This window comes from Trachypithecus francoisi, unplaced genomic scaffold (assembly GCF_009764315.1).
Source record: "Trachypithecus francoisi isolate TF-2019V2 unplaced genomic scaffold, Tfra_2.0 Lachesis_group5, whole genome shotgun sequence".
NCBI lineage: Eukaryota > Metazoa > Chordata > Mammalia > Primates > Cercopithecidae > Trachypithecus > Trachypithecus francoisi.
In genome coordinates this window covers 858,954-931,042 of record NW_022681470.1, presented here as the reverse complement: position 1 = coordinate 931,042, position 72,089 = coordinate 858,954, and the positions used below count along the sequence as shown (strand labels likewise).

At 39.8% G+C, this 72,089-nt stretch overlaps 2 protein-coding genes and 1 long non-coding RNA gene across 3 annotated transcripts; 1 reads left to right on the top strand and 2 right to left on the bottom strand.

Annotated features, from left to right (window-relative positions):
* Positions 1 to 4,458: 4,458 nt before the first annotated feature.
* LOC117075098 (olfactory receptor 2C3) lies at positions 4,459 to 6,274 on the bottom strand. Its single transcript, XM_033197159.1, has one exon. The coding sequence runs from the start codon at positions 6,165 to 6,167 to the stop codon at positions 5,154 to 5,156; it is 1,014 nt and encodes a 337-aa protein (XP_033053050.1). The 5' UTR covers positions 6,168 to 6,274; the 3' UTR covers positions 4,459 to 5,153.
* A 10,141-nt stretch (positions 6,275 to 16,415) lies between these two features.
* Positions 16,416 to 45,395, top strand: GCSAML (germinal center associated signaling and motility like). The gene is made up of 5 exons (XM_033197160.1): positions 16,416 to 17,015; positions 24,615 to 24,674; positions 31,831 to 31,877; positions 34,179 to 34,207; positions 44,086 to 45,395. Exons 1-5 carry the CDS (start codon positions 16,987 to 16,989, stop codon positions 44,323 to 44,325), a joined length of 405 nt encoding a protein of 134 aa, XP_033053051.1. The 5' UTR covers positions 16,416 to 16,986; the 3' UTR covers positions 44,326 to 45,395.
* Positions 45,396 to 56,258: 10,863 nt separating this feature from the next.
* On the bottom strand, positions 56,259 to 63,432 carry LOC117075097. Its single transcript, XR_004433843.1, has 3 exons — positions 61,871 to 63,432; positions 56,544 to 56,696; positions 56,259 to 56,349 (listed from the first exon to the last, which is right to left on the bottom strand). It is a non-coding gene; the product is annotated as an uncharacterized LOC117075097 (long non-coding RNA).
* Between the last annotated feature and the right edge of the window lie 8,657 nt (positions 63,433 to 72,089).

Below are 72,089 nucleotides of genomic sequence, written 5' to 3'. Positions count from 1 at the left end.
GTTTCCAAGGCAGAAGCTGTGTCTAGTGCACATGTTCTGTGATCCCAAAGAGCAGGAAAGGGCAAGGACAAAGAGGGTTTGGCCATGACCAAGGGTGACTGGTGCTCCATCCTTCTGGAACCTGGGAGCTTTGTGAAATGCATCTTACTTCAGGAAGTGTGTCTCTACTGGCTTACATCCCCATAGTCAGTGTGGCCTGGGCCCTTCACTCTCCACATTTCTCAGCTGTGCATGCTCTGGTGATGCATGACCCTCACAGTGGGCAGCATGGGAGGAAACCCAAACATGAAGTAGAGGGTTCACAGAGCAGGTTTGGGATGATCCAGGTTTTGTATCCTTCTGTGATATCCTTCTGTGGGAAGCCATCAAAGCCTATGGTTGCTGCAAGAGGAATAAAGGAAAAGATGGAGCCTAGAAAATTCTGACATATTAGGCTGAAAAGGGACCTGGCATCGAAAGACAAGTCTTATCCAATATGGCATGTAAGCATTTTCCTCTTTATTTACTATGATTTAAATCTAAGTAAGATGGGACTTCCCTCTATTTAGAAGGGTCTTTCACTTTCTTTCAGGATTTACTGCCTCAAGATGGCTATGTTGGAAGATTCCAATGGTTCTACTGGATGTGGAGCCAGAAATTGTGTGGGAATGCCTGGTGTTTCTTTCAGTTCTTCTTGGATACCAATCTGAGGCACAAATCACATTTCAAGTGTATTTCCTTGGGTTCTGGAGAGGATGTCTTCATTTTCTGTTAAGCATTTAGGGAGCAGTTGGGTGAGCACATGACCAATCAGCCTGAGCATTTAAGGCAGTTGGAGGAAAGTGTGAGTTATGGTCATTGTTCTCCTCTGTGCCAAACAGGGGCTGATGGATGGTCAGGGCAGAGCCCAGTGCTGTCCTCATGGTTCTGGGAGGGTCTATGTTGTCTGCTATCCTCACATAAACTGATGAGGACCTGCACTCCTGTCCTGAGTTGACACCCAGCCTTGAGGTCAAGAAGATGACAGATATTTGGGGGTAACGCGTCCCAGAGGATCCTTCTGTCACTTCCTTATTGCTTTCTCTGGAGGTTCTAAAAACTTGACTACTGAGCTTAAACAAAGCCATGAACTGGCAGAGGAAAATTACAGTGCATCCAAACTCCAGAGATTTTTAATTAATCTTTTTAAGAGGTTAGGGAAAGTTTTTAGTATTCAGATTGAAGTTTTTCTTCAGATCTTGAATGTTTGAACATTTTTTATTTTAGCTTTTAGTGGACCTATAATAATTGTACCTATTTCTGGAGTAAACAGTGATGTCTGGATATACATAATGTATAGTGATCAGATAAGTGTAATTAGAATATCCATCATCTCAAACATTTATCGTTTCTTCGTGCTGGGAACATCCAATATCCTCCTTCTAGCTGTTTGAAAATACAGAATATATTATTGTTATGGTCATCCCACAGTGGTATAGAACACTAGAACTTACTCCTCCAATGGAGCTATAATTTTGTATCCTTTAACAAATCTCTTCTCATTCCCCCACCACTGCTATCCATTCCCAGCCTCAAGTATCCTCTGTTCTACTTATTTCTATGGGATCAAATTTTTTTTTAGCTTTCACATATGAGTGAGAAATGCAGTATTTAACTTTCTTAAAAATTTTATCTGATACTTTAAAAGTTATTATTTCCCCCATTTGTTTCTGTTTCTTCAGTCTTTGGGTTCTAAACTGAGTAATAAATGTCAATAACTTGATTTCCTGCCTTCCCGACTCATACTAATGTTATGTGTCTCTGACTCCTAGACTACCTGCTGTCTGCTTTTTTACTTCCCCTTCCCCTATCCCAAAGCCCCTAAAATTGTATAATTATTTTTTAAATTTCATTTTAGTTTGTTTTTAATTCACAGATAACAATTGTACATACTTATGTGGTACAGTATGATGTTTTGATACATGTATACTTATGTAAATGATCAAATCAAGGTAATTTACATATCCATTACCTCAAACACTTGTCATTTCTTTGTAGTGAGAGCATTCAAAATCCTCTCTTCACAACATGGATGAACCTAGAAGACACTGTGTTAAGTGAAATAAGCCAAACACAAAGGGACAAATCCTGCATGATCTCACTCATATTTCATGTTTAGCCAACTATTAAGGAAAAAGCATGGGCCAGTTTACAAATGAATCTGCATTATACACCAGCAACAGAAAGAAACAAATAGCATTATACCACAGTACCCCTCCAGGTGGTGCCGAAAGATGGTGAGGAAGGGAAACTTCCCAGGGGTCAAACTACAGGCAGTTTAGCTGGTTGTTAATTTTTATAGAAGGAGATGGGCACAGAAGTTTGGATATGCACTGATTTAGGAGCATTGGATAACAGGTTATTTTGGTGAGAGATTTGTGAAGAACAAGGCTGGAAAATTAATGGCAGGTAAATATGGAGAAGAGGACATTGAAGAATTTCTTCTAAAGTGCACAGATCATGAAGATATCTGTCTTACATATATGCCCATGGAGAGGGCATCCACTGCAGAGATGGATCTTGATAGTATGGTAGATACGATGACTCATCTAGTAGATAATCAGTCAATCTCTTTTGCCAGCAGGCTTGCTCACTGGGCCTATGAGAAATTGAACATGGAAGCAGGGATGGCAACTATGAATGGGCTCAGCATTATGACATTTCTCTCACCAAGGTTAGCATGTAATTTGGCACTATTTCCAGGCGTCTGGCTGGACTAGTAGCATAGTGATTACTTTGGACTCTTTTGAGCATAGAATAAGCAATGTTAGTCTTTATAGGGACAGAATAATATTCTGGGGACCGTTTTATCTTCCATGCCCCAGCCATTTACATAATGAACAAAGCCTTAACCATCACCATAGCATCCCCTGCAATATCACCTGTAACGAGGAAACATATTTCACAGCCAAAGGGGTGTGGCAATAGAATCGCCCTTGGAATTGATGATTCTTACTTCATACCTCAATATTCAGAAGCAGTGGGCTTGACTGAATGATGGAATGGGCTTTATTGAATGATGGAATGGCCTGCTGAAGGTTTAGTTATTGAAGCTGAGAAACAATACTGTGTAAATAAGGACTACTTTCCTACACGGTGCAGTGTATGCCCTAAATCTGCAGCCACCGTAACCTGATACATGAGTCCAGAAACCAAGAAGACATGAGAGTGTCTTGTACATGATGCCTAATAATCCAGTTGAAGAATTTTGCTTCACTTCACTGAAAGTTTGGGTTTGGTGTGATGGTTAATTTGATGTATCAACTGGGTTGGGCTATGGTGCCCATTTTTTGTTCAAACACCAGCCTAGGTGTTACTGTGAAGGGTTTATGTTTGTTTGTTTTTGTTTGTTTTGATGCAATTAACATTTAAATCAGACTTTTAGTAAAGCAGATTACCCTTTATGATGTGAGTGGGCCTCATCGGAGCAGTTGAAAGCCTTAAGAGAAAAGACTGACCTGCTTCCAAAAAGAGGGAATTTTGCCTCCAGAGTTTGAACTCAAGTTGCAACATCAACCGCTGTCAAAATTTACAGCCTGCTGGCTTGCCCTGAAAATTTCAGACTTGCCAGTTCCCTAAATTATGTGAGCGCATTTCTTAACTCTTGATCTCTCTCACTCTTTTTTTCTCTCTCTCCCGTGTGTGTGTGTGTGTGTTGTGTGTGTGTGTGTGTGTCTATTTGTGTATATATTCTCTTTTACACATATTTTTGGTTCTGTTTCTCTGGAATACCCTGACTAATACAGTGAATTGGAAGATCCTAGTACCAAAGTAGACTACTTTCATGAGAGAATATAGAGAGTCATAGTTCCTTATATTAAAAACTAAATATATATATATAGAGAGAGGTGAACTGTATTGATAGGTTACTCTATTGACAGAAGTTCTTTAACATCTCGAAAGACTAGCTGTTGTAAATTAGGACTCGTTTGTCCTTTAGATACACTGTATACACAGATAAGTAAAAGAAAATGCACAATCATAAGAAACAATGGGGAATCTTGCCTCACTGTTAGCACACTGGCTTAGAGCTCTCTGCACCTCTCTTATTCCCTCCTTCCTTGAACTAGTCCACAAACACCATGCCATCCCCCCACAAAATAACATTTCCTATGAATTTTAACAAAAAGTTATTTACAAAATATGTCATTTTACTACCTCTAATTTTAACATATATCAGGTACTTCAGAACATCTAGAAGGAACAGACATTTCAAAAAAGCTTAGTGTTGTCAACTCTATTCAGAAGTAATAAAATGCACACAAAATAATGGATAGAATATGAAAATGTCTTGGAAATATAACCCGTCAGGACTAGGTAGGTCTCGCCTAACTGCGACAAAGAGGTCGCCCAGAGTGTGGACCTGCCGGCTCCGTGGCCTAAACGGGCAGCCGAGCCCGTGCCCCTGGATCGCCTTCCTCGCCCTCCAGAGCCTAACGGTTTCCGGGCGCATTTGGGTGGCGCCATGTTTCCTCCCCACTTACCGCCGCCACCCAAAGGCGCCGAATCCTGGCAACTCGGCGTGATCTTGGTCTGGGCCGGTAGGGTTGGACCGGGAGACCAAGGCTGGGGGAGGCCGCCGCTGTCATCAGGTCCCCGAGGTGGGGTAGGAAGAGGTTCGCCGCAGCCTGAAGGCCGGGGCCGGGCGGGGGAGCCACAGCGAGGGCTCCGGAGCCTGCAAGGCGGAGGCCGCGGCCTGTCCTGGGACCAGCTCACCCCAGGCACAGAGCCGAGGGCTGGGAGGGCTCCAGGGGCGCCGGGGAACAGGTTGGCTCCGGTCTCCCCGCGCACTCTCAGCATCGTCAAAGTTTATTATCCACGGAGCGTCCTGGAATCCACCCGATTCGGACACTGAGGAACAGCTGTGTAACAACGCAAGGAGTTCACAAAACAAGATGACAGTCAACATGTGTATATATAGCAAAAACCAACAACGGCAATTTAACAAAACTACGATAATTAACAAACAATAAATGTATTTTCTTGATCTGGAAATAGTGTGAGCACACTCCTTTCAGATTTCCATCTACCTTGAGCTCAAACAATATTGGAAGAAAAACGACATCCCAAGTGTCCCGTCCTCCAGGTCAGTTTGCTCTATGTAAACTTGATCTTCTCAGAAGGAACTGGAGTCTCTAAATTTGGGCCCGCTTGCCTGCAGAGCCACAGCAGTTCTCTAACACAGTGTGCCGGAGCGCGCTCTTCACCTCTGTGTTCCTCAGGGTGTAAATAAATGGGTTCAGCGCAGGAGTGACTACGGTGTAGAAGAGAGCTATGAACTTGCCCTGCTCATGGGAGGTGCTCTTGGCTGGCTGGAGATACATGAAGATGATGCTTCCATAAAACAGAGACACCACGGCCACGTGGGAAGAACAGGTGCTGAGTGCCTTTCTCCGCCCTTCTGCTGACCTGATCTTTAACAGGGCCCGGGCAATATGGCCGTAAGAGACCAGGATGAGCCCCAGAGGGAAGACAACAAAGACAAAGCTGGCCAGGTACATCTCCATCTCATTGAGGCTGATATCCACACAAGCCAGCTGCATAATGAGGGGCATCTCACAAAAGAAGTGGTCTATGCGATTGTTCCCACACAGTGGTAGGAGCGTGGTGAGAGTGGAGCCCACCATGCTGGTGGTCAGACCTCCCAGCCAGGAGGCCAAAGCTAGCCCAAGGCAAAGCTGTGGATGCATAATGACAATGTAATGGAGCGGCCTGCAGATGGCAGCGTAGCGGTCATAGGACATGGTGGCCAGCAGGACACACTCGGTTGCCCCCAGCCAATGGGAGATACAGAACTGGACCACACACCCTCCATAGCTTATGGTTTTCTGTGGTCCCCAGAGGTTGGCCAGAAACTGTGGGACAATGCTCGTGGTGAAGCTGATGTCCAGGAAGGAGAGGTTGGCAAGAAAGAAGTACATAGGCGTGTGGAGGTGCACATCCATACGGGAGACCAGAATGATGATGCCATTGCCCAAGATCGATACCACGTAAAAACCCAAGACAACTATGAAGAGGACAGCTTCTAGTGAGGGTCGTGCAGAGAAGCCCAGGAGGACAAAAACTTCTGGAGAACTCACATTGGCTATTTCCATCATTGTATGCTGGGGGTGGGGCAAAAGGCCACCTGTGGGAAGAGCACAGGGCATATACCGGGTATGAGACAAGCAATTACATTAGTTAGCAAACATTAAAAGTAAATTTTATTTCGTTTTATTCTTTTTTAGAGACACAGTCTCACTGTTTGCCCAGGCTAACCTCAAACTCTTGGGATCAAGCAATCCTCCCACCTCAACTTCCTCAGTAGGTGAGAATACAGGCACGCACTACCATGACTGGCTAAAAATAAATTTTATACCCATTGTTTTCAAAAGCAGCCACTCAACAGCTCTGTGGATGGCACTGCATTACCTTCCTCACAGCCAACTTGGACTGTATAATAAAAGACTGGGCGGTGTTCACTGTCTGGGGAAAATGGACATTCATGCGAAATCCTTAGCACTGTTTTTTAAAAATTGAAATACTGTACTAACAACATCTACATGCAACCTAAATGTTTAACAATAAAGGGTTAGTCAGGTAGAGAGTGGTCTTTCATGTGATGAACCACTGTACAGGCATTAAAATTGTGCCCTCTCAAATTCAACAATCATCTGCAATTTTTTTCTGTCATTAAGTATGTCCAGTTTTTTATCCCTCCTCACCACCTCTGCTACTACCACTCTGGCCCATCTTGCCATCATTTATCATCTGAATTTTCATCTAGTATTCTAACTCATCTCTCTGCTTCTCCTTTGCTCCCCTTCCAAGTACTTTCAAAAAAGTGTTGGGGCTCAGAAAATATGATACCCCATCATGAAGGTCTCAGAAGCAAAAGTTTCTCTTTCTCCTGCCTTTTTGTCCCTGGCCCCTCTTTCTTACCCGAGGTTAGCCATAGAAATTCAAAGCCCGTCATAAAACCTAAAAATGTTACTCTAACTTTCCCTCCACCTTTCTATGTTAAAACCAGCCATAAACAAATTATCTGACCTACCTTACTGGATTGTAGATCATAAGACCTCCATTCCAGACAGGTCTTATTCCTTACCAAGAAAAAAGGAACACTGCTCAGAGAGGCCAAAAAGAACCTCACAGATGGGTCTTGCTGGGCTTCTTCACTCAGTCCATCAGCATTAGATCATGCCCTTTGTGTTCAATTGTATTTCTACACGGCTGTCCAAATGTCTTTGAACCTAAGCATAAAAATGAGAAGTTTCTCCTGTATCTTTGGATCCTCATCTAAAGGCTCCTCTGTCATGTAAAACTATGATTAAATAAATGTGTATGTCTTTTCTTCTATGAATCTGCCTTTTGTCAGTTGATTTCCATGAAACTTCAGAGGACAAAGGTGAAATTTTCCTCACTCCTACAAAAGGAATCAGAGGATTACATTAAGACATATGATCATGTCAGTCTGCTGCTCAACACCCTCATTGTCTTGGTACAAGGCTTGCAGCTGCAGTTTGCTGTACTTACAGTGCTTTCTCCCCAAGACGTCCACACACCCCCTTTCTCACCTTCTTCAGGTCATTTTTGAAAAGTCACCTTCTAACTGAGGCCCTCCCTCACTGTATTATATAATATTGAAAGCCCTTACAATTCCCTTCTTTCTCTTTCCTGAATTACTTTTATATAAGGCAATTATCTTATAACAAATAAACTACTCTTATTTCTTTTGTCTGCTACCTGTCTCACTCCACTAGATCATAAATTCCATGGAGCCACAGTTTTGTATTGTTTACCTCTGGGTCCCCAGTGTCTAACCCAGTGTCTGATACACAGTAGTCCCTTAATATTCATGGACATGCATCATGAAACAGGTTGCTAGAAAGGTTCTGTGGGGTGGAAGAGGCAGGACTAGAGTAATATGAAGGCAGAGTGGAAGGACTCAGCATAAACGTTCAGTGGTGTTGTCAGAAAAGAGCTCTTGGAACTGCCAGAGGCGTGCAGAAGGGTCTGGACTATCCTCTGCTTTTGTACAGTTGGAATAAAACAAACACGATTTAGCAGGGGCAGTGCATAAAGTCAGAAACTGGATAATTTCAGTGTGCTTCAGATGTCCCTGAAGACCTCTGGGGTCCTTCTTTGCAAAAACATTAATTCTAGCCTGTATTTTAAAAAGAAGAATCAATTTATTATAGTTAGGATTCACCCAAATTTGGGGAACAGAGCAGCTGTGAACTTAACTGTCAGCCTTCTTAAAATCCCAGAGAGTAGAATTTATCTATCCCTGTAACTGGAAGTGAATTAAACAAAATAGACATGAACAGACATGTGCATTCAGTTTTAAAAATACAGGTAGGTTTTCCATTGTGCATGTATAGAAATAAGGCTCAGAAAACTCCAGGCATTTGTTAAAATTCACATGTGGAAGCTGTCCCAATGTGGACTTACTGTATCAGAATACTGAGACAATCATCTGGCCTGTGTATGGTAGGCCAGGGAAGCATTAATAATGTGGGAGAAGGCATCCTGGAGAATTCCAACCTCCTCCAAATCAGGGAGGCAAGCCAGGGGCGGTGGCTCATGCCAGTATTCCTAGTACTTTGGGAGGTTGAAGTGGGGGTAATCACTTGAGCTCAGGAGTTTGAGACCAGCTTGGGCAACATAGTGAGAGAGTGTCTTTACAAAAAAATAAAATAAAATGACCGAGTGTGGCTGTGTGTGTCTGTAGTCTCAGCTACTTGGGATGTTGAGGCCAGAGGATGGCTTCAGCCCAGGAGATCAAGGCAGTAATGAGGCATGATTGTGCCACTGCACTCCAGCCTGAGCAATAGAGCAAGACCCTGTCTCAAAACAACAAACAAATCAGGGAGGTAGTTGAGACCTGTCAGAACGTGGGTGTTTTCATCATATGAATGTGAGAGAGAAAAGATGAACTGGGATTGGGAGAGTTAGGTACAACTGAGTCATGACACAGTCAAAGTGTGTGTACTGTATGTAGAGTCACCACTGATGAGCTGAAAAACAACAGGTTCAACTGACGACTGCATTATGACCCGTGGGTGTAAGTATTATGTCCCATCTGTGGAAAGATAAAAATTTTGTTGACTCACAGTTGATAACATGCAGAAAATGTATAAATGATGCTGAGAGAGGAACCACAAGGTCACTCATGAGGTAATAGTTTGGTAGAATTTTTGAGGAAAAAGAGATCTTTGTGGTGATCTGATCTACTTCTAGAAATGTTTAGCAACTTATCCAAAGCCCCAGAGCTGCTTAGTCATACTGGAGCTATACCGAAGATATTCAGATTCATAGGGCAAAAATAGTATTTTCAGTAAAGGAAGAGGTTTGCTTACCCACAGAGATTCACCAAAATTGTCACAATTAAAAACTTACCTTTTAAAATGCAACCCTAACCCAAATACTGTGCCATTAAGACAAAGATAGCATACTGAAAGTTAAGGAAACATCTTGCGTTCAAATTTTGTCTGAGTTAACTAGGCAGTCACAAACTGTATCCTAGAGCATAGGCAACCTGCTAAAATATCAAAGGCCACATGAGAAAATCAGATCACTTAAATGGATCAGTGCTTATTAATTTTAATTGGAATTACCAGAAAGTCTGAGATCCCAGTTTATCTTAAATACCATAAAAAAAAAAACCAACAAACAAATGACAAAATCCAAAATGTCACTTACTAATGGTGAGCTAGCAACATCATCTCCATTTATGCAGGGTGGAAATGTTGTAAAATGGGCAATATTTTATTAAAAAGACTGATAACATTCATGAATTCAGTGCATGTGGCACTGAAAAAATAGGAGATTAGCCAAGGGATTTTAAAGCCCCGTAAATAGTGGAAATCTCTAAGTCGGTGGTAGCAGGCGTGTTAGATTCTGTTCAAATTCATGTCTAAAGGACACATTATTAAGTATTTAAATCACAATGGGATTGAACTAGAAGAAAGCACTTAAAATATTTTGTAAGAAAATTGATAATCAAAGGAGTGAGAATGGCTCATGGTGTTTCCAGAATGAGAAATTATATGCAGACCCCAAAGGGTGAAGTGTTACGTAAAGTCCTTATAATTCTAAGACATTGATTGTAACCCTGGAGCCTTCAGAAGGGAGCCTGAGGGTGATGGTATCAGGGGAGTAAAAGTGGAGGGAAAAAAGCTTTTGGGATTTCTTTCCCTATTGGATAATTATAATTTCATTGTATTACACACACGGAATTGTTTCTTTTTTATGACTAGAATATTATTTTAGGTTTGTATACTGCCAAACTGCTTATGAAGCATAAGAATCAAGTCTCTCTATCATGTAGTGGGGGGGATAGTCTGAGATATTTGCTCATTCTGTTAATTTTGATACATGCTACTATAGACTCTTTTGCTAAAAAAAAAAAACCCATTGATTTTATTATTTGTGTATACCTCAGTGATGAGATAATGTTTTTCTTAATAAGTTAGATTTACCAATTTAGTTTTATTTTGGTAAAATACAGATAACATATAAATTTATCATTGTAACTATTTTAAATGTGCAAGTCAGTGGAATTAAGTTCTTTCACAAGACTGTATCATCACCTCTATCAAGCGTCAGAACTTTTTCATCACCTCAAATGGAAAACCTGTAGCCATCAAGCAGTCAGTCTTCATTTGCCAGCTCTCCCCAGCCCTGCCAACCACTAATCTGCTTTCTGTCTGTATGGATTTGCCTATTTTGGATATTACATATAAATGGACTTATATCATACATGTTACTGTGTCTTGTTTCTTTCATTTAACATGATATTTTCAAGGTTCATCTATGTTGTAACATGTATCAGTACTTCATTCTCTTTTAAAGAGGAATAATATTCCATTCTATGACTCTACCACCTTTTGTTTATTCATCTGTTGACAGACATTTGGATTTGTTTGTTGATGAACATTTGAGTTGTTTCTACCTTTTGGCTATTGTGAATAGGGCTGCTATGAACATTCACTTACAAATTTTTGTTTGAACTGTTTCTAATTCTATTGGGTATACCTGGGAGTGGAATTGTTAGGTCATATGGAAATTATATGAGCAACTTACTATGGAACCAGCAAACTTTTCTGCTGCAGCTAAACCATCTTTACATTTCTACAAGCAATTTGTGTTCCAGTTTCTCCACATAATCACCAGCACTTGTTATTTTCCACTTTTTACAATCTTTTTTTTCCTTTATGGCCATCGTGGTAGATGCAAAGTGGCATCTCACTGTGGTTTTGATTTGTGTTTCCCTAGCGGCTAATAATGTTGTGCATTTTTAAATGTGCTTTTTGGCCACTTACTTGTCTTCTTTGGAAAAATCTCTATTCAAGTCTTTTGCCCATTTTTTGACTGGGTTATTTGTCTTTTTGTAAGTGTTCTTTATATACTCTGAATACTATATACCCTTATGAAATATATGATTTGCAAATATTTTCTCTCATTCTGTATATTGTCTTTTAACTCTTTTGATAATGTCTTTTTGATGAACAAAAGTTTCTAATGTTGATGAAGTAATTTATCGATTTTTTGTTGTTGTTTTTGGTTTTCATGTCATATTTAACAAAACAGTGAGACTTCAAGGTCATGAAAATGTACTTCTATAATTCTAAGGGTTTTATAATTTTTTGCTCTTTCATTTAGGCTTTTGATATGTTTTGAATTACTTTTTTGTATATGCTGTAACGTAGGGTCCAACTTCATTCTTTAGCAGGTGTCTATCCAGTTGTGTTGAAAGGATTAAACTTTCTCTATTGACACCCTTGTCAAAAATCAAGTGACATAGACCCATAGATATATGTTAGTTAGTATCTAGTTTAATGGGTCCAAATACGAACCATATTCTGAAGACTCTCTGAATTATATTCCTGGCCAGCACCTCTATGCCAAACTTCAGATTCATATGTCTACCTATACTACAGCTTCATTTGATGGTGTTATGAACTGAATTGTGCCCTACACCCATTCATATGCTGAAACCATAACCCCCAATGTGACTATATTTGGAGATAGGGCCCTTAAGGAGATAATTATGAGTAAATGTGTTTATAAGAGTGGTAGCCTAATGCCATAAGATTGGAATCCTTATTAAAAGAGGAAGAAATACTAGCTGTCTTCCCTCCCTCCCTACCCCACTCTCTCCCTTTCCATACATGCACAGAGGAAAGGCCAGATGAGGACACAGCAAGCAGGCAGATGGCTATGATCTGGAAGAAAAGCCTCATCAGAACCCAACCCTGAGGGCATCTTGATCTTGGACTTCCAACCTCCAGAGCTGAGAAAATACATTGCTGTTGTTTGCCACCACCCAGTTTGTAGTATTTTGTTTTGATATCCTGACCTGCCTAATACAGATGGCTAATGCGAAGCTCCAGTGCAACACTTTAGAAAATGAACCCTGTTGTACACCTGACCTCCTCCAGCTGCAGGCTCCTCTTGTCAGTTAATGACAACTCTGTTCTTCCATTTGCTTAGTCCAGAAGCTTGGAGTCCATGTTCCAAACCAGGTCTGTTCTGCCCATGGCACAGTATGCCAATCACTGAAACGATGAGTTTTGCGGCAGAGAATGAGTTTATTTATGAGGCAGTCAAGTGAGAAAGCAGGAGAACAGGTCTCAAATCAATCTCCCTGAAAATGGAATTTTAGGGATATTTATGGGATAGAGGAGTGAGGTGGTCCCAGGTATAGGAAATGTGATTGGGGTAGGAAAAAAGATACTGAGATAATCAGTAATCAGTAATCTGCTCAAATATCATCAAACTTCATGGCTCTTCATAGCACACATGTTCACAAAATGGTGTTGTTAACATGATCTGAGGGTGGAGATTTGGGCACTGTGACATCCAAAGGTCACCCATTGGACATTCATGCAGGTCCAGTTGGGGGCCAGTGGTTTCAGCTAGCTTGAACTGGACAAGAGTTGCCCCTAGTTCCTGAAAAAGAACTTAAGCAGTTGTTACCACAGTGATCTAGACATGAGAGATGTTATCTATAAGGAAACTGGTGGAAGTTTTATTATATATTGCTTAGCTATGTGACCTTTAGCTGTGTAAATCTTAAAATAAACTAGAAGCAAGTGACCGGCTAAAAGCAAGAGACTAAAGCCAGTGAGGCAAGTTAAGTCTGGACCTAATCAAGGGAGCCCTCGGCCTCAAACATTGACCCCTCTCGTTTCCACAACCTCTGTTCCTCACATCAAATCTGTCAGCAAATCCTATTGACTCTACGTTTAAAGATATCCAGATTACAATCATTTTACAACAAATCACCCTGTCTCAGCTAGATTACTTGTATTAAAATCACAACCATTTTACTTGAAAATACTTCACTGACTTCCTACCTCACTCTGTAAATACACCATGTTGTTTCATAGTCCATGAGGTATCTACTGTCTGTGCCTTCCCCCTCCACACACATTACCTCTCTGATCCCACTTCCCACCACTTCTCCCATTCCTCCCTCGACTGCAGCCTCACGGGCCTCCTTGTTCCTCAAACATGCCAGGCTCTCATTTGCCATGCTGCTTTTAGCTTTGCCAGTTCCTCTGCCTAGAATAGTTTCCATCTCTCTCTCTCTCTTTCTCTCTTTCTCTCTCTCTCTCTTTTTTTTTTAATACAGTGTCTCACACTGTTGCCTGGGGCTGGAGTGCAGTGGTCCGATCTCAGCTCACCGCAACCTCTGCCTCCTGGGATTACAGGCATGCGCCACCATGCCTGGGTAATTTTTTGTATTTGTAGTTGAGGCGGGGTTTCACCATGTTGGTCAGGCTAGTCTTGAACTCCTGACTTCGTCATCCACCCGTCTCAGCCTCCCAAAGTGCTGAGATTACAGGCTTGAGCCACCACGCCCAGCCAAAAACATTCTTATAATGCAACACATTCCGAAATTGCTTTGCCGAAAAGGTGAGGTTCTCATTGACTTAACTGAGACTTAAAGTAAAAATGCTGATCTGTTGTCCGGGAAGATATACAGGGATTTTGTATCCTGTAGTAAATGTTGCATCTTTCCCACTGAGAACCTTTTCAATCACATTCATCCTGAGAAATCACAGTCTCATGACCATCACCACAAGCTCAATACGAATCACCCAAACCAGATACTTCACTGTCCTGAATCCATTTTCTGGAACATGATGCTATGGATTAGTATTTTTTTTTTTTTTTTTTTGAGACTGAGTCTTGCTCTGTCGCCCAGGCTGGAGTACAGTAGCGTGATCTCTGCTTACTGCAAGCTCCGCCTCTCAGGTTCAAACGATTCTCCTGCCTCAGCCTTCCTAGTAGCTGGGACTACAGGCGCCTGCCACCACACCTGGCTAACTTTTTGTGTTTTTAGTAGAGATGGGGTTTCACCGTGTTAGCAAGGATGGTCTCGATCTTCTAACCTCATGATCCACCTGCCTCAGCCTCCCAAAGTGCTGGGATAACAGGCGTGAACCACGGCGCCCGGCCAAAAATGGTCTTTAAAACTGTATTTAATGGCATGAAAACACTTATGTGCAAAGGATGATCCTATTTTTGGAAATTTTTAAATCAGCGGGTGCATGTTTGTTTTCACAAAGCAAAGATAATAAATGTGTGCATCAGAATTTACAAGGGGGCTGGATGTGGTGGCTCAAGCCTGTAATCCCAGCACTTTGGGAGATCAAGGCAGGAGGATCGCTTCAGCTCAGGGGTTTGAGACCAGCCTGGACAACATAAAAGGCCTTGCCTCTACTAAAATAAAATAAATAAATAAATAAAAAGATTAGCCTAGTGTGATGCACACGCTTGTACTCCCAGCTACTTGGTGGATGAGAAGGGAGGATCGCTTGAGTCTGGGAGGTACAGGCTGCAGCTGAGCCCTGATCATGCCACTGTACTCCAGCCTGGGCAACAGAACAAGACCCTGTCTCAAAAACAAAAACAAACAAAAAGGCACAAGAAGGTAGTTGAGGGTAGTAGGATTCTGGGTTATTTAAATATTTTATTTTTTCTTATTTGTACTTAATTTTCTACATGGCACTGAGAATCTAAATCAAGCTGAATATTGTGCATGTCTTTGTTCTCAAACAGCAGCCATGGCCATAATAATAAGCAGAATAGCTATGGCTTACTAAGACTCCCTTTCACGTAGCTCCTATCCTTTCTACAGATGGAGAACGTGAGTTCCAGGAGATTTGTTTACCAGACCAATTTGTCCTAGGATGGGACAGAATGGGAGTTAGTGCTGAAAAAATGGAAACCTTTTGTGTTACCACATTTCTGTCATTCGGTGCCTAAAAACTAACATGGACCTACTTGAGCATTTGAGGATTAATGCGCTTATTTGTGAGTAATCAGATAAGAGAAACAAAGGTTTATTTCAGTAACTCTCAAATTTTAGTAGGAAACAGGAGGACTCCACCCGCAAGAGTTTCTGATTCAGCAGGTTTGGAGCTTGAGAATTTGCATTTCTAAGTTCTCAGTGATGCCCGTGTTTCTGGTCAAGGACCAGCAATGGTGGAACACGCTTCTTAGTGCCTTTACTGGTCCATGGATTGGCTGGGGTGGCATCACCTGGGAACTTGTTAGAAAGGCAGAATATTGATCCCAGTTTGAAAGAGTCAGAATCTGCATTTTAACAGGATCCTCAGGTGATTGCTTACATGAGAAAGTTTGGGAAGCAGCGCTTTGGTACATAGGTTGTCAAATATGAATTAGATAAATCATAAATCTGAAATGGAGTGTGTGACATTCCTGCTTGTAATATATTTTTCTCATGTTTATGATTGATAAATAAATAATACAAAACTTATAAATAATTATAAAGCACTCCAGACTCCTGAGTTCTGCTGCTGGTTAACAGTCAATTAAATTTCCTCAGTCCTGATTTCCTCATTGGGATAAAAAAAGAGTTGGAATAGGTGAGCATATAGTTTCTGATTTCAGCAAATAGATTTTGTACTGAAGCTGAAGAAAATCAACCACCTGTGGTGTAAATCCTTCAGCAGGAGACATCATGAATAAGCGATTTCAGTCTCCTGACAGCCATGGCTCAGAGTCAGCTGTTAGCTAATCTCCTGCCGCTGATATTGTGGCCTTGAAATTATCACTAGAACCAGCTTGTGCTTTGTGGCTCTGGTGGGCAGCGTAGGGGAGGAAGTGGGGGACCAGATGCTGGCAACAGGTCTTCCAGGCCCTGCATTTTCCCCATTGTCATGTTAGTCTTTGAGTTGACAACCAGAACAACGGCTTCTTAACCTACCCCAAATAATTTTGATAATCTTCTGTTCTCATCCTTTTTTTCTCCTTTTTCTTTGCCATCTTGTCTTTGGAAGTATCAGACCTCTGAGGAAAGGCTATTGACATTTGATCTGATTATCATTGCCAGAGCCACAAAGAGAAATTTTATTTCTAATGTTGTTTTTTTTGTTTTCCCCAACAAGAGGCTTTCTGTTTGTATGTTTGGAAGAGGACAACATATTTGGAATCTTGAGATCTCAGATCTCCATAATGAACAGTTTGCCTAAGAAATCATGAATCCAGATTAATCATTTCTATTCCAACAAAAATGCAACTCTCTTATTGCCATTCTTGTGTAATCTTATTATTATGCTCATTTCGGAGGAATAGGGAAGTCCTTACCTTGTTTCGTCTTGCGATACCAGAATTTCCTTGAAAGCAAAGTGAACCTGGATAGATTCACTCTCATGTTTCGGCCTGATTTTTTCCCACTGTATGTCCACATGTGTGTGTATGAGTGTGTGTGTGTGTGCATGCAGGCACTCACACACACGCACACTCACACTTTCCTTTCCGCCTCCCCTTTCGAGCTCTTCCTGCCTTCTCTATCATGCGCAGGCCCCTGGCAGCTCGTGGTTGGCAGGAGCACGAACCCGTGGTCAGATGCAACCTCCTGCCTCATGCATTTTCCTCTTGGTGCTTTGGTCAGAACTTCCCCAAGTGGAGTGAAACTCAGGAGCTGAGAAACCGAGTCACTGTGAAAAGATGGGAAATTATCTCCTGCGAAAACTCAGGTGAGTCTTGACTCTTGGTGCTGCCTTTCTTGGGAGAAAGAGAACAGAGATAAGGAGGCTGGACATACACATTTGTAATGGTGAGGTACATTGTGCTTCTAGAAGGTTGAGCCTGGAGACAGCATCCTCTAGGAGCACACAGTGACGCCCCGTTGACTGCTTCTCTTGCTTTACTCTGGAACCATGATAGGTTGCCAGATGTAGAAAACAAAAATACTGGATGCTAAGTCATATTCAAATTCCAGAAAAAATTTTTTTTTTTTTTAGTATGAATGTGCCTCATGTAATATTTTGGGCATTATAACATGGGTTGTACTTTATTAAAAAGTTATTCATTGTTTATCTGAAATTCAAATTTAGCAGTGCATCTTGTAATTCATCTGGCAGCCCTACACAATTGTCACTTGAATTTTTCTGCTCCTCTTTTTCTTCATGAGGGTGTAGAGCTTAACTTTCCATCCATCAGCTTTGTGGGTTGGTATGAGAATGAACAGTCAGGTCCTTGCAAATTATGGATGCAGGATATGTCTTTGAATGCTTCTGACTTTAGTCACACCTTTTTTGGTAATGTTTAGCCTTACACTCTTCCAGTAGTTCATAATTTATAGAACGTATACAGATGACAGGCATTATTATTCTTACATCTTGCTTAATCTTAAATGATGGGCTCTACAGCATCCCACTCCTCTGTCCACTCTCCCAGTCCCCTTCCAGACAGTCTTGCATATGATGTGGCTACATTGATAGACCCAAGGCAAAACTCTCATCATGTGTTTTGTGCTCCTGTGGGCACCATGTAGAAACATGAGTGGACAAAAAGGATATGACCTAACGCTAAGAGACTGAGTGGAAAATCCCAGCAAGTCTTGTTCTGTCTGTTTAGATTCTTCTTGACCTCTCTGTGCAGGTTCCTTACTTATGGGTATGGGGCAGAACACTCTCTGGAATGGTGGCTTATGACCCTATGGTCAAACAAAATAAGTCAGAGAAGCTGTCTTTATGAGGTAGCAGATTGTCTTCCCCACACCTGATGGTTCATGCTGTCTCCTTTCACCAGGTTAAATAGCTCAGCTGTCCCTTGACTTCTTCATTTAGTCTTTCAGTAAATCCCTATTTCTTAAAGAGTTTAAGGGTGGCCGGGTGCAGTGGCTTACGCCTGTAATCCCAGCACTTTGGGATGCTGAGGTGGGTGGGTCAGGAGGTCAGGAGATTGAGACCATCCTGGCTAACACGGTGAAACCCCGTCTCTACTAAAAATATGAAAAATTAGCTGGGCGTGGTGGTGAGCGCCTGTAGTCCCAGCTACTCAGGTGGCTGAGGCAGGAGAATGGCGTGAACCTGGAAGGCAGAGCTTGTAGCGAGCTGAGATGGTGCCACTGCACTCCAACCTGGGCGACAGAGCGAGACTGTCTCAAAAAAAAAGAAAAAAGAAAGCTTAATGGTTCATGGATGGAGAGGGCCCATCAAAGTTCAGGATGAACATGAGTCTGGGCAGTAGATGGAGGAAAAATGACACAATTGTGCTGAGAGGTAAATTCAATTATTTACCCTAAAGAAAAAATGCTTCCCTTCTTTTAAAGTTAACCAGTATTTATGGAAAGCCTAGGTAAGACAATGGTCTTGGTCGCAAGAAAAAATTAAACATGGAAGGAAAATGGATATGGAGGCAAATTTTAAAAATGGATAGGCCCCTTCAAAGAACATCGTACTTAATGACTCTGACTCAGCTTTACGTATATACACCATGGAATACTATGCAGCCATCAAAAAGGATGAGTTTGCGTCCTTTGTAGGGACATGGATGCAGCTGGAAACCATCATTCTTAGCAAACTATCACAAGAAGAGAAAACCAAACACCGCATGTTCTCACTCATAGGTGGGAACTGAACAATGAGATCACTTGGACTCAGGAAGGGGAACATCACACACTGGGGCCTATCATGGGGAGGGGGGAGGAGGGAGGGATTGCATTGGGGAGTTATACATGATATAAATGATGAATTGATGGGTGCTGACGAGTTGATGGGTGCAGCACACCAACATGGCATAAGTATACATATGTAACAAACCTGCACGTTATGCACATGTACCCTAGAACTTAAAGTATAATAATAAAAAAAAAAACAGGCATTACATGGCTCAGATAATTAAAACTGAGAGAGAATTAAAACTTGTCAAGGTTGCCTTTGCTATAAAATTATGAATGTAACATGTAATTTATGATGTCAAGTCATCCGTCATTTCCATTACACCACAATGTCTTCTTTTTAAGATAAGGCAGTTGCTAATGTGTTCTAGGTAGAAGCACAAACAGTGCACTGTAGAAATAAAAGGAAGGAAGGAATGGAATTCTGATTTGGGATAGCAGTAAGGAAGGACATGTTTGAGGAATTGCCATTTGGACTGTGCTGTAAATGTTAGGCAGACTTACAAAGCAGGAAAAGATAGTCCAAGCTGAAGGGACAACGTGTGAAAATGTATGAGTTTCAAGTACACGGTATGACTGTCAATAATTGGAGCATATTGTTCAGAGATGACTCCAGTAGCAGAAGAAGTTGAGAATGAAGTTGGGGGTCTGATAATGAAGCGCCTTCAAAGGCACATAGAAAGTGGTAAAGCAGTGAACATTTATAAGCTGGAGAAAAACGCAGTGTGGCATGTATTTTAGGAATAAATGTCTATGCTCAGTGAGTATCGAGGAATGACACAGAGAAATAGACAACAAGCTCTTAAAATACACCAAAGAAGATGTAGGGGCAAAAGGAAAACTTCCCCTTTGTTCCCTGAAGGTTCTCTGAAATCAGTTGAGAAAAGGCAGATTAATAGGACAAAAGTCATACAAATTTATTGATCATCATTTTATGGGACACAGGAACCTCAGAATGAAGACGTAAAGATGCAAAGGAAACTGTCCATTTCTATGCTTAGGTGCTACAAATTTTGGCTAGCCATGTAGAAATATGATTGGACAAAAAGGATATGACCTAATGCTAATAGAGTGGAAAATCCCAGCAAGTCTTGTTCTGTCTGTTTAGATTCTTCTTGACCTCTCTGTGCGGGTTCCTTACTTATGCATATGGGGCAGAACACTCTCTGGAATGGCGGCTTATGACCTACGGTCAAACAAAGTAGGTCAGATAATGTCTTTATGGCCGGTTCTTACACAGAAAGATAGAGGGAAAGTTAGAGTCATCTGACTAATTTTATGGCTGGCTTTGGGGAAAAGAGGTTCTGGTTTCTATCAATCACCTTGGGGAAGAGGGATTCTAATTTCTATGGCTAGCCCTGGGTAGGAAAGAGTTGCCACAGAGAGGAGGGCAGGAGAAAGAGAGCTGCTTCTGAGGCTTTTATTTTGGAGTATCATTTTCTGAGCCCCAACAAAGAGATGGTAAAGAGCTGAAATTCATTAGGAACAACCAACACGAAGAGGAAATTCAGTGAAAGTAAATGCATTCCCAAGGAGTCACCTTGGTGTGTTTCAGTCATTTGGATCACAGATGTGGTGTTAGAGAAGGCTGGAGAATGGCCTCTAGAACATGGATGCAGAGAGCCTCCTGTTGCCCTGACCCTGCTTGTCAGAGGCCTGTTACCTTGGGCAATACCTAATTTGCAGCCTGGTAATTGACTGCAGATGAGTCTGGGGAAGGTAGCTGCTGCTTTCTAGCCTCTGACTAGCAAGAGGGTGAAATAAATGTTGACATTGTCCATGGGCAGTGTCTATCACATACCCTCTTTAGTCTTTATTTCAAAATTCATTCAGTTCTTTGAAGATTTTATCCTCCCATATAAATTTATACACACATTCTGAATTTGTGTATTGTATAAAAAGTGTCAATTTGAATTTTGATTGGGATAACATTGTGAATATAGAGATCTATTTGCAAATTCTTCTGTGTTTATGCTGATATACTATGTATGTATATATATATATATGTGTGTGTGTATATATATATATATATATTTTTTTTTTTTTAAGATGGAGTCTTGCTCTGTCACCCAGGCTGGAGGGCAGTGGCGCCATCTCAGCTCACTGCAACCTCTGCCTCCTGGGTTCAAGAGATTCTTCTGCCTCAGGCTACCGAATAGCTGGGACTACAGGCACACACCACCATGCCCGTCTAAGTTTTGTATTTTTAGTAGAGACGGGGTTTCACCATGTTGGCCAGGCTGGTCTTGAACTCCTGACCTCATGATCCACCTGCCTTGGCCTCCCAAAGTGCTGGGATTACAGGCGTGAGCCACTGCTGCTGGCCTATGAAGATATACTATTAATACACCAGTCAAAACAATTATTTATAACCACGTTTGTTCAAATCTTCTTTAATGTATTCTAATAGAGCTTTCACTTTTTGTTTTTCTTTTATTCCTTGTTAGATAGATTTCTAGATACCATATGCAACAGTAATAAATCTATGAATGACATTTTTTCCTAGCCTGTTATTGTTGGAATGTTATTGATGACTTTGTATCCACTAGCCTTGTTGAATTTCTCATTTTTTTTCCATGGCTTTTTAATCCTACTGGGTTTACATAGTTAATATATCATCTATAAAGTTAAAGATTTTTCTATTCTTTTTTGTTTCTTACAAATCTTATAGGTATCTTTATCATGTTTTATAGCATAATTATGTTTGACAATGTCAGAATTCTTAGGCATCATTGTCTTATAACTGATCATAATAATTTTTTTCTAAATTTGTTTTCATTAAGGTTGCTGTATATTTTTGACATTTATATTTGGCATTTATGTTTTTGGCATATTGCCTCTATCAAAATAGGAGATTCTACTTTTTAAAAAAATATGTAGAGATGAGGTTTCACTGTGTTGCCCAGTCTGGAGTGTAGTGGCTATTCCCAGATGCAATCAGAGTGCACTACAGCTTTGAACTCCTGGCCTCAAGTGATCTTCCTGCCTCAGCCTCCGAAGGAGCTGGGATTACAGGCATGCACTACTGCACCCAGCTCTTCTGAGGGTTTTTATTGTTAATAAGGACCAAACATTATCAAATGCATTTTTAAACTATTGAGATAACCTCATGAGTCTTCTCTTAGACTTCTAAAGTGGTTAATTGTGTTAATAAATATTTTTGCTAATTACCTATCTTTTAATTTCTGGGATAAAACCCATTTGATTGTGATGTGTGCAATTTTACCATAATTTTAGATTTAGTTAACTTATATTTTATTGAGGATTATTGCATCTATTTTCATGATTGAATTGGACCTGTGATTTTTAAAAATTTGGTTTATTTAATTTGAAATGAAAGTTTACCAATCTCATTAAATGGGTTGGCATCATTTTACATTTTTCTACTTTCTGGAACATCTTATATATGAGAGAGTATATTTGTCACTTGAAGTTTGGTAAATTGTGTATGCAGCTGTGTAAGCTGGAATTTTTTATTATCGATGGTATTCATGTGTCAGTTTTTTATTTCATTTTTCCAAGATATTACTCATTTTAAGCCATCATGTTTATTATAAATAATTCTTCATCATGTTTGTTGTATGTCTGTAATACTTATTCTGAACTTTCTGTTTTCATTATATTTTTGTCTCCATTCCTTATTTCTTTAGTTGGTCTTTCCAGACTTTTGCTGTCTTACTGATATTATTCTAAGATATGGTTCCCTATCATATTTATTTTTACCCACAACTTTCTTGTTTCCTTTTTCTTCTCCCAACTTCTAAAGATAAATGCTTACTTTGTCATTATTAGTCATTTATGTTTTCTTATGAATGTATTTTAGCAAGCTATTTTCTTCACACTTCACTTTATCCTTCAAATAGTTTTGTGTAGCTTGCATTATTATTTTATTCTGTGTTTTTAGAAAGTTCCTTTATGATTTCCTATTTAACATAAGGATTATTTAGAATATTACTTATACCTAGACATGTACACTTTTGGTTATAGCTTCTTGGGTTTTAATTTTACTGCTTGATAGTTGGAGAAATCGTGTGCAAATTGCTGATTTTGGGGGATGTTTATTAAGACTTTCTTTGTGGAGTTATGAAGTCATAAGTCAACATCCAACATTTAGAAAGTTTAAAAATAAGAAGAAAAAACCCAGAAGGTATAAAAAAATTACTCATAATCTTAATTATTTGGCCAAGATACTTTTAAAGCTTAGTAAAATACCTATTTTAAAAAACAATGGAGTAGTAGTTGATTTATTAATTCGGTCAACAAATTTTTGTACATCACCTATGGCCTGATATTATCTGAATCCCTCTGGATTAAGAAAAACACTTTTTACTTTATTCACAGTAGAATTTAGTATCCAGTTATGTTCAATAATATTAATGATGTGGAATTCCAATTAGGTCCGTACTGATGCTAAGTACTTTCCTGTCTTGTTTTCAACTTTAAAATACAAACGTCCTTTAGATGTATAAGTCAATGAATCACTAATAACCCCAAGGACGATTATTTTACCAAATTCTTTCTTTGTTGACCAGTTTAGGAAGATGGAATCATGAGAAAACTGAACTCCAGGAAAAGGGGGAGAAAAGGAGACACTTAAATTACTTTTTACCTGATTTACAATCTACACTATTAAATAAACATTACATCCAGATTTGACTGTGATTGAGACTATTATACCAAATCTCTACATCAGCAACTGATTCTATAAAAAGCCCCCTCCTCTATAAATTGATATTCCTTTATGTTTAACAAATATATTCTTTGCTTAGTGGCCTTGTGTGTTGATATCTAGCAATGTTTCTTGAACATATACGTATGAGCTCTATTCAGGGAAGGCACTTTCTCAGCGTTGGTTCGAAATGCCTTCCCTGAATCCTGCTGGTAAGCAGAGGTGAGGCTCTTGCATGCAAAGCTACCTAGAAGCAGAAGGATAGACCAGCGCTCCAGATGTGATAACAGAGGAAAAGAAAACCATGAAAGAAATGCTATGTTTGAACAACTGGTGGAGTAGAAAGTTTGATTAACCAAGTCACAAACACAAGCTGCTAACTATTGTGTTAACCATGCAAATCACCTGATTTCTCTAACTTCATCGTTTAGTGTTTGCCTGATTATCATAAAGATGATGATAACTGATGGCAAAACACCAAGAGTAATATGAAAAAATCACCTTTCCTGAATGTATGTAAAGATCCCAATGTCTTAAGTGCACATGAATGACCACATGCAGCAAGGCCCCGAGAAGCTTGCTGTGGTTCAGCGGGCCCAGACTGACAGTCCTCATAGTCCACAAAGGTGTGTACAAGCAGCTCAGCTTGCCTCAGGTTGTTGCAGAAGTGGCGCCTCCCTGTTGTTAAGGTCTTTCTAGCTTCTTGGGAGCTCTCACCTCTTCTGGAGATTCAGGAAGTTTGCATGTGGGGTCACAATAAATCCAAAGACTGAGAGAATCAGAAGTCAGACTATGGACATTTTGTCCCATCAGAGGCCTGGTTTCTGTGGTTAAGTTCTGAAATGCATTCTGTCTGTGACTGCTTGTTGATTTTGAAGGAAAGGGAAGTTTGTCAAAAAGAAAAGGCAGGTTTGGTTTTAATGGTACAGAAAGTTAGAGAAGAAGGTGAAAAATGTGGAGGGTAGTAACAATCTCTCTTTTTTCTTTTGTGTTTCCATATAGTTGTCTGGGAGAGAATCAAAAGAAGCCCAGGAAAGGAAACCCAGATGAGGAAAGAAAACGGTAAGAACAGAGCATATCAGAGTCTTTTTTTTTTCTCTGAGATTACTTCCAGAGTCTGTGCCCCACTCGAACTAACACCTCTCAGGGCCCCTGTAACAGAGTTCTTTGGTGATTACCTGCATGACTTGGCAGCAGGTTAGACACTGACTCTGTCTAAATAAGAAAGACAGGGTGTTAGCCACGTGTTTTGTTTCTATTGATTATATAATGCGAGTGTAGAAACATAAAGATAGAATAAAGGATGTCTGGTTTTGGTTGGTTATATGCAGTGGCTGTATTTCCCACCTTCTCCTCACAAGTAGCCAGAATCATCTTTGGAAAACGTCTCATTATGCCTTTTCCTTGCCTGAGACCATTCAATGGTTTTTCACTGCATTCAGAATAAATGCAAACTCTTCACCAGGGCCTACAATTCTATTAGGATTGGATTCTGCATCTCTCCCATGTGGTTCCTCAACCTCTACCTTCACTCACTATCTTATATGCATTTTCCTTTTATTTGATGTTCTTCAAGCCACCAAGCTCAGCCTCACTTTAGGGCGTTTCTACAAGCTGGTCTTTTACTTCACAATTAAAACAAATTTCCATATTTGCACTTGGACTGATTGATAATGTCTCCTCCTGGAGATGCTGGCCCTCATGCCCCTCTCTGAAAGATTATGGAGGAACTTTGCTTCGGCACCCCATGCTTTTATGGCACTAGAAACTACCTATATTTGTTGTGGCCTTTATCTCAACTTGTAGCTCTATATGTTGTTTGAGCTGTTTATAGTCCACTTCCTTCATAGACCATACGCACTTTAAAGTCACATCTGTTTCACTTGCTAGTGTATATCTGTTTCTCAACCCTCACAAGACACTCAATGGAAAAAAGATAAAAAATGGAGTGGAAAAATGGTAGATATCTAGATGTTGATATCTTGCCTCAGCTTAGATGAACAGAAACACCCTGCTTTGTTGGTTAACCATAGGCTTTTCATATTTTTGCACTAAGCTCTTTTTTAATCATTTCATCTCAATGTCTTGGTTTCTGTCTCTGAGATGGCTGCTTCTTCTCTTCCATGGTATGAAGGGGCAGAGGATTGAGGAGATGAGTCAGGTATCTGTTGGTGATGTGAAATGATGTTTGCAGGCATCAGGCCCCTCCTAAATGTTTGAATAACACTTTCCTGCCAAAGGAGAGAGTTGGCTTCATGAGTCAGCCCTCAGGGACAGTGGAGTTGGCTATGCCTATCTTGTGACCCTGTCTCATGCTCTCCCCACTCCCCCCACTCCCCTTATGGTTTGTAGCTGGAGAGGAGATAGCAATGATCTGGTGATGTTATTGAACCAAGGTTCTTTTATCAGCTGCTGTGAATCAGTTCTGTATAGCGTCTTTTAAAGTAGACTTTTAATTTAGGCATTTACATTAGACGTTTAATTTAGGCATAAACTAGTCATTTAAACTAGGCTTTTGTTTCATCATGTCTAAGGTGAGATCTGCACTAGATGTCATTCTCTAATATTTTTCTGTTAAAGGAACTGAAGTGTTAACATTTTCAAATACCAGCAAGTCTTTATTACAAGCAGACAATAACCAAATGTAGATAAATTAAATGTTGTTAGGGTTTTCTCATGCAAGAAAATTTTAGGAGCACGACTCATGGAACTTTCACTAGTCAGCATGGTGAGGAAGATCTGAGCCATTTTACCATTCTAGTCAATTGCAGTCAAATATGTGTTTCACATGGGCTGAGAAGTCAGTTTCCTTTTTGGCTAATTTCACAGGATGATGTCTATTGAATAAAGTTGAATCTTCTATATCTTCCTGAGTCAATTTTGATTATTGGATTCTTACCAGAATATTATTCATTAAAACATATTTACAGAAAGGACAGTATGAGCTCTTTCAAGTCACTTGACTTTTAAAATGTAGGCTTATAGAGGTATAGTACAGTAAAATTCACCCTTATATATACAGTTTGATAAGTTTAGGAAAAACGTACACAGTCATGTAATCACCACAATCAAGATACAGAATATTCCTACCATCCCTCCCTTTCCCTTCGACCCCTGGCAACCACTGATCTGATTTCTGTTTTGCATTTTTTCCAGGATGTCATAGTATCATTGCTTTTATCTTTATTGCATTCTTATTTTTGCTTTCCTTAGTTTTTAAAATTATTGCTATTCTAATTGTTTTGAATTCAAAACTTAAAAATTTTGTTCTCAATTTTTCTTGTTTAGGAATGGAAGCATATATGAATATAAACTTTCCCTCTAAATAATATTTTACCTGTATCCTATGTGTAATTAAAGGAAATACTATTATTATCTAATATTTTGTAACTTTTAATTTATTCTTGGACCTGAGTAGTTTTTAAATTTCAAATATTGTTTTGTAGTCTAAAATATAATTTAAATTTTATGTCATTGTTACCAGTTTCTGTGTGGCCTGTGTTATTTCTGCTTTATGGATTTTATTAAGGTTTTCTTTGTCCTATATGTTAACTTTGAGACAAATTACTTACATTCTGTAAATTTTGGGTTCTTCATATGCAAAATAGCCTTAAAATACTACAATTTTAGCTTGTGTTTATGGAAAAAGAAATCACGGCCTATTTCATCAGCACAGTGGCTGTCTGGCACCAACACTCAATACATACTAGCTGGTATCTGTGCACATCATTATGTGCCTAGATTTTGAAAATCTATGATGTAATCTTTTGTTCAAAGATCATAATTTTGAAATTTGTGTGCTAGAGAAACATTATTTTGTATTTCAGATATTCACTGTCATTATTTTTCCTACTTGTTACAGCTGAGAGAAATTAATCTACTGGTTTATTTGAGTAACCTTTCATATTTTCTTTTTCTTTCTTTCATATGGATTCTTAATAGTTTCGTGTGTAGCAATTCATGACGGTATTAGGTGTTTGTTGGTTTTAATCTCTTATCATGCCATCTCCTGTCCAGCTCTTTTTCTGAAATGACAGTCTTGCTAAAGTCTTCATCTTCCGGAGTGTGAGAAGGTCCCTGTGACGGGTGATCAAAGACACCAGGGGACATTGCAGGCAGCTTCCTCTCGGATACGGAGGATAGAGGGAGGTCCTGTTTCATTAGTATGGACTAGTCCAGTTCCCACATATCAATCTGTATTCATTTACTAAGGCTCTCAAGCAAAGTACCATAGACTGGGTGGCTTAAGGAACCAAAATTTTCTTTCTCACAATTACAGAGACTGGAAGTCTGAGATCAACGTGTTGGCAGAGGTGGGCTGTTTTGTGAAGTCTGTCTTTGGCTTGTCAATGACTGTCTTTTCCCCGAGTCTTCGAATGGTCTTCCCTCTGTGTTATGACTGTGTTCAAATTTTCTGTTCTGACAAAGACACCAGTCATACTGAAACAGGGCCCAATCTTATGACCTCGTTTTAATGTAATTACCTCTGTCAGATCCTGTCTCCAAATACAGTCACATTCTGAGGTTCTGGGGATTAGGACTTCAACGTGTGGATTTTAAGGGGACACAGTTTAGTTCATGAGAGATGTCAAGAAAATCTAAGAGGATTCCTAGAAATCCAGGAATTCCTGCCACTGTCTGGAAGTTTCCAGTGGCCACAGCATGCAGAATTGTTCCACTGTATTTAAGACAGAGTGGACAACCAGTAGGTGCTGATAATCCACAGCCTGGACTCAGACAGGTTTGGATTTTGTGGCTAGAGCCTCAGAATGACAGATAACCGAGTGGCCAAATTCTTCATTCACTAACTGCTTTGTTACATAACTTCGCATTTTACAAAGTCCAAATGTGGTTGTGCAGTAATGTTTGCTTTATTTCTTTCCTAAAGACCTCATAGGTTTTAGATTATCTCAGTACTAAGACATTTGACAATACGTTTTCTTTCCTTGGAGAGTAATACAGTTCTTGGATCGTATCTTTCTCCTCACAACTTAGCGAGTGTAATTCCACTTTGTGGTTGTGGAGCTGGGCCACCTTAATCGGTCTTCCTGATGACTTGGTTTTACATACATTTTCCCCATGAAAGTTCAAAAACTCATTATTTGTTCCCTACCCCCACCCCCAACCATGTATTATTTTCTTTTATACATATGTCTTTATTTTAAATATTTTTCTCACTTTTCTTGAGCTATGATTGAAAAACAAAATTTGTACCTATTGAAGGTATACAATATGATGTTTTGATGTGTATATATGGTGAAGTGATTATCACTATAAAGTACATTAACTACTTAATATATTATCTCACACAGTTACCATTGTTTATGTGTGTGATGAGAATGCTTGAGATCCACTCTCTTAGCGAATTTCAAGCACATGTTGTCACTGGTTGTAGTCACCATATCTCAGTGTTCCGTGCCATTTGTTTTCCCCCCCTGTGAAGTCAGTTTTCAGATTTAAGTATTTATTTTATGACTTTTCTCTTGTTATACTTTTGTTTCATTTGTTTAGATCTTTTTTTTTTTTTTTTTTTTGAGACCGAGTCTCGCTGTTGTCGCCAGGGCTGGAGTGCAATGGTGCAATCTTGGCTCACTGCAATCTCTGCCTCCTGGGTTCCAGCACTTCTCCTTCCTCAGCCTCCCAAGTACCTGAGATTACAGGTGCACACCATCATGCCTGGATAATATACACCTTTTTTGTACAGACAGGGTTTTGCCATGTTGCCCAGTCTGGTCTCAAACTTCTGGGCTCAAGTGATCCACCTGCGTTGGCCTCCCAACGTGCTGGGATTACAGGCATGAGCCACCATACCTGGGCTATTTTAAAAACTGATATAGCTAGCATACTTGTACATATTTGGGTGGTACATGTGATATTTTGATAAATGTATACAATGTGTAATGATTAAATCAGAGTACTTGTGATATCCATCTACTCAAACACCAATCTTTTCTTTGTCTTGGGAACATTACAATTCTAGCTATTTTGAAATGTACAATAAATTATTGTTAACTATAATTTTCCCCACTGTGCTATCAAATACTAGGACTTATTTGTTCTAGCTAACTATATTTTTGTACCCATTAGCGAACTTCTCTTGATTCTTTCCTCTCCCATTAATGTTGTTTTAATTTAACATAAAAATGTTATTCTCTACAATTGTTTTCCTGGTTTAGGCCAGTCCATTTTCCTTCTCCATTTATTATTGTTAATTATTATTAACAATAATTATTAGTAATTATTCCAATAATTGTTCCTTCTCTATTTATTATTGTTAATAACTATTAACAGTAAAAACAGATATTATTTTTCTGCTTCTAAATATTGTTTCTGCTTTTTTTGTTTTGCTTTTGTTATGCAGTTCATCTTTGTAACTTTGTGCTTAGTATTCTGAATGAAAGTAGATCATCTGTGAGATAAAATTGTGTGTATTCGTGTGTGTTTAAGGAGGGTGCAGAAGAGAAACAAGCTGTGGCTGTGACTGAACCAAACTGAGGGTAGCTCACCTGGTGCTGTAAACCGAAACATCCACACTGCGCGCAGGACCAAGGATGCATCTATTTGTAGGTCACCAAGCAAGGAGAATCGGTCCCTCAGGCTTAAGACCTGTCCTCTTCAATGGCTGACAATCAAGGGTTTTAAAAGGCAGGGGTAAATTTCCGGAAAGCGGAATTTACAGGCAGATCACATATACCCTAGAACTTAAAGTATAATAATAATAAAAAAAAAATTGTAAATCAGTACATGGAGATTATAGTTGGTTTGGCCTAAAAAGTTGAGATACCTTGAAGCTGAGGGGGAAGGGTGCCTTATGGGTCATAGGTGGAATGAAAGATTCTTTGATTTGCTATTGTTTAAGGAAGCAAACTTTGTCTAAAAATGTGGAGTCAAGAGAAAGGAATGCTAAGGTCTGGCTCCTGGTCATGACTTTCTCAGGCTCCTCAGGAAGAAATGTAGACAAAGCCTGGCAGTGGGAGTTCAGTCCTCAGCGCCCCTGTGCCTGAGGTCTGTGTGCCAGAGGATGCATGTGGTGGAGGTCCAGGTTTCCTCCTGCTGATCAGGCTGCTCATTTACTTCTCAGGGCTGGCCGGGTACCGGAATTTCCCTTGAAGGAACTCACGACTTTCCTTTATTTCCTTGCTTGTGGGTGGCCAACAGGCTTCCAAGAGGGGTCTCTGCTGTGTTGCAAAATCCAGGCGGTGATTGTGGCGTGTCGTTTTAGAATACTTCCTCACAAAATATTTTTCCCTCAGCCCAGGCACATCTCTATACTGTGTAACTGACTGTCCTTGAGGCGGGCAGCTCATTACAAGTTATATCCTTTTTTCATATTTCCCCTTAAATTTAGGAGTCTGATCAACAGATAAAAGGTGATATGCTGGCAACCCCATCTCCTCACTACCGCCTTTGAATCCTCTTTACTGTATAAATTGTGTCCCTTTAAAAATAATCTCTATTTCTTTCATCACTGGCCCACACTTATTATTTTTATTTTATTTTATTTTATTTGGAGATGGAGTCTTGCTCTGTCACCAGGCTGGAGTGTAGTGGCACGATCTTGGCTCACTGCAACCTCCATCTCCCTGGTTCAAGCAATTCCCCTGCCTCAGCCTCCCGAGTAGTTGGGACTACAGGCGCATGCCACTGTGCCCAGCTAATTTTTTTTTTTCCATATTTTAGTAGAGACGGGGTCTTACCGTGTTGGCCAGGATGGTCTCGATCTCCTGACCTCGTGATCTGCCTGCCTCGGCCTCCCAAAGTGCTGGGATCAGGCATGAGCCATTGCACCTGGCCACCACACTTATTAATGTCTATTACTGTAAAGTTTTAGTTAAAATTTGTAAAAATCATTTACCTTTAAGGATTTATACACCCTCATCAAGAATAGCAGAAAAGTAAATTTCAAAACTTTCAATTTTCTCTCTTGAATTGTCCTAAATTTCATTATATTATACGTATGTTTTCCATGCATGCGATAATATATCTGATAAGCTAATAATTCCCTTAGCTTCTTGCTGTATGGAGCTTTATTTTCCACTTTTCATTGTTTATCTAGATTTTTGTGGTTTTTCAAAAAAGGTTGGAGTAAGCAGCCTTTTAATTGTATTTAATATTTGCATGGAAAATCTAACAATGGCCTTAGGTTAAGGGCAACCAAAGGCATTTTCAGCTTGGGAGAACCTGGAGTGTCTCATGTTAACGATCTCTTTCCTTGTAGGCAGGAAATGACTACATTTGAAAGAAAACTTCAAGATCAAGATAAAAGTAAGTCATGGCTGTATAATATTTTTCATAGTAGGGAAGTGCAAATTTAAGCATCCAATTAGCAGACACTCTTGAGCCTATTGTAATAACAGATTGCAGAAGAGGCTGCTTGGAGTTCTTACTCTTTCATAAAATTGATCACATCATTCTTGGTATTAAAGTAATATTTGTATATTATTTTTCGAGAGACATTTAAGAAACGTCTGTGGAAAGAAGTTAACCAAAATTCTACTGATTTTAATGTGTATATTGGTGTTCTAAAATAGGGCCTCTGAATATTAGCAGGTGATAAAAAGTGTGTTTTTTTTTTGAGATGGAGTCACACCCTGTCACCCAGGCTGGAGTGCAGTGTCGTGATCTCGGCTCACTGTAAGCCCCCGCCTTCCAGGTTCAAGCGATTCTCCAGCCTCAGCCTCCCGAGTAGCTGGGATTACAGGCAGACACCACCACACCCAGCTAATCTTTGTATTTTTAGTAGAGATGGGGTTTCAGCATGTTGGCCAGGCTGGTCTCAAACTCCTGACCTCATGATCCACCTACCTTGGCCTCCCAAAGTGCTGGGATTACAGGTGTGAGCCACCACTCCTGGCCCCTAAAAAGTGTATTATTTTGTTCTCAAGAAGTTGAAAGAAGTTGGTGGTGCACTCCTGTAGTCCCAGCTACTTGGAAGGCTAAAGTAGAAGGATTCCTTGAGGCCAGAAATTAGAGTTCAGCCTGAGCAATGTAGCAAGAGCCTGTCTTTAAAAAAAAAAAAAAAAAAAAAAACAAAACAAAGAATTTGCTCTGTTTGCCATAGTATCTAGGTATAGTAATCATGTAATTACTCAAAATCGACAGTTATGAATAACAGGGCTCAGCCCCTGTAGACAAGTATATCTAAAGGAAACTCTCTGTTTATTTTTACCCCCAACTTTATTGAGGTATAACTGACAAATAAAAATTGCCTATATTCAAGGTGTGCAATGCGATGATTTGATATATGTATACACTGTGTAATGATTACTACACCAAATTAATATATGCATCACTATACATAGCTACCATCCTGTGTGAAGGTGGGGACACAAGGGCACTTGGGATCTATTCCCTTACCAAATTTCAGATAAAGGATACTATGTTGCTAACTAACAAACAATGGGGACAGGATTTCCTGTTCAATCCATGGTGCTGGGTTAACTGGCTAGCCATATGGAGAGGATAGAAATTGGATCCCTTCCTTACGCCATATACAAAAATTAACTCAAGATGGATTAAAGACCCAAATGTAAAACCCAAAACTATAAAAACCCTGTAAAACAACCTAGGCAATACCATTCAGAACATAGGGATGAGCAAATATTTCATGATGAAAACATCAAAAACAATTGTAAGAAAAACAGAAATGGACAAATGGGATCTAATTAAACTAAAATATTTCTGCACAGCAAAAATAATTAACAAGAGTGAACAGACAGCTGGTCGCAGTGGCTCAGGCCTGTCATCCCAGCACTTTGGGAGGCTGAGGCGGGCGGATCACGAGGTCAGGAGATCGAGACCATCCTGGCGAACATGGTGAAACCCGCTCTCTACTGAAAATGCAAAAATTAGCTGGGCGTGGTGGCGTGTGCCTGTAGTCCCAGCTACTTGGAAGGCTGAGGCAGGAGAATCGCTTGAACCCAGGAGGCGGAGCTTGCAGTGAGCCGAGATAGCGTCATTGCACTCCAGTCTGGGCGACAGAGTTAGACTCTGTCTCAAAAAAAAAAAAAAAAAAAAATTAGTAGTGAATTTCAGATTCACACATATGTAAATTGCTTCACCATTCACAGATGGAATCAACATGAATCTGCATATTTGTACGTAACTTGAAATAGTTACTCGTGTTATTTCTGTACCTACCTCTATAGTGAGTGTTCATTTTAAAGAATTGTATAATTTTCCTGTAATATTTACATAAAATTTATATCTTAAATTTGCAGCTATAATCATTCTTTCTTTATGCTTACTATATTGCATTGACAGCACGTTTATGAACATTTTATTACCAAATTTTGAAATCCATTTTATTCAGTACATTAATGTGCTTTATTTACAGAAAGAACATACTATTGATGGTATCTCAGAACACATGTTCTTTCTTGATTTTGGCACTCAGTCTTGAGAACTTCAGTTATAAGATGGGATAATGTCAGATGTTTAGATAATAGGCCTCTGCAGTTTTATTATTTCTACTCTGTTTTTTTCACCTTTTCCTTCAATCTGTGATGGTGCAAAAGTCTTACAGTGCTTTCCTTTCTTTCTTTCTTTCTTTTATTAATCCTCCAGGCAAAGAAGTTTCATCCATTTCTAATCAGGTAAGTAGAAAACAAAAAGCAAGACAAAAGAAAAACACAAACTTTTATTATGTTTGTCTGATAAATGTCAAAACACAGATGATTTATTCAAGAGTAGCATCTGTCTTCCTTCATTTGTAATTTCTAAATGTACTTTTAGAAATTGTTCATATTTTAAATAATTTATATGGCTATTGTGATGCAGAAATGAAAGGAAATAAAAAATCAAAAAGTATTTTAACTGATCTAGATGAGTAGCAAGTTCTTATTGTTTTGGCCTCAATTCTGCTGAAGTCTAATTTTATTTATTTATTTATTTATTGAGACAGAGTCACACTTTGTCATCCAGGCTGGTGTGCAATGGCACAATCTTGGCCCACTTCAACCTCCACCTCCTGGGTTCAAGTGATTCTGGTGCCTCAGCCTCCCAGGTAGCTGGCTTTACAGGTGTGCACCACCACACCTGGCTAATTTTTTATTTTTAGTAGAGACAAGGTTTCTCTATGTTGGCCAGGCTAATCTTGAACTCCTGGCCTCAAGTGAATCCACTGGCCTCCGCCCTGCAAAGTGCAGGGGTAACAGGCATGAGTCACTGTGTGCAGCCTATTGTTTTAATTTTCAAAGCTATTATGACAAAAACAGATGAAATTAAGTAAATTTATACTTATAAACTGACCACCATGAAAGATTAATTATTTTTAGCTTTCCACATTCCCTTTCAAACCTTATATCCAGGAATTAGCATTTACATTGACAAGTATGGTGGAAACTATAACATGGAAAAAAGTTTATTCCTTTTGATACGATACCATAACATTTTTGTTGATTTAATTAGTATATATTAATGTTTTTATTTTTTCTTTCCTTCACTGTCTATGCAATTGAAAATGTGCATAAACTCATTTTTTTCTTAGTATTTTATCTTATAAAAATTATAGTGAATAATGACTTATTCATTACTTACTGAGGTCTGATTGTTGCATACATTGCATCTCAGTATGTGTGACCTGAAGTATAGAATTGTTTTTTCCCTAGATATTTAGAAGCATAGTAGCATCCTTCTTTCCTCTTTTATTATTCACGGTAAAATTAAAGCATAATTAGTAGAAGCTTGGAGTGCAGTTTATGCTGCTATAATGAGGTCTCTAAGACACCAGGACTTGGAGCAAGGGCTTTTTTTTTTTTTTTTTCTAGAAATATTTCTTACATTATATATATTTTATTTATTTATTTATTTATTTTTACTTTAAGTTTTGGGATATATGTGCTGAACGTGCAGGTCTGTTACATAGGAATACATGTGCCATGGTGCTTTACTGCACCTATCAGCCTGTCATCTAGGTTTTAAACTCCGCATGTATTAGATATTTGTTTTAATGCTCTCCCTCCCCTTGCCCCCCACACCCCAACAGGCCCCAGTGTGTGATGTTCCCCTCCCTGTGTCCATGCGTTCTCATTGTTCAGCTCCCACTTACGAGTAAGAACATGCCATGTTTGGTTTTTCTGTTCCTGTGTTAGTTTGCTGAGAATGATGGTTTCCAGTTTCAACCATGTTCCTGCAAAGGACATAAACTCTGTGCAGAAGCCCTTTAGTTATACCCCATGTCCCTATAAAACACATGAACTCAGTCTTTTTTACGGCTGCATAGTATTCCATGGTGTATATATGCCACATTTCCTCTATCCAGTCTATCATTGATGGGTATTTGGGTTGGTTCCAAATCTTTGCTATTGTAAATAGTGCTGCAATAAACATACGTTTGGATGTGACTTTATAGCATGATGATTTATAATCCTTTGTGTAGAATGATTTATAATCCTTTGGGTATATACCCAGTAATGGGATTGCTGGGTCATATAGTATTTCTGGTTCTAGATCCTTGAAGAATCGCCACGTTGTCTTCCACAATGGTTGAACTAATTTACACTCTCACCAACAGTGTAAAAGAGTAAAAAATTTCGCCGGGTGCGGTGGCTCAAGCCTGTAATCCCAGCACTTTGGGAGGCCGAGACGGGTGGATCACGAGGTCAGGAGATCGAGACCATCCTGGCTAACACGGTGAAACCCCGTCTCTACTAAAAATACAAAAAACTAGCCGGGCGAGGTGGCGGGCGCCTGTAGTCCCAGCTACTCTGGAGGCTGAGGCAGGAGAATGGCGTAAAACCCGGGAGGCAGAGCTTGCAGTGAGCTGAGATCTGGCCACTGCACTCCAGCCCGGGCGAAAGAGCAAGACTCCGTCTCAAAAAAAAAAAAAAAAAAAAAAAAAAAAAGAGTAAAAAATTTCTCTGCATCCTTGCCAGCATTTGTTGTTTCCAGACTTTTTAATGACTGACATTCTAACTGGTGTGAGATGGTATCTCATTGTGGTTTTGATTTGCATTTCTCTAATGACCAGTGATGATGAGCTTTTTTTCATGTTTGTTGGCCGCATAAATGTCTTCTTTTGAGAAGTATCTGTTCATATCCTTCACCCACTTTTTGGTGGATTTGTTTGTCTTTTTCTTGTAAATTTGTTTATGTTCCTTATAGATTCTGGATATTAGACCTTTGTCAGATGAATAGATTGCAAAATTTTTCTCCCATTCTGTAGGTTGCCTGTTCATTCTGATGATAGTTTTTGTTTTGTTTGTTTTTTTCTGAGCAGAAGTTCTTTAGTTTAATTAGATCCCATTTGTCAGTTTTGACTTTTGTTGCAATTGCTTTTGGCGTTTTAGTCATAAAATCTTTGCCCATGCCTATGTCCTGAATGGTATTACGTAGGATTTCTTCTAGGGTTTTTATGGTTTTAAGTTTTATATTTAAGTCTTTAATCCATCTTGAGTTAATTTTTGTATAAGGTGTAAGAAAGGGATCCAGTTTCTGTTTTCTGCATATGGCTAGCCAGTTTCTCCAGCACCATTTTTTAAATATGGAATTCTCTCCCTATTGCTTGTTTTTGTCAGGTTTGTCAAAGATCAGAGGGGTGTAGATGTGTGGTGTTTTTTGTGAGGCCTCTGTTCTGTTCCATTGGTCTATATTGGCATATATATCTGCTTTGGTACTAATACCATGCTGTTTTGGTTACTGTAGCTTTGTATTATAGTTTGAAGTCAGGTAGCAGGAAGTCTCCAGCTTTGTTCTTTTATTATTATTATTATTTTGCTGGGTTTTGTTATATTTCTTTATTATTATTATTATACTTTTAAGTTCTGGGATACATGTGCAGAACATGCAGGTTTGTTACACAGGTATACATATGCTGTGGTGGTTTGCTGCACCCATTAACCTATCATCTCCATTAGGTATTTCTCCTAATGCTATCCCTCCCCTTTACCCCCACCCCACAACAGGCCCTGATGTGTGATGTTCCACTCCCTGTGCCCATATGTTCTCATTGTTCCACTCCCACTTATGAGTGGAAACATGCAGTGTTTGGTTTTCTCTTCCTTTGTTAGTTTGCTGAGAATGATGGTTTCCAGCTTCATCCATGTCCCCCCAAAGACCATAAACTTATTCTTTTTTATGGCTGCATAGTATTCCATGGTGTGTTTGTGATACATTTTCTTTATCCAGTCTAACATTGATGGGCAGTTGAGTTGGTTCCAAGTCTTTGCTCTTGTGAATAGGGCTGCAATAAAAATACATGTGCATGTGTCTTTATAGTAGAACGATTTATAATCCTTTGGGTGTATACCCAGTAATGGGATTGCTAGGTCAAGTGGTATTTCTAGTTCTAGATCCTTAAGGAATTGCCACACTGTCTTCTACAGTTTACACTCCCACCAACAGTGTTAAAACATTCCTATTTCTCCACATCCTCTCCAGCATCTGTTGTTTCCTGATTTTTAATGATCACCATTCTAACTGGCATGAGATGGTATCTCATTGTGGTTTTGATTTGCATTTCTCTAATGACTGGTGATAATTAGCTTTTTTTCATATGTTTCTTTGGCTGTATAAATGTCTTCTTTTGAGAATTGTCTGTTCATATCCTTCATCTACTTTTTGATGGTGTTGTTTTTTTCTTGTGAATTTGTTTAAGTTCTTTGTAGATTCTGGATATTAGCACTTTGTCAGACAGACAGATTGCAAACATTTTCTGCTATTCTGTAGATTGCCTGTTCACTCTGATGATAGTTTATTTTGCCATGCAGAAGCCCTTTAGTTTAATTTGATCCCATTTGTCAATTTTGGCTTTTGTTGCAATTGCTTTTGGTGTTTTAGTCATGAAGTCTTTGCCCATGCCTATGTCCTGAATGGTACTGCCGAAGTTTTCTTCTAGGATTTTTATAGTTTTAGGTCTTATGTTTAAATCTTTAATCCAACTTGAGTTAATTTTTGTATAAGGTATAAGGAAGGGGTCCAGTTTCAGTTTTCTGCATATGGCTAGCCAGTTTTCCTAACACCATTTATTAAATAGTGAATCATTTTCCCATTGCTTGTTTTTGTCAGGTTTGTCAAAGATCAGATGGTTGTAGCTGTGTGGTGTTATTTCTGAGGCCTCTGTTCTGTTCCATTGGTCTATATATCTGTTTTGGTAGCAGTACCATGCTGTTTTGGTTACTGTAGCCTTGCAGTATAGTTTGAAGCCAGGTAGCATGATGCTTCCAGCTTTGTTCTTTTTGCTTAGGATTGTCTTGGCTGTATGTGCACTTTTTTGGTTCCTTATGAAATTTAAAGAAGCTTTATTCTAATTATGTGAAGAAAGTCAATGGTAGCTTGATGGAAATAGCATTGAATCTATAAATTACTTTGGGCAGTATGGCCGTTTTCACAATATTGATTCTTCCTATCCATGAACATGGAATGTTTTTCCATTTGTTAGTGTCCTCTCTTATTTCCTTGAGCAGTGGTTTTTAGTTCTCCTTGAAGAGGTCCTTCACGTCCCTTGTAAGTTGTATTCCTAGGTATTTTATTCTTTTTGTAGCAATTGTGAATGAGAGTCCACTCCTGATTTGGCTCTCTGTTTGTCTATTATTGGTGTAGAGGAATGCTTGTGAATTTTGCACATTGATTTTGTATTCTGAGACTTTGCTGAAGTTGCTTATTAGCTTAAGGAGTTTTTGGACTGAGACTATGGCATTTTCTAAATATACAATCATGTCATCTGCAAACAGAGACAATTTGACTTTTTCTCTTCCTATTTGAATATGCTTTATTTCTTTCTCTTGTCTGATTGCCCTGGTCAGAACTCCCAATACTATGTTGAATAGGAGTAGAGAGAGAGGGCATACTTTTCTTGTGCTGGTTTTCCAAGGGAATGCTTCCAACTTTTGCCCATTCAGTATGATGTTGACTGTGGGTGTGCCATAAATAGCTCTTATTATTTTGAGATAGGTTTGATCAGTACCTAGTTTACTGAGTGCTCTTAGCATCAAGGGGTGTTAAATTTTATCGAAGGTCTTTTCTGCATCTATTGAGATATTCATATGGTTTTTGTCATTGATTCTTTTTATGTAATGGATTACATTTGTTGATTTGTGTATGTTGAACCAGCCTTGCATCCTAGGGATGGAGCCGACTTGATCGTGGTGGATAAGCTTTTTAATGTGCTGCTGGATTTGGTTTTCCAGTATTTTATTGAGGATGTTTGCATTGATGTTCATCAGGGATATTGGCCTGAAATTTTCTATTTTTGTTTTGTCTCTGGCAAGTTTTCATATCAGGATGATGCTGGCCTCATAAAGTGAGTTAGGGAGGAGTCCCTATTTTTCTATTGTTTGGAATAGTTTGGGAAGGAATGGTACCAGCTCCTCTTTGTACCTCTGGTAGAATTCAGCTGTGAATCTATCTAGTTCTGGGCTTTTTTGATTGGTAGGCTAATTAATTACTGCTTCAATTTCAGAACTTGTTATTGGTCCATTCAGGGATTCAACTTCTTCCTGATTTAGTCTTGGAAGGTGTATGTGTCCAGAGATTTATCCATTTCTTCTAGATTTTCTAGTTTGTTTGTGTAAAAGTGTTTATAGTATTCTCTAATGGTAGTTTGTATTTCTGTGGGATCAGTGGTAACCTCCCCTCTATTATTTTTTTAGGGTGTCTATTTGATTCTTCTGTCTTTCTTCATTATTATTCTGGCTAGTGGACTATCTATTTTGTTAATCTTTTCAAAAAACCAGCTCCTGGATTCATTGATGTTTTGAAGGGTTTTTTACATCTCTATCTCCTTCAGTTCTGTTCTGATCTTAGTTATTTCTTGTCTTCTGCTAGCTTTTGAATTTGTTTGCTGTTGCTTCTCTAGTTGTTTTAATTGTGATGTTAGGGTGTTGATTTTAGATTTGTCCCGCTTTCTCCTGTTTGCATTTAGTACTATAAATTTCCCTCTAAACACTGCTTTAGCTGTGTTGCAGAGATTCTGGTATGCTGTGTGTTTGTTCTCATTGGTTTCGAAGAACATCTTTATTTCTGCCTTCATTTTGTTTACCATTATGTAATGGCCTTCTTTGTCTCTTTTGATCTTTGTTGGTTTAAAGTTTGTTTTATCAGATTGCAAACCCTGCTCTTTTTTGCTTCCCATTTGCTTGGTACATCTTCCTACATCCCTTTATTTTGAGTGTATGTGTGTCTCTGCACGTGAGATGGGTCTCCTGAATACAGTACACCAATGGATCTTGACTCTTTATCTAATTTGCCAGTCTGTGTCTTTTAAATGGGGCATTTAGCCCATTTACATTTACATTTAAGGTTAAGCCCATTTACATTTAACAAATATTATTATATGTGAATTTGATTTAAAGTTAATATTTGTTAAATGTAAATTTAAAGTTAACCTTTAAGGTTAATATTTGTTAAATGTAAATTTAATAAATTTACTTTTATTACAAATTAAATTTACATTTAATTTATATTATTTATATTAAATTACATTAATAAATTATATTTTTATTCATTTATTTTATTTACTACATTAATAAATTATAATTTATATAATTTATATTAATTTACATTAGTACATTTACATTTATTACAAATCAAATGTAAATTTAACAAATATTGTTATGTGTGAATTTTATCCTGTCATTATGATGCTAACTGGTTATTTTGCTCATTAGTTGAGTGGTTTCTTCATAGTGTCGATGGAGTTTACATTTTGGTTTGTTTTTGCAGTGGGTGGTATTGATTTTTCCTTTGTATATTTAGTGCTTCCTTCAGGAGTTCTTGTAAGGCAGGCCTCGTGGTGACAAAATCCCTCAGTATTTCCTTCTCTGTAAAGGATTTTATTTCTCCTTCACTTATGAAGCTTAGTTTAGCTAGATATGAAATTCTGGGTTGAAAATTCTTGTCTTTAAGAATGTTGAATATTGGCCCCCACTCTCTTCTGGCTTGTAGGGTTTCTACAGAGAGATCTGCCATTAGTCTGATGGGCTTCCCTTTGAGGGTAACCCAACCTTTCTCTCTGGTTGTCCTTAACATTTTTTCCTTCATTTCAACCTTGGTGAATCTGACGATTATGTGTCTTGGGGTTGCTCTTCTCAAGGAGTATCTTTGTGATGTTCTCTGTATTTCCTGAATTAGGATGTTGGCCTGTCTTGCTAGGTTGGGGAAATTCTCCTGGATAATATCCTGAAGTGTGTTTTCCAACTTGGCTCCATTCTCCCCGTCACTTTCAGGTACACCAATCAAATGTAGGTTTGGTCTTTGTTCACATAGTCCCATATTTCTTGAGGGCTTTGTTTGTTCCTTTTCATTCTTTTTTCTTTAACCTTGTCTTCATGCTTTATTTCATTAAGTTGATCTTCTATGCCTGATATCTTTTTTTCTGCCTGATCAATTTGGCTATTGATACTTGTGTGTGCTTCACAAACTTCTCGTGCTGTGTTTTTCAGCTCCATTAGGTCATTTATGTTCTTCTCTAATCTGGTTATTCTAGTTAGCAATTCCCGTAACCTTTTTTCAAGGTTTTTGCTTCCTTGCCTTGGGTTAGAACTTGCTCCTTTAGATCAGAGGAGTTTATTACCCACCTTCTGAAGCCTACCTCTGTCAATTTGACAAACTCATTTTCTGTCCAGTTTTGTTCCCTTGCTGGCAAGGAGTTGTGATCCTTTGGAGGAGAAGAGTCACTCTGGTATTTGGAATTTTCAGCCTTTTTGAGTTGCTTTTTCTTCATCTTTGTGGATTTATCTACCTTTGGTCTTTACTTTTGGTGACCTTTGTATGGAATTTTTGCGTGGTTGTCCTTTTTGTTGATGTTGATGCTATTGCTTTCTGTTTGTTAATTTTCCTTCTAACAGTCAGGTCCCTATTCTGCAGGTCTGCTGGAGTTTGCTGGGGGTCCACTCCAGATTCTGTTTGGCTGTGTATCACCAGTGGAGACTGCAGAACAGCAAAGATTGCTGCCTGCTCCTTCCTCTGGAAGCTTTGTCCCAGTGGGGCACCTGCCAGATGCCAGCTGGAGCTCTCCTGTATGAGGTGCCTGTCGATCCCTGTTGGGAGGTGTTTCCTTGTCAGGAGGCATGGGGGTCAGGGACCCCCTTGAGGAGGCAGTCTGTCCCTTAGCAGTGCTTGAGCACTGTGCTGGGAGATCTGCTGCTCTCTTCAGAGTCAACAGGAAGGAATATTGAAGTCTGCTGAAGCTGTGCTCATAGCCTTCCCTTCTGTAGGCCCCTGACTGGGGCTGCTGCCTTTCTTTCACAGATGCCCTGCACAGAGAGGAGAAATATAGAGAGGTAGTCTGGCTACAGTGGCTTTGCAGTGTTGGGGTGGGCTCTGTCCAGCCCGAATTCACCTGTGGTTTTGTTTACACTGTGAGGGGAAAACTGCCTACTCAAGCCTCAGTAATGGCGGACACCCCTCCCCGCACCAAGCTCAAATGTCCCAGGTTGACTTTGGACTGCTGTGCTGGCAGCAAGAATTTCAAGCCAGTGGCTCTTAGCTTGCTGGGCTCCATGGGGGTGGGACCCCCTGAGCAAGACCACTTGGCTCCCTGGCTTCAGCCCCTTTTCCAGGGGAGGAAACCGTTCTTTCTCACTGCTGTTGCAGGCACCACTGGGGTACGAAAAAATCTCCTGCAACTAGCTCGGTGTCTGCTCAAATGGCCAGTCAGTTTTGTGCTTGAAACCAGTTTTATGCTTGAAACCCAGGGCCCATGTCGTGTAGGCACCCAAAAGAATCTCCTGGTCTGTGGGTTGCGAAGACCATGGGAAAATCGTAGTATCTGGGCTGGATAGCACTGTCCCTCAAGGTATGGTTCCTCATGACTTCCCTTGGCTAGAGGAGGGAGTTCCCTGATCCCTTGCACTTCCTGTGTGAGGTGACACCCCATCCTGCTTCTGCTCAGCCTCTGTGGGCTATACCCACTGTCTAAACAGTCTCATGGAGATGAACTGGGTACCTCAGTTGGAAATGCAGAAATCACCCACCTTCTGTATTGGTCTTGCTGGGAGCTACAGACCAGAGCTATTCCTATGCAGCTTTGTTCTTTTAGCTTAGGATTGTCTTGGCTAAACAGGCTCTTTTTTGGTTCCATATGGAATTTAAAGTAGTTTTTTCTAGTTCTGTGAAGAAAATCAATGGGAGCTTGATGGAAATAGCGTTGAATCTGTAAATTACTTTGGGCAATGTTTCCATTTTTATGATATTGATTCTTCCTATCCTTGAACATGGAATATTTTTCCATTTGTTTGTTTCCTCTGTTATTTCCTTGAGCAGTGGTTTTTAGTTCTCCTTGAAGAGGTCTTTCACTTCCCTTGTAAGTTGCATTCCTGGCTATTTTATTCTCTTTGTAGCAATTGTAAATGGGAGTTCACTCATGATTTGGCTCTCTGCTTATCTATTATTGGTGTATAGGAATGCTTGGGTTTTGGATACCTTAGGTGTAAAAGCACCATTGGGTGTATAAAGAAGAAGGGAAGGTAGTACACTGAGTTCAATTTATGAATGACCCTGGGTCCTTGATTTCTTTTCTTTTTGTGCTTGGCAGGAAAACGAGAATGGCAGTGGTTCTGAAGAAGTGTGCTACACTGTCATTAATCACATCCCCCATCGGAGATCTTCCCTGAGCTCCAATGATGATGGCTATGAGAACATTGACTCCCTCACAAGGAAAGTGAGAGAATTTAGAGAAAGGTCAGAGACAGAATATGCCCTTCTTAGGACTTCTGTTAGTAGGCCTTATTCCTGCACCCATGAGCATGATTACGAAGTTGTGCTTCCACACTGAAACCCTCAAGCCGCCTTATCACCTTGCAGCAATGAAGATGATGCAGAACAGCAGACTCTGGAGAAGTTCTTCACCCTGAGCAGTGCATGAAACATTCCTTTCTGGCTAAAGTTTAGAAATATTATCTTATTATATATCCTTAGGCAACTCTGAAATGTGGCATCTCTGTGGTTTAGGTGGAATCATAGAAATTGAAACAATGATCTAAAATATTCTGTGTTTTTGCTTGTAAAGTTTGAGGACATGGAGGTGATAAAAAAAACTTTCTTAGGACAATAATGTAAAATGAAAATAAATTCCTAATCCCCCTGACTAACTGAATGGACCCCCTTCTGGGCCAAGGAGACCTCAGATGATCTTGAAAGACTGAATTCTGGCCATGATAGGAAGGGAGGTGAGACACACCTTGTTATACCCCTTCCCTTTTGGAGTTTAGGCACAAGTGACCAGGATGAGTCATAAGACTGATGAAACAGACTGATTGTGGCAATAAGTGTCCCAGTTCCAACCTGACTCTGGTGTACATCACACGCTGTCTGAGGGATTCCATCTATGAGACTTTGTCTACGTAACAAAGACCTTGGTTTCCACAACCCCTTTATTTTAGCTAAAGCATTCTTTTCTACTGACTTCTTAAGTCTTTAGACAAAGCTTAACTCTTTCAACCAATTGCCAATCAGGAAATATTTGAATCTACCTATGACCTGTAAGCTCTCTCCTGCTTCAAGGTCTTGCCTCTTTAAGCTGAACCAATGTGCACTTTCCATGTATTGATTTATGTCTTTGCTTGTAACTCCTGTCTCCCTAAAATGTATAAAACTAAACGGTGACCTGACCACCTCAGGCACACTTTCTCAGGACCTCCTGAGAGTGTACCCCAGGCCGTGGTAACTCATATTGGCTCAGAATCAACCTCTTTAAATATACCCAATAAATCTCCACAAATAAATGTCCAAGAATCTTCAGTTCCAACCCTGCTCACCAAAGTTCAAATGCCAGCATCTCCCCATCCAATTACCTATTTCATTTTTGAGGTGTAATCTACTCAATAAACTGTATAAGACCAGTGACCAGACCCTTTGCTAACCTGATATTTACTTCAATTTTTCTTTTTCTATGTACTGGAGATTTTTGCTTATAAACTTACAGTAATAGTTCAAAAATTAATAGTTTTTGACATTGGCTTTTCTGAGAAGAAAATTGAAAGTGTCACAAAATAAAAAAAAAAATGAAATGAATCATATATAATTGTCCATTTTTTCAATTTTCTAGCCAATAGAGAATTGAAGGATTCTGTTTAAAGATTAGTAAAAATTGAAAATAAACTTGTGCTTATACTTTGTGTGCAACACACTAGTTAATTTAACCTGTGACTAGTTATCTCTACTGAAGGTGGATGTATAGTTTCTGGTTTTAAAATTCAAGCAAACTGGAAAATAATCCATCTAATTATACTTTCTTTCCCAAGAAATTTTTAAAAGATATGCCAGCTTCCTAATTTGGAGACAAAAGCCTTAATTGATAATGCATTTAAGATGTATATTTTTTGTATAGTTACAGTATACAAGTTGAATATCCCTTAGATAGATGCTTGAGAGCAGAAGTGTTTTGGATTTAAGATTTATTTTTGGATTTTGGAATATTTCCATACACATAATGAGGGAGTTGGAAGATGGGATTCAAGTCTAATCATAAAATTCACTGATAGACTGGATTAAGAAAATGTGGCACATATACACCATGGAATACTATGCAGCCATAAAAAAGGATGAGTTCGTGTCGTTTGTAGGGACATGGATGCAGCTGGAAACCATCATTCTCAGCAAACTATCGCAGGAACAGAAAACCAAATACTGCATGTTCTCACTCATAGGTAGGAATTGAACAATGAGATCACTTGGACACAGGAAGGGGAACATCACACACCGAGTCCTATTGTGGGGAGGGAGGAGAGGGGAGGGATAGCATTAGGAGATATACCTAATGTAAATGGCAAGTTAATGGGTGCAGCACACCAACATGGCACATGTATACATATGTAACAAACCTGCACGTTGTGCACATGTACTCTAGAACATAAAGTGTAATAATAAAAAAAGACAATAAAAAGCAAAAAAAAAAAAAAGATTAGTAAGACACAATCCCAGTTTTCAATAATGTAAAGGTATAACATGAAGTTTAATATGCGTTTACATAGAAGTATTTTAAATGTGAAGAAATGTTGGTGGAAATAGTTTAAATAAGGATGGGTGGATTAAAATAATCTCATTTAAAAATATTTATTGCATACTGCTATGTCTGACACTTGGCTAAGTGCTAGAGATACAATTGTCAAGCAGCCACCACAAAGTTCAGAATCTAAAGTCATAGCCAGAAATTTAAAAATAGGTATGTAATTCTTTCAAAATTATTTTTTGATGCTGGAAAGTAAAATCAAAGACATAACAAAGGAGTGATTTGGTTTAGTTGACAATTTGGACAATGTTTCTGACGAATAAAATACGAAAAAACATACTGTGAGAAGAATATTTCTGTGTAAGCAAATAGCAAGTAAGAATGCCCTAATATGGGAGACAAATTAAAATGTAAGGAATTTAAACAAAGCGAAACATAACTCCAAGACTGGAACAAACAGGGCTGAGGAAGTCAGCCGAGGCAAAGCATGCCGGGCCCTGTAATCAGTGCTCAGAACTTTGGGATTTGTCAGCATCAAATGAAAAACCATGAAGGGGATTCAAATAAAAGGCTGATATAGAAGGATCGCTAGATGACTGGCTGGATGGGTGACTGCATGAGAGACTGTGCACATGTGTTCAATGAAGTCTTGAGAGTACTTCCAGAATTGCATTTACATTTACATTTCCTAGGTTAGAAAAGAGTGCTTCATGTGGTGAAAGTTATGACCTTAGGGATTACAACTCACTTTTTCCTTTGGTCATCTTGTGTTTAATAAGTATTTTCTAGTACGGCCTGATATCCCAGAGGACCAACTCATGAGCTCTCTGCAGAGTGTGCAAGTATCCATTCTTCAGGGAAATTGACAACGGTCATAAGACATAGTTTGTTGACTTAAAAATCACTTTAAAATTTAAAAATTAAAAAAATAAAAAAAATCTAGTTTTTCTTTAGAGCATACCAAAAGGTATCTGAATTTTCATTTCCTTTTTTCAAAGATGGAAACAGAAACATAGAAAAGAAACTACGAGTTTGAGGATCTACAATGATTAGTGATCAATCATTTTGGATCAGTGTCACCATTCAGCAAACGAAAGGTAACTGGGTAATGCATTTCAGAAGAAGAAACCTTAGTGGATTTGTGAGAAATTGGCTACTGAGATGCTTCTAACAGTACCAACTGCGTCAGTGAATTAATGAAAATATGGGGTTCTCCTCTTCAGTTTTGTGGGCTCAAAACTTGTATTTTAAATAGTACCGCCTTAGTAATGATGCATACAGTATTCAGATCAGATAGTAGCAAAGACACCTTTGCCTCCCCTTTCTTCCTCGATGCTTAAACTTGAATAATAATAATGAAAATTAAATTTTTGTAACCCGGCCCTGTACAGTTCAATTTTCTTCTCTGTCATTCTCATTCCACTTTAGGAAAAAGGGAGAATTAGTCAACACAAGCAAAAACTAAATGCTGAGATGAGACCAAATGTCTCTTGCAGGAATGATTATAGTCTTCACAGTGGGTAGCTCAGATTTGTAATTACATGTAAAGTCTATCTATCTATCTATCTATCTATCTGCAGATTTTTAAAGGTGATTTTTGTAAGATTTCTCAGTCCTTCTCCCACAAGTAACATTTCCTGTGTTTTACAGTGTCTCACCAGGTCCCCTCACTGCACATTGATTAGAGTAAACATGCTTGGATCTAGTGCTGAGGGGCCACCTGTTGAATGAGACAAGCATATTCTGAACTGCTTCCCATATTCCAATTGTCCTCTGGTGTCCACTTCTGAACCTGAAAACACCATCCTAAGATTAAACTCTAGATGTTGGTTTCATCCATGCCAGGTTTTCTCAACAGGTTTGACAAAGCAAATACTCCCAAATTCAGAAGCTACAAAGCTGTATCTTATCTGCTAGTTTTTTCATAATTATATTCCTACCCTTCATCCCTTCTCAGGGTCACTGTCAGTCACTAATATTTATCAGAACCCCACTTGTCACTGGCCCTGCCTATATATTCTTATTTAACCTCCCTTACTCTTCTTACTCCAAAGCAGAGCATTCAGATATATTTGTGTGAAATAGGAATTGATGTACACCAAGGTGACACTGTTTCTTGTCTACATGTGTGCAGTATGAACATCAATTATTTAAACGTTAAATATCTGAGGATTCTTCAAGAGAACAGAGCAGTCTGGGGAGCTCAAAGCTGTAACTCAAAACAGAGCAATTTCCCCTGAAGCATATAGTTTAAAGGAAAGCAGAACACTAAAAATGACTCACTAAAGAGATGACTTAGAAGGGTGAGTAGTGGTTGCCTGGTAGGTACATGTATGTCCTTCTTCCATTTCAGCAGGAACCCATGACAGCAGCATAATATGTGAGGATTTGGAATGCCAGCACCTATGCTCAAAATTTGGTTCTGCTATGCAAATGTCCTTGGGTATGTTACTTCTCCACTCTCACACTTAGTTTCCTTGTCTGTGATGATAGGAATGGGGATATCATTAGTATCATTGTCAAGAGAATACAACAGGTTCATATAAGTCATGTCCTTAGAACAGAGCTTGGTGCCGGTGAGTGCTCTGTAAGTGTCTCCTGTTATATCATCAGAATCACCAGGAGATCCTGACTCTGTTGTTGACTCAGGGCTCATCTGTCTACCCCAAATGTGATTTGAATTAACCACAGCAACATGTCTTAGATGCACAGAGAAATTGATGCTGATATCCTCACTTTATCTATGGAGATACTTAGTCCCAAGGGCATGAAATCATTTCCTAAGGTTAGTGAGGACGTCAGTAATCATCCCAAGATCTCTTATTGTCCTTTCTCAAATTCCTGGATAGCTGCACATAGATTGCAGTCCTGACATTCTCTCAGGATAAATACCACATCTACAGCTCAGAATATCTGTCCTGTGTTCCAAAACAGGTAACAGCAGGCAGAAGGCTTCATTAGCAAAGCATCTGGACTAGGCTGTGTATTCCGTTGAAGAGAGAGAAGTGGCTCCCACAGTTGACAATGCCGGGGGGACCACTGGACTTATTTACTAAGCACTTGGTTTAGTGTCGGACATGACGTTTGCCCTGGTGGTTCTTTCAGCACCCCAGTCTTCAGAGGAATAAACTGATGATCACTCCCCTGCGGTTGTCCCTTCACTTCCAGGTTACTTTTCAAGAGGATGTTGACTCTATCCAGTTGGTAACACTCTCCTGGAAAAATTCACTTGGGCTTCTTTTGAGGAGGGAAATATATCAAGGTATTTGATTTAGTGGGTGCAGACAAAATTTAATCTACATGGCTGCTGAAACTGGAAATCATGGCTTTATTTTTGTCATCTCCTAAAGGACCCAAAGAATTTTAAGAGTGGTTTCCCTGAAATTAAGGACTTATGTTCATTTTCAAAAGCCATGTAAATTATGCTTTAAATCTCTCCTAAATGCATATGTCTTCCATTACCCACGCTGCTATCTATTGAATTCTATCAAACCCTTGGAAGATTTTTATTGCTGGCCTTACCTCTATCACTTTGTCCCAGTTTTCTTCTTCCTGCATGCATCTTTATTGTCTACAAATGGTTACTCTGAAGGAAGAACTCATAGAAATGACCTGAGGTCATTTCACATTCACTGACCCTCCTACTAGAAATCCTGCAGAGTTAGGTCCTCTATTTAAGTATGGAGGAGAGAGGTGGACTTCCAGGTCCTTGTGCTGTAAAATAAACACACTTAAACAGATAATTCATTTGGAATTCTCTTATCAGAGCATGCTGTTTAAAATTATAAATGAGATGCATTTATTTTCAGATAAAAATATAAATTGGGTCAGAAAGACTGGAAGGTGAAAGTACGGAACCATTTTCTCCTTTCCATCCTGACATTCCAGATCCCTTTTTTGCTCACCCAGCGACTGCTGTAGCCTTCAAAATAGTTTCCTGACATTCACTTTTGTGAAATTGTCCACGTGGTTGTCACTGTACATAAAAGTGCTTGTCTAGACATCCAGCATCTGTACAACATAGCCTAAGACAAATCTACAGCTGGTTGCAGCCTCTAAAGCCCTTTTTACTCTCCATCCCTTGCTGTCTGAACCCCGATAACACTCTACTTCTAGCAGTTATGAATATGCCAGGTTATTTCAAGACTTTGTATTACGTATAAGACTGTTGCTTCTTCCTGAACATTGTTTAACTTGAGTGTTTTATAATCTTCAAGACTCAATGCAAATCTACTTTCTGAAATTTGTCTTTCATCTCCCTCTTTCTTCCCTGCACTTGCCATGGTAGAATAGAGTTAGATTTGCTACCCAGTTACACCTAGAACTGATTCTCGTAGTTATTTTGGGGTTTGCTGGTGGTTTTCTAATACCTAACAAGATTCCTGGTAGCAAAACTCATGTATTTTTATTTCACATTCCTGATATCTAGCATAGGGCCTGAAATGCATTACGCATCCAATACATATTAATGAATAGATTAAAACAATGTCCAATAAGAAATAGTTAAATGACAGTTTTTCATCTAATATAAAGGGCTTTAGAATGTGTTATTAAAGAATGGGAAAACTTGTCTTTGATGTGTTTATATTGAATAGAACAGTGTGTAACAACGTGTAAGCAGATGTAGTGAGTGGATACCGTGAAAAGCACAGCAAATGACAAGACTTGGCAATGGAAAACCGTATGCTAAGTTTGGAGAAATAGAAGTGGTTCTGTATGGTTGGGGCTTACAGTTGCTCAAATGCAGACAGCAAATCTTGCAAATGAGGCTTAGGCATGATTTTGGGGTGATTGTAAACTGTATGAGGGATTTTGACCTATCTTTTAATAGACCTAACACACTGTTTACTCACATGCATTCATCTGCACCAAAGGGCAGGCACTCTAGATCTGCTATTTCACATAGTGCTTACACCATCCCTAAAACGTGAGAGCTATTCATCCTCTTGATGTTACAGATGAGCAAACTAAAGCTCGGTGGTATCCAGCACACAAATAACATGTGAAAGACCAGGAATTAAACTCAAGCCTTTTCTGTTGTGATGGTCTTTGCTTTTTCATCATACTCTACAGACTTCCATTAACACACGTAGCAGCAATAGCATGTGTGTGTAAGGACATTAAATGTAGCTTCAGTCGTGTCCTGGTGGTAGGACACTAGTTACAAGTTCATTTTAATGATATAAAATTGAAATTTTGACAACTTGAGCTGACACAAGAAATTTTGTTGTATAAGGACATGCAGTTAACAAATATTTCAAAACTGAACAGGATTGGTTAAAAAAACACCAGCTTCAGAGTAAGTACGTAGGGTCTTGAAGGGTTGGCTGTGTCAGCTGCATTTGATTTTTACAAAGAGCTGAGGGATGGCCATGATTGATGTGTCATATTGCTTGTTAGACCTGCAGGGTTTGGCATTTGCCTGAGGATGGTGCTTATATTCATTTGGCTTCCCTAATCTTGTGACTAAATAATTGTCATTATTGTAAATTATATACATGACTTATATGTTTATATGTGTCTTAATTGTGGAGGATGTCATGTCAGTAGTTGGTATTAATGTGTTACAGATGGGGAGAGTATAATGGGCAAAGTCCTTATTGCAGGAAGCACACTAAATTGATCTAAATTTTGTTCTTGGAGTTTTTAGACATGGTCACTCTGACTCGTCTCAGCATCAACTGGCTTAGGATTGAATGGACAGAGACTGGCTTTAATTATTCAGTCTCCTTATTTCATCATGTATAAAGCTTCAATCATTTTGATTTTTTTCCTATTCTGTGGCCCAATGTCCTATTGACACCCAAATTTTAATGAATTTCACTTTATTAGCCCTCTACAGTGTTTCTTGCTTTCTATTTATATTACACTCAGTCTCTTCCAAATGCATAACATTGTTCACTGTGGCTTTAGCTGCCTACACAGTCTCTGGACAAGGGCGTTTTCTGTTTCAAATTCTCTTATGCTGTACAGACATAGTTATCTTTTTTTTTTTTTTTTTTTTTTTTTTTTTTGAGACGGAGTCTCGCTCTGTCACCCGGGCTGGAGTGCAGTGGCCGGATCTCAGCTCACTGCAAACTCCGCCTCCGGGGTTTACGCCATTCTCCTGCCTCAGCCTCCCGAATAGCTGGGACTACAGGCGCCCGCTACCTCGCCGGCTAGTTTTTTGTATTTTTAGTAGAGACGGGGTTTCACCGTGTTAGCCAGGATGGTCTCGATCTCCTGACCTCGTGATCTGCCCGTCTCGGCCTCCCAAAGTGCTGGGATTACAGGCTTGAGCCACCGCGCCCGGCCCAGACATAGTTATCTTAAAAAGGAAAATTTAAAACAAACTATAACCCATGCTACCCAAACAATGTCTACTGATATTATGGTCCTTGAAAAACTAACCCAAATTTACTTTGTAAGTGCCACGTTTTATTATGTAGCATTCCCTATATACGCAAGATCACTCTCTAAATTTGGAATCTTTTTTCCTATTGCGTCTTTTAATGTACCTTCTCCATTTCTGTACTCAAGGTATTTTTTTAGGCCTGGATTGCTTTTTTTTACCTCGTTAAGAGCAATAACCACACACTTTTAACTCCTTCTCAACCTTCCTCTGTATAAGTTGCTTATCCTTCTCTGCATTCTCATAGCGCACAGATGATGTCATGTGTATTCAGACAATGCTTCATCATGTGTTCACCAAATTTAAATGTACAATTGGTAGATCCTGGGAATATATTATATTTCCATGGTGTTTGTGGTTCCCACAGTCCTATAAAATCCCACCACCTTTACATGAAACAAACTGTTGATAAAAATCAGGCAAAATCTCAGTGTTGATATATTCTAACTTTGTTTTATCCTCCAAGGTAGATGAAAAACCTATGGCCGACAGACTGGGTATGACATTTCATGGAATAATCAAATATATCAGACGTTAGTATTCTCTACTTTGGCCTTTTCTTTTCACCTGTTTCCAAATTTTGTTTTCCCAAAACCTAGTTTTTAATTGTTAAGGTCTTGATGTAAAACACTTTCGGTTTCTGTTTAATGTTATTTCATCTTTAGAGGGTGAATAATCAAAGCAAGTGTAATGTGGGGGACCAATGACAGTGCCTCCCTGGCTTCATTCTCTTAGGGTTCTCAGATCAGCCTGTTAGAGCTGGCTCTCTTTGGGGTGATCTTTTTTTTTTTTTTTTTGAGACGGAGTCTCACTCTGTCGCCGGCTGGAGTACAGTGGCCAGATCTCAGCTCACTGCAAGCTCTGCCTCCCGGGTTTTTACGCCATTCTCCTGCCTCAGCCTCCCGAGTAGCTGGGACTACAGGCGCCTGCCACCTCGCCCGGGTAGTTTTTTGTATTTTTAGTAGAGACGGGGTTTCACTGTGTTAGCCAGGATGGTCTCGATCTCCTGACCTCGTGATCCGCCCGTCTCGGCCTCCCAAAGTGCTGGGATTACAGGCTTGAGCCACCGCGCCCCGCCTCTTTGGGGTAATCTTAATTCTTCAACTCATGACCCTTCTCAGCAACACTGCCATCATCCTAGTATCCCTGTTGGACTCGAAACTCCACACTCCCATGTACCTTTCCCTCCTATCTCTCCTTCCCTGACCTCTACTTCACCAGTAACATCATCCTTCAGCTTCAAGTCAACCTGGGCGGTTCAGATAAGTCCATCACCGATGGCAGCTGTGTGGTTCAGCTCCATGTCTCCCTTGCCCTGGGCTCCACTGAGTGTGTCCTCCCGGCTGTGATGTCCTGTGACCGCTATGTGGCTGTTTGCTGTCCTCTACGTTAACGCCTTCATCATGCATCCTCGGCTCTGTCACATCCCGGCGTCTGTGGAGTGGTTTGGTGGAGGAGCCACCACCTGTACAGTCCACTCTCACCCTGACGTGCTGACTTTCTTTTAACCTTCTGCTACCTGTCATACGGACTGCAGACATGGACTCCCTAATGGGCAAGGGATATTTATTTAGAGACTGAATCATTTCCTCCCTTACATCTCTTTCATACATTGCCGAATTCATGCAATTTTTAATGCGTCATGGAACTTATGTTTGTCTTCCCTCTTTCAAGAAATGGATTAGGCCGGGCGCGGTGGTTCAGGCCGGTGGTTATCCCAGCACTTTGGGAGGCTGAGGCGGGCGGATCACGAGGTCAGGAGATCGAGACCATCCTGGCTAACACGGTGAAACCCCGTCTCTACTAAAAATACAAAAAGATTAGCTGGGCGAGGTGGCGGCGCCTGCAGTCCCAGCTACTTGGGAGTCTGAGGCAGGAGAATGGCGGGAACCCGGGAGGCGGAGCTTGCAGTGAGTGGAAATCGCGCGCCACTGCACTCCACCCTGGGTGACAGAGAGGGACTCCGTCTCACAAAAAAAAAAAAAAAAAAGAAATATCAGGTTTTTTTTTTGGGTAAAATCTGATCCTAGTTATTGTTGTGTCTCACTTCACTCTGCAACCACTCATTCTGTTTTATTCATTATGCAGAAATTTTGGATGAATCAAACATGACCTACATTTTTGCATCTAGACTTCAGTGAGAGAACAAGAGCATCAAACTATATTTTATGTTGGAGTCCAGTAGTTTTTAGCCCACCATTTCAGAGTGAAAGAAATCTTCAAGGATTCCAAGAAACATGGAAAAGCTGGTTTCAGGAGTTCAGCAGGGGTCTCAATGCTATTTCTTCATGGTGTCCTCAATCCCTTAGTTAACTCTAAGAGTTAACTATTTTATTAATTTGTCCAGTTTGTTTACAAGTGAATGCAAAGAATACAACTTAAACAGTAGGCTTCTCTGATGGTACTCTACTCTGGATTGACAGTATCCGGTAAGTATCCAGTATCCAGTATTCTACTCCGGATTGACAGTATCCAGTATGCTGAAGTCTTCCCAGGTGCACAGGCTCCTGTTAAGGCACTGATGCATAAGCATGGACATATGATGTCCTTTGTGCTTAGCTCAAAATCATTCTAACCATTTTCTAAAACATTCTGGAAGCCTGGATTGTTGTGTCTTCAAGAAGCATATATGAATTATATAAATACAGTTTTGAGCAAGGAAAGCTAAGATAGATTTGTAGCTCACTATCACACAGGTGGACATAGAAAGACATAGTTAGACAACAAAATACATTAAAAAGTATCAATTGATAATTGACTGCGATGAATTGAAATTTAAGAACATATGTTAAATATAATGTACAATTATCTAAAATTGTTTTGTTTTCAGCATCTTTTTAATCAAGAAAATTTTCTGCTTGGGAACTATCCGTGGAATATTTTGCCTAAAGCAGAGTTAATCCCCCTGTTCCGTAGACTGTAGATAATGAGATTTACGAATGGGGGCACTATGATATAAAACATGGCTGTCAGAAGATTTTTAAGGGATGCTTTATTTGCAATGGGCCCTAAAACAGCAATTAATCCAGATATTACAAACAAAACAAAAATGACCAAGTGTGGAGTACAGGTGGACAAGGCTTTATTGCGAGCTTCCACAGAATGCATCCTAAGCACAGTTGAAAATATATTAATGTATGACATAGACAAGAAGGCAAAACATACTAAAACAATGCAAGCACTTACAGCAAGGATCACAGATTCAGAAAACTGAACATCTGAGGATGAGATTCTCATAACTTGAGGTACATCACAGAAATATTGATGAATCACATTGGACTTTGTAAAGGGAAGCCTGAATATGTTGCCTGTGTGGATCGCTGAATAGACCAGACCACAGGCCCAAGAAGCACCTGCTGCCTGTGTGCACAGACGTGGGGTGATGGTCAGCCCGTACTGCAGAGGGTGGCAAATGGCAACATAGCGGTCATAGGACATCACCACAAGGAAAGCAAGCTCTATAGATGCAAAGAAAATATAAAAAAAATCTGAGCTGCACATTCGTTGAGTGAGATTGACTTACTAACTGTTAGGGAATTCACAATCAACTTGGGAACACTTATTGAGATGCAGCAAAGGTCTATGAGGGACAAATTGCTTATAAAAAAGTACATTGGAGAATGAAGATGTGGGTCTATCACAATGACCGTACCTGTTATAAGATTCCCAGTCAAGGCTCCCAGATATATGACTAAGAACAGCAGACCCTGCAAAATTTGGAGCTCCCGGGAGCTTGAGATATCCATGAGGAGGAATTCTGTGAAGATGGTGATGTTGTCCATACCTGATAATATGTTACAATAATCTGGAATAAAAAACAAAATTATAAAATGACACAAAACCCCCCACAAATGCAGAAAATTGGTAACATCTACAAATGAGGGCAGCTGTTGTCATCAATGTAGAGGTAGAGGAAATGGACAAAATGCAAGCATTTTCGAATCAATGATTAAGCATATTTTCTCTACAAGCATATTTTCTTTCATTCTTAGCTTTTAAAATCATAGGATCTGAGAGCTAAGCACATAAAGGAATTAAAATGAGATCAAGATCTTACAACCTTTCAGCTATTGAGCAAATTTACAGTATTTATTTTAAAATGTTTTAAAAATTCTGCCAGGACACATCCAGAGATTATTTTCTCATTTCCTTCAATATCAAATTGTTGTTCCAGACATGCTTTACGACAGATTCTTCATCAGCCCAATGGTTTGAATATTCTCCAGCCATTATTCATTCTCTCTATTCAGGGGCCTAGAATCACGTTGGCTATGTCCCCTCCTCTGACGGGCTGCTCCAAAAGAGGTTTACATGATAAGTTAATGAATGACTCTGACCTTCCTCTGACAACAGTTTTAATTCCAATGGGACCAGATAGATTATGCCTCACCATTTTAAAATTTCAGCTGCTCTCTAAGACATGTATATGAGCCTTCCTCTCTTTCTTTGCAGCATCATCTATAAAAGCTGTGATAATATTCACAACTGAATGTATTTTGTTTTTCTGTTGGCAGTGTCTATTTCCTTTGCTGTACTCTCATTCACCTCTTCTTCTGCACATTACAATTAAGACACTGCTCCTGTAAAAAAGATTCTTCTTTTTGCCAGAAATGTATTCCAATATTTAACAGAAGGCTAAACATCGATCTGGACCTCTTCCCCATATGGTTTCCTAGACTTTGTTGAAATCTTCTAACTAAAATTTAAATATCCTGCCCATCGCAGCAGCTCACACCTGTAATCCCAGCACTTTGGGAGGCCAAGACTGGAGGACTGTTTGACCTCCAAAGTTTGAGATCAGCCTGGGCAATACTTGTAGTCCCAACTACTCAGGAAGCTGAAGTGGGAGGATCCCTTGAGCCCAGGAGGTTAAGTTTGCAGTGAGCCATGATTGTGATCATGCCACTGCACTTAGCCTAGGCAACAGAGCAGGACCCCGTCTAAAAAACAGAACAAAACAAAACAAAATCAAATATTCTAACCTCAGCATTTTTTTTTTGGCTTGTGTTGCAGCATTTCAAGTTTAAGAAAATCTTCTTGTGATTTTAATTACCATTTTAGTAGTAAGATTCATTTGTTAGTTTTAATGTCTGTACTACTTAATTTTCTATAAAAACCTAGAATCATTAGTTGTAATTTTAAAATATCAAAAGTTTCATTTTCTATTGTTATTTATTTATAATTCATGTATCATTACCAAACTATTTTAGTTTATGCCACAATTTTATTGGTATTATAATGACATTAAAAATATGAGTTACTTGCCTTGGTTATACTCATATGATTTTTCAATAACAGTTTTGCAAAAATGTTTATGCTATTGTTTTTCTCTAGTACGCCCTTTAGCTATTTGTGATTTTAAAAATTATCCTCATTTTACTAATGAAGACAATTTTTTTTTTTGAGATGGAGTTTCACTCTGTTGCCCAAGCTGGAGTGCAGTGGTGTGATCTCAGCTCATTGCAACCTTTGCCTCCCGGGTTCAAGCGATTCTCCTGCCTCAGCCTCCCGAGTAGCAGGGACTACTGGCGCATGCCACCATGCCTGGCTAACTTTTTGTATTTTTAGTAGAAACGGGGTTTCACTGTGTTAGCCAGGATGATCTCGAACTCCTGACCTCAGTGATCCACCCGCCTCAGCCTCCCAAAGTGATGGGATTACAGGCATGAGCCACCATGCCCAGCCTTTACTGTTATTTTTAATTTGCTTTATCAAAACCACACATTAGCTACTGGTCATTAGAAGTCTCATTTCCATGCTTCCTCTCTTCAGATTGCATGATTTTTTTCTTCTCTGTCTACATGGAATCTCAAGTTTCTCTATGCTGAAGTTACCTTATATCTTCTTCATACACAAGAATGTATCATGGTGATTAAATGCAAAAGGCATGCTTTTGAGCCTAAGAGAAACTTCAGAATATTTCCCTACTCTTCATTATCTCAGTGATACTTAGAAATTATTTGCTTTATGACTTTAAAAATGTGATTAATAATAATATCAGTGGCATTCCTAATTTTTTTGTTGATTGCTAATCAGATGAAATATAATAGCATTTGAGACCATCTGCATACAGAATCTCTAGATATGCAGCAAATATCACAATATCTGAATATGAAGGAAATATCACAAATTGTTCATAGTAATAACGATATAAGATATTTCACTTTTATTTCAATATTTTAAACAGTATATTTGCTTACATTACCATTTCCATGAAATGCATGTAGATATCAGAGTTATCTTATAAAATCAATTTCAAGAATATTTCATTCTTTGTACCTGCAGTATTTCGGTTCTTAGGGGACTATTCTGTCATTATAGTTTCAATCCTTTGACCCAGACAATATGTCACAAACAGATTATCAGATACCATTTTGAAAAACAAATAATCTAAGATAAACACTGCAATCAGAACATTTATTTTATTAGTATATATTTATCATGAGGCAGAAATAATAAAGCAACAAATAATCTTTAGACATATCACAGCTATTTCAGTGAAGTATTCACTAGCAAGTTTAAAGACATACATGAATTAAGACACCCAAAAACACCTAAGAAGTGAACTATCAAGTTTACCTTCCTTAGCAAGAATATCACTCTTGCACAATTTAAAGAGAATTGACAAAATCCATAATCCTGCTTCTCTCTTCAGTGAGTAAAATTTAAGGAGTTACTTACGAGTGAGGCTCCTGCTTACCCCAAAGCACGTGAATAAATCTGCTTATGGATTCTTTATAAACAATGCCATTCTTTACAAAGCACATGTATAGGTCATACCTCTAGCCTTTTGGAACTGGTGATTTTAACTTCGAGAGGCCAACATTTCTCTAATTCCTGGTTGGTAAAGATTCTCCGCCAATACTCTAGAGATTAGTTAAATGGTAATAATGTGTCACAGCAATTAACAAATAATTTTTTGTGACAATTAACAAAAGAGAAGTGTTTACAAAAACATTTAACAAAATGTTTTCTAGGTCATCAGGGATTTAATACATTTTCAAATTAATGTTTGATTATAAAGTAATGTGGGCCCCCATTTCCTCCATGGTGATCTGCTACTCAGCTGCCTCTTCACCTGCGTGCTCACAGCCACCCAGTCTGCATTCTCCTTTCTAAAGGAGATCTAAAGAGGTGGGAGTAAATCAGTTCAGTTTGTAAACACACACACACACACACACACACACACACACACACGAAAATATGCAAGAGGGAATCCCAGGGCCACTTTGGGGTGAGACCTTTTCCATGAGCAGGAAGGATGTTGAGGAACTAGAGCAGGGCCCAGGTGGGAAGAAGAACCAACAAGGTCACATGGCAGCTCAATCTGGCTGGGAGCTGAGCTCTGCAGTGTGCTTGGGAATATAAATAATGGGGACATAAAATAAAAAGAAAAAAAAACAGATTTCATTAGAAATGTAAAATCAACCAGGAGGGCAGCTCTGTCCTGCTGGGGCATAAAGCCATGGTGGAGGCCCAGGAAAGTCCTGTTGATGGAAAACACTATCTGGGCTTCAAGATAAGTTCCTTTGATTTCAGTACTCTCACTTTTACACTGAAATTAGGTTATTTGATTTCTCAGTACCTGGTAGAGTGCTTGCACAAGGATTGTACAGTTAACATTTGCTGAACTCCACAGAAATGAGGATGGGGTGGAGAAAAGAGCAGAGTCCATCAGGAGAGGGAGGTAAAGTTGACATAAAGAAGCTTGAGATGCTCTAGAAACCCTTTCCCTACTTCACTTTTTTTTTTTTTTTGGCATTAGCCTTGAGCATTAAGATGCAAAGTAAAAGAGAAGGAAAAGGAAGAGGCCTGGAGTGAGGATAGAGCATGGAGCTCATCCTCATGAAATTCTTCTCTGGTTGCTGTTCCCATGAGGTTATGCGATCCCTGAGCACAGGAACTGTGCTCCTGGGTCCTGATACCAGTGTCCAGTTCATAGTAGGGGCTTCCCATCTTCTGATAAGAATAAATGAGCACCTCCCAGATCTTGACTTGCTCCACCCCATAATAACCCTGGGAGGAGGGTGTGGTCAATCCCGCTGTACAGGTGAGAAAGTGAGCTAGGAGCTGTAACTTATCCACACCCTCCCAGCAGCAGTTGTGAGAGCTGGGATCCCACAGTTGATTCACTGCCACAGGGGAAAAGTGGAGCAGGGAGAGGGGTAGAAAGTGAAGAACAACTTAGGAAAATGAAGGAAAAGCAGAGGAGAAATTAACTGACTGGAAAAATAACAATAGTTGGAAGACACACGAAAAAGGGACAAGTGCATCAGAGTGTATTTTGGCACTTATTACTCTATTTCCTTTTTATGCTACTTCCCTTTTTCAACTTAATCAGTTTTATGATGGAATGTTTCACGAGTTTACATCTTAAGTTTCCTACTATTGTCTCTAGGGCTGAAATTTCATAAGAATACACTATTAGCATGCATTAGATTTATTTTAATGCACATACTGCTATAGCCAGCTCACTCCATTTGCAGATATTACATAAAATGTTGCAAGCCAGGATGTTTAATCAAAGGTGGTCAAAAATGTAAGAAGAATTCAGAAACCACATGTGTTTTTGATATTTTCTGGAGTGGCCAGTACAGCTGACGGTGTGTCGCCTTTACAGCATCTAAGGGCCTGCGCCTAATTTTTCTTTACTAATGCAAAGTCCCCTCGGATTTGTCACTTGATGTGTGACGGTGTTTAACCTTCTCTAGGTTAATTCTCCTTTGGTAAAGCTTTCTTTGAACGAGCCAGGAATTCTCGCCACCAAGCCGCAAACCCTTACTAAAGTTACCAAAAGATTCAAAAGTCTGATGCGAAGTTCTATCATCTTATTTAGGCCTAACTTTTATAGCAGTCTAGGCAATTCATGATTCCCTCTTTAGAAGTGGAAAAGGCGGGACTGCTGACTCAGAAACGGGACATCATTTCCCAGAGCATGTTTAATGTCACTAAAACTAAAAGTGAAGCAATTGTGCCCACCTTAGCCCGAAGAGAAGGGAAGTTGGTCGTCTGGCTTCTTGGTGAGTGGCCTGTCCTGGAAATCCCACCTGGGCCACAGGCATGTCGGTCTGAGGATCTAGTCTTCCCGAAAGGGGACTTGCCACGCTCTGCGACAGGCTCGGGAGGTGGAGCCCGAGCCCTGGGTTCTCTCAGCTTCCAGCTTAGGAGGCGGAGTGGGAGGCGCGGGCCGGGCGGCCGTGGGGGCGGGGCTCCTCCACTAACGGTTCCCTGCAGCTGCTGCCGCGCGCTCCTCTCCTGGCTGTGGCAGAGGCGCGCGCCTGCGCCGTGAGGATCCCGCCCTTGGGCTGCCTGGAACCTCTCAGAGCGACCGGGCGGCCATAGCGAGGCGCGGGCGTTGGGGATTCACGCGAGCCTCACGACGCCGGCGACTGGAGACGGGGAACCTGGGCCGACTGGGACGAGGCAGCGCGGGAGGGCGCGCTGGGCGGACGCCGGCGGGCGCCCTCTCCTGAGGGGAACTGAGGCGGGGCGCCTGCCACCACTCGTGATTTTCCATGACTCACGCTCTCAACAGTGTGTCCCCTCAGCCCCCGCTTTCTGGAATTAAGATGATTTTCCATGGGCATTATAGTCAGAGGTTTTCTCTGAGACATCTGGAAAAGGTGACTCAATGATTACTCGTATTTTTCCATTTATATTATACATTTAACTGGAATACTGGTAAATATCTATATCTTTTATGACTCGGAAGTTTTTCCCGATTTTGAATCAGAAATTTAGGACGAAGAATCTTCTGCCATAATATAGGACCTATTACTTTGAGGAGTGAACTTAACAGTGCTAAACCCCACATGAACGACTTGGTAGATGCAAACTTTGAAAAATGGGAACATTTCATGTCGTCACATGTATCCTCCAACACTGGGGAAAGTTCAACAGTTGCCTTAAAGCGGGAGTCTAATTGAAGACATTTACTGAAAAGTTACTTACTCTTTTTGAAATTCTCTTCTGATAAACGTCTTCCCGGGATAGAACATCTTCAGGATGTGGGAGTCGAGCGCGTGTCCACGGACTGCCTGAGCAACGCGGAATGGCGTTTCAGTGCTGGGTTCCTTAGACCCCGTGCAGACCCTGCTGAGCCTTCAGCATCTGTGAGTGAGTCCCTCAGCGTCACCTTGGCCTCCCGTGTAGCTAGACCAGTCTTCCGGCCCCTTGTTCTACTTGCACAGGTTTCTGATTCATCTCCGGAGATGGGTCAGGGCTCCCTATCAGCTCCCCAAGGCATTTGCTGGCTTCTGACATTTACTTGGAGGACTTTAGGCTGCGAAAGAGCAATGTTGGACGTTCTCATCTCTTTTTTGGTGTCTGCCCCCGGGTCTTGACCTTTCTTTGGAGTCTCCTCTCCTGGTTCTTTACCCACGTCTTTGGTTTCTCCTGTGGTTCTTTGTCAACGTGTCCCCTAGATGTCACACTCTGAGGCTCAGTTGTGGCTGAGTCTTGCATTAGAAGTGTTTTTGCAGGTGTCTCTGTGAAGCGTGGATATGGGATGGTGAAAGTGGCAGTGTGCATAGAGTGTTTGGGATTAGATGGGCAGGTGGAAGGTCGTCTGGGTAGGACCCCTTTGTCCTGGTGTGAGGTAATGAGGTTCTAGAATGTGCTGTCAAGGTGAAACTTAAAGGAAAGGATAGACAGGAGACTTTGTAAAAGACGAAATTATGGTAGTTTGGTAACAAGTGGGTGCAGAGACTGGTGGATGGTTGTAGAAGAAGGCAGAAAATCTTGCCAAGGACATTGCAAGTCCTGAATCAGACCAGGAAAATTAAGGTTCAATTAATAGAAATAAGTCCAGAGGGGGAGCTAATTTTGGAGGAAATGTGGTGATAAGTTTGCTTTTCTATACGGTTCAGCTGGTGGAGAGACATCAAGAAGCACTTTGGAAAATACAGGAAATAGAGAGGTGGGTGACCTAAGTCCTACTTCCTATCCTGTCTGTGTATGTATAACAGAGGCCAAATGAATTCATGTGTTGAGGTCTGCTTTCCTATTTCTAATAGCAATGGCATAAAATGAATTCTAGCCAATTCTAACGTCTCTAGTAGATAGTAATATTCACTAAGTAGCTACAAATTCAGGGCTCTAACTCAAGGGAGAGAGATCAGGGCTGGAGATAGAATTTTCGCAAGTAATTGATGCATAGCACGTTTCTGTATTTTGGTAAATGTGTTGAGAAGATGATTGCAGTTGAGCAGCTTATTGTTCCAGATACTATCTGAGGCTTAACTGTTTCAGATACTATCTGAGGCGTGAATGATTTGTCCTAGAGTAGATGTGCTGTGTCATTGAAGCATATCTACTACAACAGACATGATATGTTTCCATACATTGTCTCATTTAACAGTCAGAAAAACTTCAGGAGTAGTTATTACTAGTCCATTTTGCAGAATCTTACAGTTAAGATTCAGAGATGAAGCATCAGATCTATCTGATTTAAACCCAGGTCTATCTGATTTCAAAGTCTATGGACTTTTTGTTATTTTATGCCACAATCTGTCAGGGTGTGAATGGGGGATAAAGAAAGTTAAATAAAACTCTTGGAAACAGAGAGGAAGGGCTGAAACCATTAAAATTAACTTCAGAAGTCAAGGATGAAGCTCGAGCAGAAAACAAACAGAGGGCACAGTTCTGTCCTGATTTACAGAGGATGAGTATGTGACCTTTCTGATGCATTAAGTTAGTAATGCTAAGGTGTGCCATCCAAAACGGTCACCTGTATATAAGCCACTCTTTCACAGAGGTGGATTTTTCTTTTCTTTTTTAATTCTCATGCTGCTTAAAACCTTTTAGATTTGAATTATTGGAAAGAGTATCTCAGGGTAGGCAGGAAGCCAAAGTTGTTGACAGCTGCTTGTCACTTGCTGGTTTTGCTTTGCATGGACTTGCCCAGCAGTAGGAACTTACTTAGTCCTCAGTCTTTCTAGGTTAACTACCACCCTCTTGGTCCTTGTTTCTGTTTTGCTTTTCCTGGCCTGGACATGGAATTTGTAAGTGCCACACGTTATCTCCCGTCCCATGACCATACTGAAGCTATAAATTATAGCTTTGTTCCTTCTTAATCCGTTTCCTTCCACATCAAATGTGTTTGCGCCTCAAACCAGGAAGTTGGAAATGTTATTTAACTTTTCTGCATTGTAATTGGTCACAAATCTCTCCCCTTACACACACGTCCCCAACTTTTGAGGAGTCTTGACATCTCCTTAATGTCCTTGACAATTGATCAAAGGAAGACATATTGGGAGATCCAGATTGCAATTAATATTGTATTGTTTTCTTAAGAATTTGAAGAGAGTTACTGCTTCTTAGTAAATGAAGATGAGCATCTTGAGGTTTTTAAGGGAGGTTGAGGTTCACTTGGCCAGAGATCCAGATGTTCACTTTATTTTATAATCATCCTTTTTAAAAAACAAAATAGACTGACATGGGCAACTCTCAAGATTTCAGATGGCACACTGCATGTAGGGATAAACAGTACCAACATTACCTTGCTTGGAGTGCTTTGGGATCCAGGAATGGGGAGGCCTAATTAAAACCCCCAAATCTTGGCAAGCTCAGGAGGAGGGAGCAGATAGCACTGCTGGGGTGATCTATGCTGCTTAAATGCTCTTTTGGAGAATCTCTTCCCTGTAGATAGGCCACAGATTACAGTTTACCAAAAGCATTGACTGTCAGACCCATGTAGCCAGTTTTCACTAACATGGTTTTGCTCTGGGTCTTTTTCCTTTTCAAGTCCTCTTTTTTTTGTTTGTTTTTTCTTTTTTTGTTTTATTTTGTTTTTTTGTTTTTTTGAGGCAGAGTTTCACTCTTCTTGCTCAGGCTGGAGTACAATGGCGTGATCTTGGCTCACTGCAACCTCTGCCTCCAGGGTTCAAGCAATTCTCCTGCCTCAGCCTCCCAAGTACCTGGGATTACAGGCGCCTGCCACCACGCCTGGCTAATTTTGTATTTTTAGTAGAGACAGGGTTTCACCATGTTGGCCATGGTCTCGAACTCCTGACCACAGGTGATCCACCTGCCTCGGCCTCCCAAAGTGCAGGGATTACAGGCATGAACCACTGCCCCCGGCCTCAAGTCCTCTTTTAAACGTGGAAACTTCTTCCTGCATTACACAGTTCTTTTCTCACTCTCTTCCTGCCTCCCTTCCTTTCACTATACCTTAGCTGTACTGAATTGGACATATAATTCTTAGCTCATGCACGGCTTTCTTTTAATAATTAAATAGCTAAACAATAGCATGATCATATATGATGATATCCAACCAGAGAATAACAACATTGTCCGTATTTATCTCTGTACTTTTTCTCTGCAGCCTGTATGCCTGTCTCTCTTACCTCTTTGTGCTGATTGTTCTGTTGCCTTTTTTATAGTTTTCATAGTTTTGTCAGTGTGCATATATTTATATATGTTTGTGTATGTATGTATATGTGTTGTTTGTGTATATATGTTCACATGTATGTGTAGCCTAAATATAGCACCTAAACAATATTCTATTTACTTTTAGTCATTTATGAACTTCATAAGAAGCTTATTATTCTGTATGGTGTGACTTGGAGCTAGCTTATTTCACTCAGTAGTATGTTATTAATATCCAGCTGTGTGTACAGTTTAATTTGTTTTTCCTTGCTGCCTATTATTCCACTTGATTATGTCACATAATTTGGGTCATTTGTAAATTTTTGTTGTGAGCAACAGTCCTCATATGAATCTTCTTATCCATGTTTGCTGAAGCACCTGTGCAAGGTATCAACTAGTTCTAAGAGACTTGCTTTAAGGTTTAGTGGGAATATGTACGTGAAAGTGAGAACTGGCCGGGCGTGGTGGCGCATGCCTGTAATTCCAGCACTTTGGGAGGCCGAGGCAGGTAGATCATGAGGTCAGGAGATCGAGACAATCCTGGTGAAACCCCGTCTCTACTAAAAATATGAAAATTAGCTGGGCGTGGTGGCAGATGCCTGTAATCCCAGCTACTTGGGAGGCTGAGGCAGGAGAATTGCTTGAACCCGGGAGATGGAGGTTGCAGTGAGCTGAGATGGTGCCACTGCACTCTAGCCTGGTGATAGAGCAAGACTCCATCTCAAAAAAAAAAAAAAAGAAAAAGAAAAAGAAAAAGAACTGTAGCAGCATGCCCAGATGTGTGATTCAGAAGTGAATCTAGAATGAAGATGATGTAGAGAAAGCAAGGAGGCCAGATGGGAGATTGTTATAAAGCCAGGAGATGTTGAGAGTTTGTATGAATTGGAAATGGAAAAGAGCAAGTTAGATTTGAGGGAGATTAGAGGATGAACATGCTGGGGCCTAGAGGTTAATGGCACTTGTGGCTGAGTCAGAGAGAGAGAAACAGACATTTTCCCCATGCTTTCCAGCTGAAGTGCCTAGGTAGATGGTGATACTACTAAATAAGGTAGAGAATAGAGATGAGAGATAAGTATTGGAAGGGAAACCAACCTTGGAGGGGATTAGTGTGAGTTGGGTAGTAGTTGGAAATGTTGAATTTTTGAAATGGTGAAGAATGTCCTTTACATCTTGTCAAGGAAGTGTAGGTTAGAAAGGTGGTCCTTCAGGTGAGATTTTGAGTCGTGTTCTGCAGACTGTTAACCTGTAAGAGGTCAGTCCATAGGAACACACAGGAATAGGCCCTGATGGGGAGCAGGTTGATCTGGCTTATTGACCACAGTTTTCAAAAAAGGCACTCGATTGCACTGCTCCTGTGGATCATAGTAACACATGTGGTACCCTGCCTTTATGTGAAACAGAAAAATCTCCAAAGGAAAGCAGACATCAAGGTCTTTTTCTGGAAAGTCATTTCAGGGAAGTTATAGACCAAAGCAGCTCAGAGATGGGAAGCCTCATTTGTCCCTTTCTTCTACATTACCCACTTTTTAATTATAGCCACCTCTGTAGCAGTGTATTCCAAAGTATACATCTAGTAATGCCTTCCTACAGGATGCTGTTTGAAAATAAATGAAAAAATGCTGCTAAAATGTGGGAAATATTACTTAGTATAATCCTTTCTAAGAAAGTTGCTATACATATTAATATGTTAAATGTCCTAAAAACTAAATTATTCCACCACTTTTTTTGTTCTCTAATATCTGTAGAGGTCTCAGAGAAAGCTCTGTTATAAGTGATATACTTTAGAAATGGAAAGAATGGTTTTTTATATTAATGATCCTGATTCATCATTACAATTTAAATTATGTTAAAAATGTATGTTTTTATCTATTTGTAATTATTTAAGAAAAAAATCTTTGATTTTTCAATTAAAAAATATTTTTGGACTGGCCAGGAGTGGTGACTCATGCCTGTAATCCCCAGCACTTTGGGAGGCTGAGGTGGGCGTATCACGAGGTCAGGAGATTGAGATCGTCCTGACTAACACGGTGAAACCCCGTCTTTACTAAAAATACAAAAAAATTAGCCGGGCGTGGTGGCAGGCACCTGTAGTCCCAGCTACTCAGGAGGCTGAGGCAGGAGAATGGCTTGAATCCAGGAGGCCGAGCTTGTAGTGAGCTGAGATTGCGCCACTGTACTCCAGCCTGGGCGACAGAGCAAGACTCCATCTCAAAAAAAAAAAAAAAATTTTTTGGACTAAATTTCTGTTCTTTAGAATATTTGCTTCTCCTGAGCAAGTTTCTTGCCAGTAAGAACAGTTAATAAGCATTACTTCTTGAGTGAAAAGAATTTTGAGGTAAAGTTTTGAATTGACAGTATTAGGGACAATATTATTTTTTATACAGGTTCCTTTATTTTTCTTTCAGTTATCTGGGTTAGAGATCTGATTTCCAAAAGTTGTCATGTTTTTGTGAACTTTCAATCAAAAGGCTTAAAAGGAGAAGGTATAATTTTAACTTTACCAGGAGTGTATGCTGTAGTTCCTTGCAGAAAGACAGAAAAGAGCCCTGGTTTCTCTGTGTCACTTGTCATTTATAAGCTTTGGCTGGAGGGGAGCAACGTCAAGGTGCATGGCAGCTGGTGTTAGAGCCTCTGTTCAGTGAGCTATCCCAGAATGCAGGGATGTATTTAGTTTGTCATGATTGGGTCAGGTGGAGCAGGTGTGCTTCTCAGAACTTGATGAAAGTTTGTAATACACAGAAACTGAGCTCACCATCTGCCACAGATGTGTCTACCTTATCTCTGATTTTTACGCCCCTTCAACATGTCTAAAACTCTTTGATATCAGAGAGGCCAATGGAATCAATGTGTAATGCCTCACTGTTATTTGTGGACTACTGAGGACAGCCACAAGCTTTTCTAGGATTCTGGTGCTCTGCTTAAAAATAAAAAAAATTAATATGATTTAAAATTACAGCAACAACAACAGTGGCCTTTGGGCCCTCCCATAAGTACAGATAACAACTGGTTGGGTAGAGTGACCATAATAAATACCCATCTCACTAAGCCTTAGTATTCATCTTGCTATACTTTGACACAGAAGGTCTGGCATCTCATACTCATTTACTATAGGCCTCCTTTAAGTCCAGATTTCAATTAGTCAACATAGAAGACTGTGAATGCTCTTTCCAGACACTTAACCATCATATTAAATTATAAATCCTTCAGGAGTACCCATGGTAATGAATATTACTGTATCTGATCTTATATTACATCTTACTTTGTCTAAAAGCCATAGAATGTACATCCATAGTTGTCCCTCAGACTTCTGCCAAGAAAAATGTTAAGACCTACAGCTCACTTAGTACATGAGCCATATTCCTTAGTGCATATTCCCTACTTCTTCTCTGCCAAGCTTTTTTTTATCAATCTCCTATGCTTTAGAGGAAGTGAAAGATGCTGGCAAACATGTGAATAACTTACCAAGTTGAAGCCAACGAAAATACTTATGTACAGAGTTGCTAATTGTCTCAAATCAGGATGGGGGTATGAAATTCTTACACCAATAAGTAATGTTCAGTGTTTTCAGTTTCAAAGTTGCCACTCTTGTCTTTGTTTATACAACTGTCTGCAACCGATTTCTCAGGATCACACTCCTCCCAATCCATGTCTTTCCTGTAGCATAAGAGAACTTGGATGGTCATATATTCAATTGGTAATGTAACTCTGTATCCTTCCAAATTAATCTAGGCTTATCAGTCTAAAGTTATTCTTGTATTCCAAAACAGGTGAGCAAACCAATTCAAGAACCCATTTTGATGTGTTGTTTTGTGAGGTTCTTAGGGTCTCAATTGGAGAATTAATTGGGTACTGGTAGAAAACAGATGTCCTGCTCAAAGGAGTTGAGAAGAGATTTTAATGAAAGAACTATTTACATGTGGTTATTAAGGTTAAGAGACCCAACAAGCAATAATGTCACATAATAGAATTAACAAGATGAAATCTCAATGGGTAAGAAGAAAGTGGTTTTATTCACTGACAATGGTAGCTGTGAACTTAGGCAAAGGAAGAGGGCAATTGCCAGACCATAGGCTGGCAGGAAGAAGTAGAGTTAAATACTCTGACCTCTCCTTCCACCCTCCAGTATTCTGATGATATGGTTAGGCTTTGTATCCCCACCCAAATCTCATCTTGAATTGTAATCCCCGTAATCCCCACAGAGAGAGACCAGGTGGAGGTAATTGAATCATGAGGGTGGTTTCCCCTATGCTGTTTCCATGATAGTAAGTTCTCACAAGATCTGGTGGTTTTATAAGGGGTTCTTCCCTTTTCACTTGACACATCTCCTTCCTGCTGCCTTGTGAAGAAGGTGCTTTGCTTCTCTCTCACCGTCTACCATAATTGTAAGATTCCTGAGGCCTCCCCAGCCATGTTGAAGTGTGAGTCAATTAAACCTCTTTTCTTTGTAAATTACCCAGTCTCTCATATGTCTTCATAGCAGTGTAAAAATGGACAAATACAGTAAATTGATACCAGTAGGGTGGGGTACTGCTATTAAGATACCCCAAAATGTGAAAGTGATTTTGGAACAGGGTAAAAAGAAGAGGTTGGAACAGTTCAGAGAGCTCAGAAGAAGACAGGAAGATGTGGGAAAGTTTGGAACTTCCTCAAGAATTGTTTAGTGGTTTTGACCAAAATGTTACTAGTGGTATGATCAATGAAGTCCAGGCTGAGGTGTTCTCAGCTGTAAATGAAGAACTTACTGGGAAATAAAGTAAAGGTCACACTTGCTACGCTTTAGAACAAAGACTAATGGCATTTCCCCCCTGCCCTAGTTATCTGTGAAACTTTGAACTTGAGAGCAATGATTCAGGGCATCTGGCAGAAGAAATTTCTTTGCAGCAAAGTATTCAAGATGTGACTTGGGTGCATTCAGTTTTATCCATTCACAAAGAGATAGTTTGGAATTGGAACTTATGTTTAGAAGGGAAGCAGAGCAAAAAGTTCAGAAAATTTGCAGCCTGATAATGCAATGGAAGAGAAGAACGCTTTTTCTGAGGAGAAATTCAAGCTGGCTGCAGAAATTTGCATAAAAAACAAGGAGCCAAATGTTAATCATCAAGACAATGAGGAAAATATCACCAGAGCATGTCGGCAAACTGTACAGCAGCCCTTCCCATCACAGGTCTAGAGGCCTAGGAGGAAAAAATGATTTTACAGGCTGGGTCCAGGTCCTTGCTGCTTTTTGCAGTCTCAGGATGTGATGCCCTCCACCCCAGCTGTGGCTAAAAGGGGCCAGTGTATAATACAACTCAGGCCATTGCTTCATATGGTGCAAGCCCCAAACTTTGGCAGCTTACATGTGGTATTGGGCCTGTGGGTGCACAGAAGTAAAAATTGAGGTATGGGAGCCTCCTCCTAGATTTCAGAGGATGCATGGAAATGGCTGAATCTCCAGGCAAAAGTTTTCTACAGGGGTGGAGCCCACATGGAGAATCTCTGCTAGGGCAGTGCTACAGGGAAATGTGAAGTTGGAGCCCCACACAGAGTCCTTACTGGGGTACTGCCTAGTGGAGCTGTGAGACGAGTGCCACCATCCTCCAGACCCCGGAATGGTAGATCCACTGACAGCTTGCACCATACACCTGGAAAAGCCACCTGACACTCAATGCCAGCCTATGAAAGCAGCTGGGAGGGGGGCTGTACCCTGTGAAGCCACAGCCACGTTGCTGCCCAAGACCGTGGGAACCTACCTTTTGCATCAGTGTCACTTCAGTATGAGACACAGAGTCAAAGGAAATCATTTCAGGACTTTAATATTTGACTGCCTCCCTGGATTTCAGACTTGCAT

Coding starts and splice junctions, on each gene's coding strand:
- LOC117075098 (XM_033197159.1), bottom strand. CDS start 6,167: ATGCCCTGTGCTCTTCCCACAGGTGGCCTTTTGCCCCACCCCCAGCAT.
- GCSAML (XM_033197160.1), top strand. CDS start 16,987: ATGGGAAATTATCTCCTGCGAAAACTCAG. Junction 24,675..31,830: donor CCAGATGAGGAAAGAAAACG/GTAAGAACAGAG, acceptor CTTTCCTTGTAG/GCAGGAAATGACTACATTTG. Junction 34,208..44,085: donor TTTCATCCATTTCTAATCAG/GTAAGTAGAAAA, acceptor TGTGCTTGGCAG/GAAAACGAGAATGGCAGTGG.